The sequence below is a fragment of the Xenopus tropicalis genome, chromosome 10, assembly GCF_000004195.4.
Source record: "Xenopus tropicalis strain Nigerian chromosome 10, UCB_Xtro_10.0, whole genome shotgun sequence".
In the NCBI taxonomy this organism is placed as follows: domain Eukaryota; kingdom Metazoa; phylum Chordata; class Amphibia; order Anura; family Pipidae; genus Xenopus; species Xenopus tropicalis.
The window spans coordinates 8499719-8571807 of record NC_030686.2 but is presented as its reverse complement, the minus strand read 5'-3'; the positions used below and the strand labels follow the sequence as shown (position 1 = coordinate 8571807).

Genomic DNA, 72089 nt, shown 5'->3' with positions numbered 1-72089 from the left:
ACTGCTATTATTCACCGTATATCCGCACTCCTCCATACATCACTCATATCAGTACCTTCACTTGCCTGTCTCTGTGTTTTTAGTTGTTTTTTTGCTCCTATTCTACATTGCCTGATGAAGCAGGAAATGCCTGTGAAACGCGTTGCAATATTGTTGTGAATAAACTATTATTGAAAATTACCACTTTTGTTGGTGTCTGCCTGGAGGAGGTAAGTTCATTACTACCTCCTCTGAATTACCCATTGGGTTTTCAAGTGTTTTTAGCTAATTTTATCCTTTTGGCGCCTCTGTTTTGTCTTATCATCCTTTCATTCCCTGACTGGGATCAATCCTGATCATTGTAAAGCACCAATACTATTTTTCCTGTCTACAAAGACTTTGGCTCCATCTGGTGGTAAATCCAGATACTTGCATTTGAGGGGATACATTACTGTATTACTGTATGTTTTCTATGAAATTCTCTTGCTTTTGGATAGTGATTATCAAAGCATTACCCTGTACTCGTTATTAGTTCATCCACCTGAAGCTGAAAATGATTATTGGGTGTATTTGCTGGAAGGATTTTTAAATAAATGGGGTCCGTGACTTCTCTGGATTACCTTCTGGGTTACCCTAGGTCTTGTTTTGGACTCCTGTACTGAGGCCTACCTCCACTTTAGGCCCCCTGGCCGACCCACCTCGTGTTAGGATAAGGGGTTCTTTCCGTAATTTGGATCTCCATACCTTAAGCCTACTAAAAAATCAATAAAACAGTAATTAAACCCAACAGGATTGTTTTGCCCCCAATAAGGGTTATTTATATCTTAGTTGGGATCAAGTACAGGTACTGTTTTATTATTACAGAGAAAAGGGAATCATTTAACCATTAAATAAACCCAATAGGGCTGTTCTGCCCCAATAAGGGGTAATTATATCTTAGTTGGGATCAAGTACAGGTACTGTTTTATTATTACAGAGAAAAGGGAATCATTTAACCATGAAATAAACCCAATAGGGCTGTTCTGCCCCCAATAAGGGGTAATTATATCTTAGTTGGGATCAAGTACAGGTACTGTTTTATTATTACAGAGAAAAGGGAATCATTTAACCATGAAATAAACCCAATAGGGCTGTTCTGCCCCCAATAAGGGGTAATTATATCTTAGTTGGGATCAAGTACAGGTACTGTTTTATTATTACAGAGAAAAGGGAATCATTTAACCATTAAATAAACCCAATAGGACTGTTCTGCCCCCAATAAGGGGTAATTATATCTTAGTTGGGATCAAGTACAGGTACTGTTTTATTATTACAGAGAAAAGGGAATCATTTAACCATGAAATAAACCCAATAGGGCTGTTCTGCCCCAATAAGGGGTAATTATATCTTAGTTGGGATCAAGTACAGGTACTGTTTTATTATTACAGAGAAAAGGGAATCATTTAACCATGAAATAAACCCAATAGGGCTGTTCTGCCCCAATAAGGGGTAATTATATCTTAGTTGGGATCAAGTACAGGTACTGTTTTATTATTACAGAGAAAAGGGAATCATTTAACCATGAAATAAACCCAATAGGGCTGTTCTGCCCCCAATAAGGGGTAATTATATCTTAGTTGGGATCAAGTACAGGTACTGTTTTATTACTACAGAGAAAAAGGAAATCAGTTTTAAAATTCTGAATTATTTGATTAAAATGGAGTCTATGGGAGATGGCCTTTCTGTAATTCGGAGCTTTCTGGATAACAGGTTTCCGGATAAGGGGTCCGATACCTGTATTATTTATATAAATTACGCAGCGCTTTACAGAATAGAGGGGTACAAAAGTTAACATGTACATATACATATAAACAATTCACAAAAATGGTTTGCAGTTGCATTTGGATGAGGATACACTAGTGGGAGGGCCCTGCTCGCAAGAGCTTACATTCTAAAAGGGAGGGCTGAGACATAAGGACAGGGTAACTAGCATGGCGTTAGAGATGTTTGTTTTTAGCTTTGATGGAGTATTTATGTTTTTACCTCTTGCAGATCCTCTTAATTGGATTTTCACAATGTATTCATTGGAAATATTGGTGTCTGGATGTGTCACTTTAATTATATACATTTGTATGGTTAATGCGCTGCTTCTTGTCATTGGAATTGTTGCCACTAGGTGGGGTAAGTAAATAAATTGGATTGTTAATGTGCGTTCGTTTTGCTTGATAAAGGGCCTAAATTGGCTCGAAAAGTCGCTGTAATGCCCTAAATCTGCAATAAAGACATTTTAATGGATTAATAATTGCGGTGCTGCTCAAGTTTGATTTCCCTTCACGCATCAAGCAAAAGCTACTGTTTTATTACTGCAGAGAAAAAGGAAATCAGTTACATAATTGCTTCAAATAGACTCAAAATAACTGCGCTCCTACAGCTTGTGGAGGAAGTCATGAAACGCTATTATTTCAGACTCCATTGCTCGCAATGAATCAGGGCTTTATTTAGGCAATTGATAAATATGGCTGAACGCAGCACAGCCAAAAGCAAACACTGCAGTAAAAAGTGGAATTTCTCTGGTCTGTTGTTGTAGTAAAGGGTTATTCATATTAACTCTTAACTCTTAATATGATGTAGAGAGTAATATTCTGAGACAATTTGCAATTGGTCTTTATTTTTTATTATTTATAGTTTTTTAATTATTTCAATCTTTGTTCAGCACCTGTACAGTTTGGAGTGTCTGGTTGCTAGGGTCCAAATTACCTTAGCAGCAGGGGATTAGTTTAAATGAGAGACTGATATAGGAATATGAAATGACCCAAATACAAAAAACAAACAAGTTTTAAAAAGTAACAATAACAATAAAACTGGAGCCACACAGAGCAATAGTTTTTTGGCTGCCGGGGTCAGTGACCCCCATTTGAAAGCTGCAAAGAGTTAGAAGAAAACGGCAAAGAAAGCAAAGTTACTTCCTGCTGAAACCAAATCTCATATATTCTTGCTCAGTGCGGCATTTGTTTCAGTTGCTATTCAAGAACCATCCAGAGGGTGACAGAAGAAATCTACTTTTGTATCTGGGATTGAATGATGAAACATGAGGGCCTTTGTGCAGAATGGCAGAGAGTTGTATTAGAGTAATAGCCCTCGGGCACAAAACAAGAGCCGGTCTGCACTCCCACACCCACTATCAGTATATAGATATTGGCTCAATATAAAGGCATCTGAAAGCTGCAAAGAGTTAGAAGAAGGCAGTAATTAAAAAACTATTAGAGATAAATAATGAAGACCAATTGAAAAGTTGCTTAGAATCAGCCATCAGTGTAGGACAGGCCAGAATCAGTGTAGGACAGGCCAGACCGGGGGTGAGTGAGTGTAGGACTGGCCAGACCGGGGGTGAGTGAGTGTAGGACAGGCCAGACCGGGGGTGAGTGAGTGTAGGACTGGCCAGACCGGGGGTGAGTGAGTGTAGTGCAGGCCAGACCGGGGGTGAGTGAGTGTAGGACTGGCCAGACCGGGGGTGAGTGAGTGTAGTGCAGGCCAGACCGGGGGTGAGTGAGTGTAGGACTGGCCAGACCGGGGGTGAGTGAGTGTAGGACAGGCCAGACCAGGGGTGAGTGAGTGTAGGACTGGCCAGACCGGGGGTGAGTGAGTGTAGGACAGGCCAGACCGGGGGTGAGTGAGTGTAGGACTGGCCAGACCGGGGGTGAGTGAGTGTAGGACAGGCCAGACCGGGGTGAGTGAGTGTAGGACAGGCCAGACTGGGGGTGAGTGAGTGTAGGACTGGCCAGACCGGGGTGAGTGAGTGTAGGACAGGCCAGACCGGGGGCGAGTGAGTGTAGGACAGGCCAGACCGGGGTGAGTGAGTGTAGGACAGGCCAGACTGGGGTGAGTGAGTGTAGGACTGGCCAGACCGGGGTTGAGTGAGTGTAGGACTGGCCAGACCGGGGGCGAGTGAGTGTAGGACAGGCCAGACCGGGGATGAGTGAGTGTAGGACAGGCCAGACCGGGGGTGAGTGAGTGTAGGACAGGCCAGACCGGGGGTGAGTGAGTGTAGGACTGGCCAGACCGGGGGTGAGTGAGTGTAGGACAGGCCAGACCGGGGGTGAGTGAGTGTAGGACTGGCCAGACTGGGGGTGAGTGGGTGTAGGACTGGCCAGACCGGGGGTGAGTGTAGGACAGGCCAGACCGGGGGTGAGTGAGTGTAGGACAGGCCAGACCGGGGGTGAGTGAGTGTAGGACTGGCCAGACCGGGGGTGAGTGAGTGTAGGACAGGCCAGACCGGGGGTGAGTGAGTGTAGGACAGGCCAGACCGGGGGTGAGTGAGTGTAGGACAGGCCAGACCGGGGGTGAGTGAGTGTAGGACAGGCCAGACCGGGGGTGAGTGTAGAGGGGCTCTTGTTGTCTATATGTATTTTGTGGTCACAGCCTCACCCTCTTTAAACCAGTGATCCCCAACCAGAGGCTCAGGGGCACCATGTTGCTCCCCAACCCCTTGGATGTTGCTCCCAGTGGCCCCAAAGCAGGGAGTTATTTTTGAATTCCTGACTTGGGGGAAAGTGTTGATTACATTAAACTCAGTGTAAAGCCAAACAAAGCCTCCTGTAGGCTGCCAGTCCCCATAGGGGCTATCAAATAACCAATCACAGCTCCTATTGGCACCCCCAGAAGCTTTTTTCATGCTTGTGTTGCTCCCCAACACTTTTTTCATTTGAATGTGGCTCACAGATATAACAGGTTGGGGACCCTGCTTTAGAAGAGAATAGTGTTAGATGGAGACACTTGTTGCTATTTGTGTGCAACCTGTATACACTGTACAGCGCTGCAGAATATGTTGGTGCTTTATACAGGGCCGGACTTGGCCGGCAGGTCCCCAGGAAAAAACCCGGTGACCATGGCCCTCGTGGGCCCTGTTTTAGTGAAACTCAGGATAATTGTGTATAAAAAATAATAGAATTTCAAACTGTTTTCATGAAACATCCGAAGATGGCAGCTCGAGTCCAAAGCCCACAGTCCAAGGTGAATTCAGCACCAGCAAAGATAGCAATATTTCCAAATAATTTCCAGGAACCCTTTGTCCTTGGTCCCCAGCACCATATAAGAAGTGCGCTAAAAGGGGCCATAGCTGCCATAGAACCACCATAAGATCATGCTGAAAACACTGCAATTATGTTCAAACCGATTGCTGCTCATAGGATGACTGAGATTCCTCTGTGCAGTTGGTCAGATTTAATAACCTGGGACATTTCCAGGGACAAAACATTTCCAGGGGCAGAAAGTCAAAAGCAGGGACTGTTCCTGGAAACCGGGGACAGCTGCCAGCTAGGGAATGACAGTGAGCTATGTCACACATGTCCCGCTCAGCATGAAAAGCCACCAGAGAGGTGAATAAAATGGATTTTTTGTGGGATTCTTACCGTGCCTGGGGCAGGCAGGGGCCTCTAATGAGCAGAAGCGCAATGTGTTTCAGACTAATACTCTGGTATTTAATAGAGAAATTCATGGCTGGAATGGTTCACATGTTTGCATGGAGGAATAGGAGGAGGAATGGGGCAACAGGAAGAATTATAAGGAGGAATAGATAACGGGCAAAGGGGTGATAGGGAGAGTTATTGCACCAACTGGGGGAGTTATTATAGGGAGAGTTATATGCACCGACTGGGGGAGTTATTATAGGGAGAGTTATATGCACCAACTGGGGGAGTTATTATAGGGAGAGTTATATGCACCGACTGGGGGAGTTATTATAGGGAGAGTTATTGCACCAACTGGGGGAGTTATTATAGGGAGAGTTATATGCACCGACTGGGGGAGTTATTATAGGGAGAGTTATATGCACCAACTGGGGGAGTTATTATAGGGAGAGTTATATGCACCAACTGGGGGAGTTATTATAGGGAGAGTTATATGCACCGACTGGGGGAGTTATTATAGGGAGAGTTATATGCACCAACTGGGGGAGTTATTATAGGGAGAGTTATATGCACCGACTAGGGGAGTTATTATAGGGAGAGTTATTGCACCAACTGGGGGAGTTATTATAGGGAGAGTTATATGCACCGACTGGGGGAGTTATTATAGGGAGAGTTATTATAGGGAGAGTTATATGCACCAACTGGGGGAGTTATTATAGGGAGAGTTATATGCACCGACTGGGGGAGTTATTATAGGGAGAGTTATTGCACCAACTGGGGGGAGTTATTATAGGGAGAGTTATATGCACCGACTGGGGGGAGTTATTATAGGGAGAGTTATATGCACCGACTGGGGGGAGTTATTATAGGGAGAGTTATATGCACCGACTGGGGGGAGTTAATATAGGGAGAGTTATTGCACCAACTGGGGGAGTTATTATAGGGAGAGTTATATGCACCGACTGGGGGGAGTTATTATAGGGAGAGTTATATGCACCGACTGGGGGGAGTTATTATAGGGAGAGTTATATGCACCGACTGGGGGGAGTTATTATAGGGAGAGTTATATGCACCGACTGGGGGGAGTTATTATAGGGAGAGTTATTGCACCAACTGGGGGAGTTATTATAGGGAGAGTTATATGTACCAACTGGGGGAGTTATTATAGGGAGAGTTATATGCACCGACTGGGGGGAGTTATTATAGGGAGAGTTATATGTACCAACTGGGGGAGTTATTATAGGGAGAGTTATTATAGGGAGAGTTATATGCACCAACTGGGGGAGTTATTATAGGGAGAGTTATATGCACCGACTGGGGGAGTTTATTATAGGGATATTGCACGGACTGGGGAGTTATTATAGGAGAGTTATATGCACTGACTGGGGGAGTTATTATAGGGAGAGTTATATGCACCGACTGGGGGATTATTATAGGGAGAGTTATATGCACCGACTGGGGGGAGTTATTATAGGGAGAGTTATATGCACTGACTGGGGGGAGTTATTATAGGGAGAGTTATATGCACCAACTGGGGGAGTTATTATAGGAGAGTTATATGCAACCGACTGGGGGGAGTTATTATAGGGAGAGTTATATGCACCAACTGGGGGAGTTATTATAGGGAGAGTTATATGCACCACTGGGGGAGTTATTATAGGGAGAGTTATATGCACCGACTGGGGGAGTTATTATAGGGAGAGTTATATGCACCAACTGGGGGAGTTATTATAGGGAGAGTTATATGCACCGACTGGGGGGGAGTTATTATAAGGGAGAGTTATATGCACCGACTGGGGGAGTTATTATAGGGAGAGTTATATGCACCGACTGGGGGGGTTATTATAGGGAGAGTTATATGCACCAACTGGGGGAGTTATTATAGGGAGAGTTATATGCACCGACTGGGGAGTTATTATAGGGAGAGTTATATGCACCGACTGGGGAGTTATTATAGGGAGAGTTATATGCACCGACTGGGGGAGTTATTATAGGGAGAGTTATATGCACCGACTGGGGGAGTTATTATAGGGAGAGTTATATGCACCGACTGGGGGAGTTATTATAGGGAGAGTTATATGCACCGACTGGGGGAGTTATTATAGGGAGAGTTATATGCACCGACTGGGGGAGTTATTATAGGGAGAGTTATTATAGGGAGAGTTATATGCACCGACTGGGGGGAGTTATTATAGGGAGAGTTATTATAGGGAGAGTTATATGCACCTGGGAGTTATTATAGGGAGTTATATGCACGACTCTGGGGGAGTTATTATAGGGAGATTATATGCACCCGGGAGTTATTATAGGGAGAGTTTATAGGGAGAGTTATATGCACCGACTGGGGGGAGTTATTATAGGGAGAGTTATTGCACCGACTGGGGGGAGTTATTATAGGGAGAGTTATATACCGACTGGGGGAGTTATTATAGGGAGAGTTATATGCACCGACTGGGGGAGTTATTATAGGGAGAGTTATATGCACCGACTGGGGGGAGTTATTATAGGGAGAGTTATATGCACCGACTGGGGGAGTTATTATAGGGAGAGTTATATGCACGACGGGGGGAGTTATTATAGGGAGAGTTATATGCACCAACAGGGGGAGTTATTATAGGGAGAGTTATATGCACCAACAGGGGGAGTTATTATAGGGAGAGTTATATGCACCAACTGGGGGAGTTATTATAGGGAGAGTTATATGCACCGACTGGGGGAGTTATTATAGGGAGAGTTATATGAACCGACTGGGGGAGTTATTATAGAGAGTTATATGCACCGACTGAGGGGAGTTATTATAGGGAGAGTTATTGCACCAACTGGGGGAGTTATTATAGGAGAGTTATATGCACCAACTGGGGGAGTTATTATAGGGAGAGTTATATGCACCGACTGGGGGAGTTATTATAGGGAGAGTTATTGCACCAACTGGGGGAGTTATTATAGGGAGAGTTATTGCACCAACTGGGGGAGTTATTATAGGGAGAGTTATATGCACCAACAGGGGGAGTTATTATAGGGAGAGTTATATGCACTGACTGGGGGAGTTATTATAGGGAGAGTTATATGCACCGACTGGGGGAGTTATTATAGGGAGAGTTATATGCACCGACTGGGGGGGAGTTATTATAGGAGAGTTATATGCACCAACAGGGGGGAGTTATTATAGGGAGAGTTATATGCACCAACTGGGGAGTTTTTATAGGGAGAGTTATATGCACGACTGGGGGAGTTATTATAGGGAGAGTTATATGCACCGACTGGGGGAGTTATTATAGGGAGAGTTATATGCACCGACTGGGGGGAGTTATTAATAGGGGAGAGTTATATGCCACCAACTGGGGGAGTTATTATAGGGAGGAGTTAATATGCACGGCAACTGGGGGAGTTTATTATAGGGGAGGGTTATATGCACCGACTGGGGGTAGGGAGTTATGGGGGTATTAGGGAGAGTTATATGCAACCGACTTGGGGGGAGTTATTATAGGCAGAGTTATATGTACCGACTGGGGGGAGTTATTATAGGGAGAGTTATATGCACCAACTGGGGGAGTTTATATTATAGGGGAGTTATATGGCAAACGCCGACTGGGGGGAGTTATTATAGGGAGAGTTATATGCACCGACTGGGGGGGAAGTATTATAGGGAGAAGTTATATGCCCGACTGGGGGAGTTATTAATAGGGAGAGTTATATGCACCAGACTGGGGGGATTTATCTATAGGGGAGAGTTATATGCACCGACTGGGGGGGAAGTTATTATAGGGAGAGTTATTGCACCGACTGGGGGGAGTTATTATAGGGGAGAGTTATTATGCCACCGACTGGGGGAGTTATTATAGGGAAGTTGATATGCCACCAACCTGGGGGAGTTATTATAGGGAGAGTTATATGCACCGACTGGGGAGTTATTATAGGGAGAGTTATATGCACCGACTGGGGGGAGTTATTATAGGGAGAGTTATATGCACCGACTGGGGGAGTTATTATAGGGAGAGTTATATGCACCACTGGGGAAGTTATTATAGGGAGAGTTATATGCACCGACTGGGGGAGTTATTATAGGGAGAGTTATATGCACCAACTGGGGGAGTTATTATAGGGAGAGTTATATGCACCGACTGGGGGAGTTATTATAGGAGAGGTTATTGCACCAACTGGGGGGAGTTATTATAGGGAGAGTATATAGCCACTGGGGGAGTTATTATAGGGAGAGTTATATGCACCGACTGGGGGAGTTATTATAGGGAGAGTTATATGCACCGACTGGGGGAGTTATTATAGGAGAGTTATATGACCGACTGGGGGAGTTATTATAGGGAGAGTTATATGCACCAACTGGGGGAGTTATTTAAGGAGAGTTATATGCACCGACTGGGGGGAGTTATTATAGGGAGTTATTATAGTTATATGCACCGACTGGGGGAGTTATTATAGGGAGAGTTATATGCACCGACTGGGGGAGTTATTATAGGGAGAGTTATATGCACCGACTGGGGGGAGTTATTATAGGGAGAGTTATATGCACTGACTGGGGGAGTTATTATAGGGAGAGTTATATGCACGGACTGGGGGAGTTATTATAGGGAGAGTTATATGCACTGACTGGGGGAAGTTATTATAGGGAGAGTTATATGCACCGACTGGGGGGAGTTATTATAGGAGAGAGTTATATGCACGACTGGGGGAGTTATTATAGGGAGAGTTATATGCACACTGGGGGAGTTATTATAGGGAGAGTTATATGCACCGACTGGGGGGAGTTATTATAGGGAGAGTTATATGCACCGACTGGGGGGAGTTATTATAGGGAGAGTTATATGCACCACTGGGGGAGTTATTATAGGGAGAGTTATATGCACCGACTGGGGGAGTTATTATAGGGAGAGTTTATGCACCAACTGGGGGAGTTATTATAGGGAGAGTTATATGTACCAACTGGGGAGGAGGGAGTTATTATAGGGAGAGTTATATGCACCGACTGGGGGGAGTTATTATAGGGAGAGTTATATGCACCGACTGGGGGGAGTTATTATAGGAGAGTTATATGTACCGACTGGGGGAGTTATTATAGGGAGAGTTATTGCACCGACTGGGGAGTTATTATAAGGGGAGTTATATGCACTGACTGGGGGGAGTTATTATAGGGAGAGTTATATGCACCGACTGGGGGGAGTTATTATAGGGAGAGTTATATGCACCGACTGGGGAGTTATTATAGGGAGAGTTATATGCACCGACTGGGGGGGAGTTATTATAGGGAGAGTTATATGCACTGACTGGGGAGTTATTATAGGGAGAGTTATATGCACTGACTGGGGGAGTTATTATAGGGAGAGTTATATGCACGACTGGGGGGATTATTATAGGAGAGTTATATGCACCGACTGGGGGAGTTATTATAGGAGAGTTATATGCACTGACTGGGGGAGTTATTATAGGGAGAGTTATATGCACTGACTGGGGGAGTTATTATAGGGAGAGTTATATGCACCGACTGGGGGGAGTTATTATAGGGAGAGTTATATGCACCGACTGGGGGGAGTTATTATAGGGAGAGTTATATGCACCGACTGGGGGAGTTATTATAGGGAGAGTTATATGCACCGACTGGGGGGAGTTATTATAGGGAGAGTATATGCACCGACTGGGGGGAGTTATTATAGGGAGAGTTATATGCACCGACTGGGGGGGGAGTTATTATAGGGAGAGTTATATGCACTGACTGGGGGAGTTATTATAGGGAGAGTTACTGTATATGCACTGACTGGGGGAGTTATTATAGGGAGAGTTATATGCACTGACTGGGGGGATTATTATAGGGAGAGTTATATGCACCGACTGGGGGGAGTTATTATAGGGAGAGTTATATGCACTGACTGGGGGAGTTATTATAGGGAGAGTTATATGCACTGACTGGGGGGATTATTATAGGGAGAGTTATATGCACCGACTGGGGGGATTATTATAGGGAGAGTTATATGCACCGACTGGGGGGAGTTATTATAGGGAGAGTTATATGCACCGACTGGGGGGAGTTATTATAGGGAGAGTTATATGCACGACTGGGGGGAGTTATTATAGGGAGAGTTATATGCACCGACTGGGGGAGTTATTATAGGGAGAGTTATATGCACCGACTGGGGGGAGTTATTATAGGGAGAGATATATGCACCGACTGGGGGGAGTTATTATAGGGAGAGTTATATGCACCAGGCGGGGGAGTATTATAGGGAAAGTTATTGCATGACTGGGGAGTTATTATAGGGAGAGTTATATGTGCGACTGGGGAAGTTATTATAGGGAGAGTTATATGCACTGACTGGGGGGAGTTATTATAGGGAGAGTTATATGCACGACTGGGGGAGTTATTATAGGAGAGTTATATGCACTGACTGGGGAGTTATTATAGGGAGAGTTATATGCCCAACTGGGGGGGAGTTATTATAGGGAGAGTTATATGCACCAACTGGGGGAGTTATTATAGGGAGAGTTATATGCACCAACTGGGGGGAGTTATTATAGGGAGAGTTATTGCACCAACTGGGGGAGTTATTATAGGGGAGTTATATGCACCGACTGGGGGAGTTATTATAGGAGAGTTATATGCACCGACTGGGGGAGTTATTATAGGGAGAGTTATATGCACCGACTGGGGGAGTTATTATAGGGGAGAGTTTATGCACCGACTGGGGGGAGTTATTATAGGGAGAGTTATATGCACCAACTGGGGGGAGTTATTATAGGGAGAGTTATATGCACCGACTGGGGGAGTTATTATAGGGAGAGTTATATGCACTGACTGGGGGGAGTTATTATAGGGAGAGTTATATGCACCAACTGAGTTATATGAGTTATATGAAACAATAGGAGGAAATTTTTTATTCAATATTCTTGCAACAGAATTACAAAACAATTCAAACAACAAGTCAAATCAAATTAAACTTAAAGGGGGGGGAACACTTCTTCTGTGCCCTTTTAAAAACCATTTTGGCACTTTAAAAAACTGGTGGGCAGTGTCATTGGAACCCTTTACCTCAGATTTTTTTCCGCTTGCCCATATTGTCACCTTGTGAACCCCATCTTTTAACTGAAGAAGAGAAAGGTTCATTGTGTCTCTCCGGCAGTTCCTCAGAAGACTGAGATTTCCCAAGGGACTGTTCCTGCTCTGTTTGTTCCTCAGTCTCAGTACAGGATTCCAACCAATACTTCAAATCTGCCAGAAGGGATTTTATAGGGAAACTGCTCTGAATCATCACTGTTCCTTTTCTCCTTTTCTCCTGTGCATTGGTACTTTCTCTTTGATCTTTTCTTTTTCTTCTGTACCACCTGGTATCCATCATCTGATGGAAGTTCTGGTGTAGGAAGCAACTCTTGGTCTGATGGCATCTCAGCACCTTCCATCACAGAATCATCTGCTTTATCATTCTCCTGGGTATCTTGGGAAACAGTTTCAGTTGGTGCCAAATCTCTGCTTCCATCAGGTTCTGTCTTTTGGAATTCATTGAAAGCCTCATCCGTTAGATTATCAAGATCCAGCTTTTCCTCCACCCTGTGAGAAGCTTTAGGCTAAGGATCCACTGAGCAGTTCAGTTGAGCTTGATAGATCTCTGCTATCACGGGCAACTAACCGCTCCGAAATGGCTTTCTATTGGCAACAATAGGAGTTGCCAGTGGAAAAGCCAACGCATCGATTCGGTATTCTGAAGTCGCAGAAAGTCTCATCCTGCAGGAAAATAAAGCATTGCGAAGGGCTTTCTACTGATGACAACTATTGTTGCTGGTGGAGCATTTAATCGCGGGCTACTGAACTGCTCCATGGGTCCTTAGCCTTATGGCAGCTACTGAAATAGTGACCCACAGCAGAACACAGGTTACATAACTTCTTTTTGACATTCTTTTAGTGTGTCCAATTGCGTTACGCTGTGAGCATCTGATCTTGTCACAGCTTTAGGCAAGGTGCCTATTGGACCCACACTTTATAGCAGGTTCTGGGCTGACCAGGGTAAAAACAGACACCTTTATCTGACCCAATGAAGAAGTTATGGGGCAAATGTTGCATTCTGCCTCTATTTTGCGACAATCTGACTTTAATTTTCCAGCCGTCAATCCAGTAATCTTCATCATCAAACAGTCTCTGAGGCTCTTCCATAACCTGATATTGTCTCTTAAGCCAGAACTGGACATCAGTTAAATCCACAGACTCAGAACACAATAGAATTGTGATGACCACAGTTTTGATAACTGAACCAACTTTAGGTTTTTTCATATTGGGTCTCTCTTTGTTTTATGGAAAATCTCCCAAGAGAGATCCACATTTTTGGGCAATGTAAAGCTGATGTCATATAAGGCAATAGGGGAAGCTATAGGGAGGGTTGTAGAACAAGTTAAAGAGGTTTTATGGTGCAATAGGAGGACTTTTTCTATTTAACATCCTTGCATAAAATACAGTGCAATGCCCAAAACAACATCTTTTTCATTTGGCACATACTGTACCTCATTTACACCATTCATAACTGAAGATATTATTAGGTTCACCGAACTGCTCAATGAATTTGCTTTGCAGCTTTTAGACAGTTTGTACTTCACAAGCAATAGATGACAGCATTATTACAGCATATCTGCAGCGTAAAGCAAATGGACATATGACATACCTGAGCGTTTCGTTCCAGACTCTATTATTAAAGGAACAGTCAGGGAGGAAATGATCTGGGTTGTGAAGAATCTATGCGCTCATCCTTTGGACAGGTCGTTAACATTATTAAATGTAATAGTGGCAGGCAAAAATGCCAGCAGAGTAAAATGCCACATGTGCTGGAGTTTACACCCCTCAGTACAATTGTGACTGGGGCTACAATAAATGAGAAAGGGGCAAAAGATCCTGGAAAATGCAGGTGAGTTGATGGCATGGCACTTAAGGTTACCAGATTCCAAAGTGAAATCGGGGGACAGGAATTGGCACAAAATGTTAATGCTACGTCCACTTTTTTGCCAGGGTCAAATTAAATATTAACAGTATAATAGGAGACTTCAGTTTTCAAGGTCTCCAGATCTTGTTAGAAAAGGAGACCCCCAAGCTACCATTCACTATATGCAGGGACATTGAAAGTCATGATCGGATCCACTTCCAGTGCCCATGGTCAGGCTCAGATATTAGTACTGGGGGGCTAGGACACCAAGGGGCCCATTCATTAAACCACAATTTATTTTTCGAGAAAAAGACGTATTTTTCACAAAGACTAGGACCATTTCGGAATTCAATAAAGCTTCGGTATCGTGTTTACAGTAGCTTTTGGCCAGGTTGGAGCTGCAGAGTGCCATTGAGCCCAAAGGGAGGCTTTCCTTGGGCCGGGTTGGAGCTGTAGAGTGCCATTGAGTCCTATGGGAGGCTTTCCTTGGGCCGGGTTGGAGCTGCAGAGTGCCATTGAGCCCTATGGGAGACTTTCCTTGGGCCGGGTTGGAGCTGTAGAGTGCCATTGAGTCCTATGGGAGGCTTTCCTTGGGCCGGGTTGGAGCTGCAGAGTGCCATTGAGCCCTATGGGAGACTTTCCTTGGGCCGGGTTGGAGCTGCAGAGTGTCATTGAGCCCTATGGGAGACTTTCCTTGGGCTGGGTTGGAGCTGCAGGGTGCCATTGAGTCCTATGGGAGACTTTCCTTGGGCCAGGTTGGAGCTGCAGAGTGCCATTGAGCCCTATGGGAGACTTTCCTTGGGCCGGGTTGGAGCTGCAGAGTGCCATTGAGCCCTATGGGAGACTTTCCTTGGGCTGGGTTGGAGCTGCAGGGTGCCATTGAGTCCTATGGGAGACTTTCCTTGGGCCGGGTTGGAGCTGCAGAGTGCCATTGAGCCCTATGGGAGACTTTCCTTGGGCCGGGTTGGAGCTGCAGAGTGTCATTGGAGCCCTATGGGAGACTTTCCTTGGGCTGGGTTTGGAGCTGCAGGGTGCCATTGAGTCCTATGGGAGACTTTCCTTGGGCCAGGTTGGAGCTGCAGAGTGCCATTGAGCCCTATGGGAGACTTTCCTTGGGCCGGGTTAGAGCTGCAGAGTGCCATTGAGCCCTATGGGAGACTTTCCTTGGGCCGGGTTGGAGCTGCAGGGTGCCATTGAACCCTATGGGAGACTTTCCTTGGGCCGGGTTGGAGCTGCAGGGTGCCATTGAACCCTATGGGAGACTTTCCTTGGGCCGGGTTGGAGCTGCAGAGTGCCATTGAGCCCTATGGGAGACTTTCCTTGGGCCGGGTTGGAGCTGCAGAGTGCCATTGAGCCCTATGGGGAGACTTTCCTTGGGCGAGGTTGGAGCTGCAGAGTGCCATTGAGCCCTATGGGAGACTTTCCTTGGGCCGGGTTGGAGCTGCAGAGTGCCATTGAGCCCTATGGGAGACTTCTGGGCCGGGTTGGAGCTGCAGAGTGCCATTGAGCCCTATGGGAGGCTTTCCTTGGGTCGGGTTGGAGCTGCAGAGTGCCATTGGAGCCCTATGGGAGACTTTCCTTGGGCGAGGTTGGGAGCTGCAGAGTGCCATTGAGCCCTATGGGAGACTTTCCTTGGGCCGGGTTGGAGCTGCAGAGTGCCATTGAGCCCTATGGGAGGCTTTCCTTGGGCCGGGTTGGAGGCTGCAGAGTGCCATTGAGCCCTATGGGAGACTTTCCTTGGGCCGGGTTGGAGCTTCAGAGTGCCATTGAGCCCTATGGGAGACTTTTCCTTGGGCCGGGTTGGAGGCTGCAGAGTGCCATTGAAACCCTATGGGAGACTTTCCTTGGGCCGGGTTGGAGCTGCAGGGTGCCATTGAACCCTATGGGAGACTTTCCTCTGGGCCGGGTAGGAGCTGCAGAGTGCCATTGAACGCCTATGGGAGACTTTCCTTGGGCCGGAGTTGGAGCTGCAGGGTGCCATTGAACCCTATGGGAGACTTTCCTTGGGCCCGGGTAGGAGCTGCAGAGTGCCATTGAACCCTATGGGAGACCTTCCTTGGGCCGGTTTGGAGCTGCAGGGTGCCATTGAACCCTATGGGAGACACTTTCCTTGGGCCGGGTTGGAGCTGCAGAGTGCCATTGAGCCCTATGGGAGACTTTCCTTGGGCCGGGTTTGGAGCTGCAGAGTGCCATTGAGCCCTATGGGAGACTTTCCTTGGGGCCGGGTTGGAGCTGCAGAGTGCCATTGAGCCCTAATGGGAGACTTTTCCTTGGGGCCGGGTTGGAGCTGCAGAGTGCCATTGAGCCCTATGGGAGACTTTCCTTGGGCGGGTTTGGAGCTGCAGAGTGCCATTGAGCCCTATGGGAGACTTTCCTTGGGCCGGGTTGGAGCTGCAGAGTGCCATTGAGCCCTATGGGAGACTTTCCTTGGGCCCGGGTTGGAGCTGGCAGAGTGCATTGAGCCCTAGGGAGACCTTTCCTTGGGGCCGGGTTGGAGCTGCAGAGTGCCATTGAGCCCTATGGGAGGCTTTCCTTGGGTCGGGTTGGAGCTGCAGAGTGCCATTGAGCCCTATGGGAGACTTTCCTTGGGCCGGGTTGGAGCTGCAGAGTGCCATTGAGCCCTATGGGAGACTTTCCTTGGGCCCGGGTTGGAGCTGCAGAGTGCCATTGAGCCCTATGGGAGGCTTTCCTTGGGCCGGGTTGGAGCTGCAGAGTTTGAGGCGAACTTCCTGGGATAGGGCAGGTGCCATTTTTCCAAAAGGTTACCGAAATCGAAAGGTTTTTCGCACTGTTTACGAACGTTCGGATCCGAAACTTTTGTGACTTTCGGAACGCAACCACAATATTTTCATACGTCTGAGAAAAGAATTTTCGTGACATTTTTGAACATAAGAAATGATCGTGGTTACTCCGAATTTTTCCAGTCGTGATTTTAACCACCCAAAAATTGTGGTTTAATGAATGGGCCCCTAAATGTGCTGTATTGCATTCCAAGGTGGTTATGGGGGAAGGTGGCAGCTGCTTGTTGGAGGGTCGGGCAGGAGTCTATTGAAAATGTCCACACTGTGCGGCACTTGGCAAGTAACTTTCCAAATAGAGTGCAGACCCTCTTTCTCCACCAACACACATTTATTTTCACATTCTTCATTGTTTTTCATGTCACCTTGGGACTTGCTTTCCCCACTTGTCTTCTAGCAGTCCGGCACTCCTCAATGGTGCTCCTCTGCTCTCCTTAAGACAGGACTTTTTCCGTAACAGTCTTGGCCTGAAACCTGGTCCATCCACTAACTAGTCTTGCGCTACCACTTGGTTCCCTCACTAACAGGGAGTCCATTAGTACCTAGTCCCACCAGAGTGTTTGATAGGGGGGAAACAATTTTTAGATGGGAGGTGCACTTTAAAGGAGAAGGAAAGTGGAATCACTGGGGGGGGGGGGCAAAATGTTAGGATCCCTTCCAGTGATTGCAGTGCTGGATTTCAAATCCAGGCGCCCCAAGCCCGCCCCCACCAATGGCTGTGCCGACGCAAGCGCACATGCACTGCCATTTAAACTCCCATACGGAGCAGTGGGGAGAAGTCCCCATTGCTCCGGATGGCCGCAATATGTCAACATTTCGCTGCGGCATGCCGCCCCTAAAAATGTACCTCCCTAGGCCCCGGACCTTTGTGGCCTTGCCACAAATCCGTGCCTGAGTGATTGTATTCACTTACCTGATACTCCCGGCTGGTACTCCTGTTAGCCCCCGGATAACAGCAAATGGGGAGAGGATCCCTCGCCTGCATGTACCCTGGGCTGGTGCAATTTTCTACCAATAGAATCGCCAGCCTCGGGTATCAGGTAAGAGATCATAATTACTGGAGGAGGGCCTACCATTTTGGCACTCCCCAGTGATTACACTGGAGGATGTTTGGTGGATGCTGGGGGGAGCTGGAGGATGTTTGGTGGATGCTGGGGGGAGCTGGAGGATGTTGGGTGGATGCTGGGGGGAGCTGGAGGATGTTGGGTGGATGCTGGGGGGAGCTGGAGGATGCTGCAGTAGGGAGCGCCCCCCCCAAGTATGGGGACACTGGGGGAGAACCAGCAATGTTTTAGGGGGCCCTAGGCTGGTTTGGCTAGCAATGTTTTAGGGGGTCCCTGCTCTAGCGCCAATGCAAAACATAACACCTGGCTACCAGTGTTTTAGGGGGCCCTGGCTACCAATGTCTGTCATGAGTCTATCATGATATACAGGTGCCACAGTGCATAATGAAATCCTTAGGGCAACAATATGTCATAAAATGATTGGGGCCACCGTGTCTTCTGGTGCACTTTGTGTGTGTTATGCTTTTCAGGTGTGGTTTTATAAAATGGATGGTATGCCATCGGCTACCTTATTTGAACTAAAAAGCAATATTTTAGCCAATAAATTACAATCAGTGTTCCAATTTGACGCCAATTCTTTAAATCATTTAGAATACCCCTAGATGTTAGAATCTCTTCGGAATTGATTGCAAGGTGTGGAGCTAAACTGACAAATGTTTTGGAGAATTCCGGTCAGAGCATCCAGACCTGGGCTTTTTTCCATTCGCTAGTGATTTAATACTATTTTAACCTCCTTCTCTGAAATAGGACTTATCATTTTAATATCCTGAGCTGGAATTGCTACATTTTTCACATAGTTTCTGTCTTAATATCTGTTCCGCAATAAAGTTCTTTATCATACACACTTATAGATTAGATCCCAATTATAAATTAAATCATCATTCTCTAAAATGAATAGACTTTTGTTATTTACCCGTTCCTGACAGGCCCTCAAGAGCAGCTGGAATAAAATCCCCCCATTTATCAGAACCATTCCCTGCTGTTCAAGAGTTCATCCTGGCATCCTGAAATTCTCATTTTTCTGTCATTGTAGGAATTTTAGATGAGCACCATTATTTATCTTTTGGAGTTTTATTCATTTATAGTTCTTATTAAATCAAATGGGGTTCACAGACCCCGGCAGCCAAAAAACGATTGCTCTGTTATTGTTATTGTTACTTTTTATTACTTATTTTTCTATTTAGGCCCTCCTCTGTTCATATTTCTGTCTCTCTTTCAAACCACTGCTTGGTTGCTAAGGCAATATGAACCCTAGCAACCAGATAACTGCGGAGTAATGCTCCTCAAAGCAAATTAAAACCTGCTTAGGCTATAAGCTGTTTAAATTTCAAAGTTATATAACTGTGATTGCAATTTACATTATCAAGCGTGATTACAAGTGCTTCTTGAAGTAAAGCAAGAAGGCTCAATAATGGAAATAATAATTGACAATAAGCATTTACCAAGGGCATCAATATTCATTCCTTTTTCTCATCCCTTTGTGGTTAGGGTTGCCACCTTCATGCTTCTTCTTACCAGCCATGGCAGGGGGCGGGTCCATTAGATCAGAGGCGGAGCAATGATGTTATTGGGGGCGGGGTGTGAAGTCAGTGGGCCACATTCAAGGGGAAATAGTTTGAGGGCTGGATAGAAAAAAAGGAGCTGGGAGAGGGGATAGGAAGCCCTCCCTCCACTACGTTGGTACTATGAAAGGATTCAGAACATTCCTTGAAGGTATGACCAGTCCCATGGTACAAGTTGCATACCATTTCACTGATGCATTGTTTGTAACTAGAACCCACATGATTGTATTGAATACAATAGTTGGACACAGCTGTAATCCACATGTCTCAATGACCCACGTTTATATCAAGCTCTGAGCGTATGCCTCTATTTGGCATCATTGTAATAGCTGTAGGTTCAATGTTGGGTTTTGTTACCCTCCATTCCACTTAGACCTTCATAGGATGCTTCATTATTGCACCTCCATGTAATTAGTGGTGAGAACAATTTCTTTTTTTTTTCTATAGTTTATACAGGAGCAGTGGCCAGCTCCATGTTGTAGCTCCCACCCTTCCCAGTTACAGTCAGGTGATCCCAATGGGCCAATAAAAGGGAAACCACTTGGGGGTTTTAACCTTGAAAGCAAGTAAGTTGCAGGTAAATCTCAGTCCCTTTGTACAATGTATAATGAAGCAGTAGAATTCATAATGTATCAGATGAGAGTGAGTGTAGGACAGGCCAGACCGGGGGTGAGTGAGTGTAGGACAGGCCAGACCGGGGGTGAGTGAGTGTAGGACTGGCCAGACTGGGGGTGAGTGAGTGTAGGACAGGCCAGACTGGGGGTGAGTGAGTGTAGGACAGGCCAGACCGGGGGTGAGTGAGTGTAGGACTGGCCAGACCGGGGGTGAGTGAGTGTAGGACTGGCCAGACCGGGGGTGAGTGAGTGTAGGACTGGCCAGACCGGGGGTGAGTGAGTGTAGGACTGGCCAGACCGGGGGTGAGTGAGTGTAGGACAGGCCAGACCGGGGGTGAGTGAGTGTAGGACAGGCCAGACCGTGGGTGAGTGAGTGTAGGACTGGCCAGACCGGGGGTGAGTGAGTGTAGGACAGGCCAGACTGGGGGTGAGTGAGTGTAGGACAGGCCAGACTGGGGGTGAGTGAGTGTAGGACTGGCCAGACCGGGGGTGAGTGAGTGTAGGACAGGCCAGACCGGGGGTGAGTGAGTGTAGGACAGGCCAGACCGGGGGCGAGTGAGTGTAGGACGGGCCAGACCGGGGGTGAGTGAGTGTAGGACAGGCCAGACCGGGGGTGAGTGAGTGTAGGACGGGCCAGACCGGGGGTGAGTGAGTGTAGGACAGGCCAGATCGGGGGCGAGTGAGTGTAGGACTGGCCAGACCGGGGGCGAGTGAGTGTAGGACGGGCCAGACGCGGGGGTGAGTGAGTGTAGGACAGGCCAGACCGGGGGTGAGTGAGTGTAGGACTGGCCAGACCGGGGGCGAGTGCGTGTAGGACGGGCCAGACCGGGGGCGAGTGAGTGTAGGACGGGCCAGACCGGGGGTGAGTGAGTGTAGGACAGGCCAGACCGGGGGTGAGTGAGTGTAGGACTGGCCAGACCGGGGGTGAGTGCGTGTAGGACTGGCCAGACCGGGGGTGAGTGAGTGTAGGACTGGCCAGACCGGGGGCGAGTGAGTGTAGGACTGGCCAGACCGGGGGCGAGTGAGTGTAGGACGGGCCAGACCGGGGGTGAGTGAGTGTAGGACAGGCCAGACCGGGGGTGAGTGAGTGTAGGACTGGCCAGACCGGGGGCGAGTGCGTGTAGGACTGGCCAGACCGGGGGCGAGTGAGTGTAGGACAGGCCAGACCGGGGGCGAGTAAGTGTAGGACTGGCCAGACCGGGGGTGAGTGAGTGTAGTACTGGCCAGACCGGGGGCGAGTGAGTGTAGGACTGGCCAGACCGGGGGCGAGTGAGTGTAGGACTGGCCAGACCGGGGGTGAGTGAGTGTAGTACTGGCCAGACCGGGGGCGAGTGAGTGTAGGACTGGCCAGACCGGGGGTGAGTGAGTGTAGTACTGGCCAGACCGGGGGCGAGTGAGTGTAGGACTGGCCAGACCGGGGGTGAGTGAGTGTAGGACAGGCCAGACCGGGGGCGAGTGAGTGTAGGACTGGCCAGACCGGGGGTGAGTGAGTGTAGGACTGGCCAGTGCAGTGCAGCAGGATGTGGGTAGCCAATCACAGCTCTGCTCTCACACAGGGAAAGATGTGCTGCAGTTCCCTGTCAGGTCCGTCGAGCTGCTGGCTGGCTGCTCATAAGATTTTAACATGAAATAAACCCAATAGGGCTGTTCTGCCCCCAATAAGGGGTAATTATATCTTAGTTGGGATCAAGTACAGGTACTGTTTTATTATTACAGAGAAAAGGGAATCATTTAACCATGAAATAAACCCAATAGGACTGTTCTGCCCCCAATAAGGGGTAATTATATCTTAGTTGGGATCAAGTACAGGTACTGTTTTATTATTACAGAGAAAAGGGAATCATTTAACCATTAAATAAACCCAATAGGGCTGTTCTGCCCCAATAAGGGGTAATTATATCTTAGTTGGGATCAAGTACAGGTACTGTTTTATTATTACAGAGAAAAAGGAAATCGTATTTCTTATTTGATTATAATGGAGTCTATTGGAGATGGCCTCCTTGTAATTCGGAGCTTTCTAGATAAAGGGTTTCTGGATAACTAATCCTACATCTGTATCCCTTTTAAATATGGTATATAATGCCTTTAAAAATTATCACCTCAAATAATTTCCATTTATTAACTCACATATACTCTCTATGCTCTCCTACCCAGTTCAACCAGAACAGTTCAGTTCAGCTGGAACAGTCCAGTTCTGAGAAACCTTGCCAGGTTTTCGGATCAATGTCCACTACTCAGGTTATCTGAATACCTGACAGAATGATAGCAAACCTGTCTGCTGTGAAATAGTTGTGCTGCACCTTTCCTGAACCTTTTCCTAAATCTAATTTTTATATGTTCATGTATTTACCAGTTGAGCAGTAATACATGAAGACATTCATAGGGTCATTTGCTATCACATACAAGCTTGGTCAGTGCCCACACATAATTGCTTTACATTAAGCTCTTACCTAAACAGTCTTGCACCAAGCTCCAGTTTGCCCCTTGTACCTAGTAAACCTTTCCATGGCGCCTCCCTATCAGGGAGCTACTTTGTGCCCGGCTCTAGGCCTGGCACTGCCTTCTCATTTGTACACTTCAAAAGAGCATAGGGTTGCCCCCTGGCCGGTATTTTTACCACCATTGTACTTGCCAGTAAATTTGTAATGACTAATGTTCTGCCTCAGGCCCACCCAAATTCCACCCCTACTCGTTCCCAACCTCCATTGACGTTCAGGGCCGAATCGTCAGATATGGAGGTAGAAACAATAGAAATTCTACCTCCTTCTGCTGATTCAGATTGCTGATTTTGCTTGGGCACCTTCAATGGCACCTGATCAAAATCTTTTAACCTGAGTCGACCGATATCCGCAGCCTTTTTACGATATCGGTCGCCTCGTCGAGCCGCCATAGACGCACCAAATATTGTACGAAACAAGATTTCGCATGATATCATCAATGAGTGTATGGCCAGCTTTAGACTGTAAGCCCTTTTGGACAGGACCCTCATTACCTACTCTCTTGGTTGGTCAGTATTGAGCTTGTTCAATACATTTTCTAATTGGACCAGTGTGGTTAGTGGGTACCGCAGGGGTCAGTCCTTGGTCCTTTGCTTTTTAACTTGTTTATTAATGACCTGGAGGTGGGCATAGAGAGTAATGTTTCTATTTTTGCTGATGACACTAAATTGTGCAAAACTATAAGTTCCATGCAGGATGCTGCCGCTTTGCAGAGCGATTTGACAAAATTAGATAACTGGGCAGCAAACTGGAAAATGAGGTTCAATGTTGATAAGTGCAAAGTTATGCACTTTGGTAGAAATAATATAAACGCAAACTATCTACTGAATGGTAGTGTGTTGGGGGGATCCTTAATGGAGAAGGATCTAGGGGTTTTTGTTGATAACAAGTTGTCTAATGCCAGGCAGTGTCATTCTGTGGCTACTAAAGCAAATAAAGTGCTGTCTTGTATAAAAAAGGGCATTGACTCAAGGGATGAGAACATAATTTTGCCCCTTTATAGGTCCCTGGTAAGGCCTCACCCTGAGTATGGGGGTCAGTTTTGGGCTCCAGTCCTTAAGAAGGATATTAATGAGCTGGAGAGAGTGCAGAGACTGCAACTAAACTGGTTAAGGGGATGGAAGAGTTAAACTATGAGGTGAGACTGTCGAGGTTGGGGTTGTTTTCTCTGGAAAAGAGGCGCTTGCGAGGGGACATGATTACTCTGTACAAGTACATTAGAGGGGATTATAGGCAGTTGGGGGATGTTCTTTTTTCCCATAAAAACGCACCAGAGGCCCCCCCTTTAGATTAGAGGAAAGGAGCTTCCATTTGAAGCAGCGTAGGGGGTTCCTCACGGTGAGGGCAGTGAGGTTGGGGAATGCCCTTCCTAGAGATGGGGTAATGGCAGATTCTGTTAATGCCTATAAGAGGGGCCTGGATGAGTTCTTGAACAAGCAGAATACCCAAGGCTATTGTGATACTAATATCTACAGTTAGTACTAGTGGTTGTATTTATAGTTTATGTATGTGAGTGTATAGATTGGTAGGTGTGGGTTAGGTGTGCTGGGTTTACTTGGATGGGTTGAACTTGATGGACACTGGTCTTTTTTCAACCCTATGTAACTATGTAACTATGTATTTCTACATTGCTCTGTGGGATATGCTGGTACTCAATCAATAAATAATCAAACTAGTAGAAAATCAGGACTGAGGCAAAAGGCTGCTGCTGGACTGGTGGAACAAATACTAACCTAGAAAACAAAAAAAGGCTTTGTGAAGTGGCAACAAAGCAATCACAGGCATCTGCTTATTTCTGAGGTTCAAAAACATTATTGATAAATGGCTTAACATGATCATAAAAGAGCAGCAAGATTGTATCCTTTACTGTTCCATTAAATGTAAAAAAAAAAAATAGGATTCTGAGAAAGATCAATGGATAATTTTAGCCCACTGAGAAAAGCAGATCATTTTGCAGTAGGAATCCATATGGAACAAAGCCACTGTGTGGAAATGATTGTGTATTGCAAAAGAATCTCTTTCTTTGCTTTCCCTTTTTTACTTTTTAAATAAATATTCATTTTGGGAATCACCTAGCGGCCAAAGGCTTTCCTCGGTAGGGAGGCTCTTATACATGGGCGTATGGGTTCATACAATCCCAGTAGATAACCCAGGGTAGTACAATATTCAGAGAAGAGGTAAAACAATGAGGAGTACAGTATTTTTGTCAGCGACGTGTCACAATGTTTTGAAAGGTCCTAGTGGTTCCTGTATAAGTTTTACTATAATGTGCATGCTAGTAGTCCAGAATCGCTCCAGGGGGACTATTTAGAACATTGTCATAGGGAGAAATATACACTGTGATATGGCAAAGGTGCGCAGTGGCCTAAGGTTGAGGTTAGCAATTAAAATCCCTGGGGAGGGCCAAACATATTGGCACCCCAAAGTAACTTACACTTTCCTTTAACCCTATAGAAACAGCAACAATGGCACAACACTGAACCAGAGAGCAGAGGTGGAACATACAGGGTTCTATCTGTGTTTGGCAATCAGTGGGGTACCATGTACCAGGTGCTGTTACTATAGGACAGAATGGGTTCTGTTAATGCTTGTTCTTAAGTGGTGGAATGCATTAAAGAAACTGCATTGCATGGCACGAAGAAAGCCGGATATGAGATCCTTATACAGGTATGGGATACCTTATCTGGAAAACCATTATCCAGAAAGTTCCAAATTATGTAAAGGCCATCTCCCATAGACTCCATTATAAGCAAATAATTCTAATTTTTATGAATGTTTTTCTTTTTCTCTGTAATAATAAAACAGTACCTGTACTTGATCCCAACTAAGATATAATTACCGCTTATTGGGGGCAGAACAGCCCTATTGGGTTTATTTAATGGTTAAATGATTCCCTTTTCTCTGTAATAATAAAACAGTACCTGTACTTGATCCCAACTAAGATATAATTACCCCTTATTGGGGGCAGAACAGCCCTATTGGGTTTATTTAATGGTTAAATGATTCCCTTTTCTCTGTAATAATAAAACAGTACCTTGTACTTGATCCCAACTAAGATATAATTACCCCTTATTGGGGCAGAACAGCCCTATTGGGTTTATTTAATGGTTAAATGATTCCCTTTTCTCTGTAATAATAAAACAGTACCTGTACTTGATCCCAACTAAGATATAGTTAATCCTTATTGGAGCCAAAACAAGCCTATTGGGTTTATTCAATATTTATATGATTTTTAGCAGAATTAAGTTATGGAGATCCAAATTACGGAAAGATTATCCAGAAAACCTTATGTCCAGAGCATTCTGGATAACAGATCCCATACCTGTACCTGGTTAGGTTTGCCACCTTTTGCAATGGGCAAGGGGAGGGGCGGATAATGTCAGGGGCAGGTAATGTAGGGGGCAGAGCAGATGATATTTCATGGCGGGTCTATGATGTAATGGAGGGGGCAGAGCAGGTGACATTTCAGGGTGGGTCTATAATGTCAGAGGCAGGGTTATGATTTCTTGATCAAGGATTTGCTAATCCTCATGCCATTCATTTCAAAATCCTGGATTTTTTGGAAATCTGGAAATCAAGACAGGCAAAAACCTGGGTAAAAACCGGACAGGTGGCAACCGTATAGCTAGCTTAGGCAGCGACAGAACTATAGAGAGTGTATACCCCACAACTGAGAGGCTACCTGCGGAAACAGGGGGGCCCTGTAAGCACAGATGGTATTGGCAAGAAGAGGAGACTGGGGAGGCAATACTATTTGACCAAGCTCTGAATTGCTGTGTTTTGGAGCTCTCTGGATACAGCTCCCATACCTGTAGTAGCATTGTGGGAATAAATTATGAACCTACTTAACTATAGTATTTTATATACTTGCCTGACAATATGGCGGCGCCAAGACTTCCTTTACCCCTTGCTGTAAAATGATGACAGTACAGCCACCCTTCATAAGGCTGCAATTCTTAAAATGGAGGCCCATAAGGCCTATTGTTCTTGGTAACTAAATATTACAGACTGCCAGGGGGAGGGGGCACTGAATGCCCCAGTTAACTGCACCCCTATATTCTCCTGGCCCAAGATTGGTGTGAAAAGGGAGAGGATGGGAAGGAAGGGGCCAGATACATAGAACTATTTTTCTCTTGTGTCCTTGGTCGATACTCTTAAAGCAGAATGCGTCAGAACGGTTAGGCTTGCGCAGAAACCTGTGGTAACAACCCCTATGGGGCGCAAGGAGAAGAGAGAAATCAGGGAGAGCAGAATAAGGGGCTCCTGGCTTTTCTTTGATGGATACCCTTAAAGCAGAATGCGTCAGTAAAGAGAAAGTGCCAGAGGGTGAGGCTATGCCCAGGCTAGTAGGCTGTAATTGTACGGTTAGGCTTGTGTGTAAACCTGTGGTAACGACCTCCATGAGGCGCAAGGAGAAGAGAGAAACCAGGGAGAGCTGGGCAAGGGGCTCTGGGCTTTTTCTTGATGGAATATGTCAGTAAAAAGGGTGGGGCTATGCCCAGGCTTAGTAGGCTGTGATTGTACAGTTAGGCTTGTGAGGAAACCTGTTGTATGGTACCACCATGGGGCACAAGGGGAAGTGAGAAAGCAGGGAGAGCTGGGAAAGGGGCTCTGGGAAGGGGCCTTGGTAGATACTCTTAAAACACATGTGTTAACTGGGCCGCATTTAGGGGAGGGGACTTACTCTAAAATGTTGTTTAATAAAACTGTGGTCCCTCATATTTGCCACACAATTCTGTGATCAGTGTGGTTATATGATTGTTAGGGTGCCTTTCTTGAGACTGGTTATGTTTGAGTAGGAGCAGTAACAGATAGGAATATTTAGGCCCCATGAACTCACCTGCTAAGCCCCAGCCCGACGCTCCCACCCTGCAGAGCTGGGATTATTAGCCCAAAAGTGCCGCAGAGGAGAACACATCATTCAAGCAGCCGTTTAAGCTCTGAGTAACAGTACAAAGATGTTTGCAGCTGTCAGACTCCCAGCCAGATAGCGGATTCACTGATACAATGGTGATGAGAAATGAGCGGGAAAAATAGGAAGTCGGGTCTCTGAGGGAAAACACAAGAGGGCACACACGCTGCAAAAACAACAAGCAAATGTCTTTTCAAAGCACTTTCTTGGACTTTTAACAATGGTCTAGGGGCCTCATTTATAAAGGACACAGGGCCCAGGGCATGCCCCTTAGTGTTAATTCAGCTGCATTTGGAACTGGGGCCTTGCTGCTCTGCGCACTTTGTGGTGCAAGGTACAGAGCACAGCGCAGGTGGGTGCAAGGCATTTCCTGTCCCCCTTTGCTCACAGGCCCCCCCGGAACTTGCATGTCTGAATGACAAGCAAGTTATGGGCCGGGTAGGGTTCAGAATGCCTACATGCAGGAGCGCTAAATAATGCTAAAATGACTACTGTAAGCTCTACAGAGCAGTGCCCTCCTATTCCAGCATTTGTATGTGTGTCCCCCCTTCTCCTTTTAGACTGTAAGCTCTATAGAGGAGGGCCCTCCTATCCCCGCACTTGTATGTGTGTCCCCCCTTCTCCTTTTAGACTGTAAGCTCTATAGAGGAGGGCCCTCCTATCCCCGCACTTGTATGTGTGTGTCCCCTTCTCCTTTTAGACTGTAAGCTCTATAGAGGAGGGCCCTCCTATCCCCGCACTTGTATGTGTGTCCCCCCTTCTCCTTTTAGACTGTAAGCTCTATAGAGGAGGGCCCTCCTATCCCCGTACTTGTATGTGTGTCCCCCCTTCTCCTTTTAGACTGTAAGCTCTATAGAGGAGGGCCCTCCTATCCCCGCACTTGTATGGGTCCCCCCTTCTCCTTTTAGACTGTAAGCTCTACAGAGCAGGGCCCTCCTATCCCCGCACTTGTATGTGTGTCCCCCCTTCTCCTTTTAGACTGTAAGCTCTATAGAGGAGGGCCCCTATCCTATCCCCAGCCACTTGTATGGGTCCCCCTTCTCCTTTTAGACTGTAAGCTCTATAGAGGAGGGCCCTCCTATCCCACACTTGTATGGGTCCCCCTTCTCCTTTTAGACTGTAAGCTCTATAGAGGAGGGCCCTCCTATCCCCGCACTTGTATGGGTCCCCCCTTCTCCTTTTAGACTGTAAGCTCTATAGAGGAGGGCCCTCCTATCCCCACACTTGTATGTGTCCCCCCCCTTCTCCTTTTAGACTGTAAGCTCTTACGAGCAGGGCTTGCTTTACCCTTTGTATTTGAAAATAATCTGCATGTTTGGTGTTTACACTTTTTTATTGTACAGGTATAGGACCTGTTATCCAGAATGCTTGGGACCAAGGGTTTTCCGGACAAGGGGTCTTTCCGTAATTTGGATCTTCGTACCTTAAGTCTACTAAGAAATCAATAAAGCATTAATTAAACCCAATAGGATTATTTTACATCCAGTAAGGGGTAATTATATCTTAGTTGGGATCAGATACAAAGCACTGTTTTATTTTTACAGAGAAAGGAAATCAATGTTAAAAATCTGAATTATTTGATTAAAATGGGGTCTATGGGAGACAGGCTTTCCATAATTCGGAGCTTGCGGGTTTCCGGATAACGGATCCCATACCTGTACAACACTGCGGTTGCTGCTTTATAATTACATTTTAATAACAACAATAAAGTTATACCGCAGTGTTTCTTTCTAGATGTCCTTTGTAGTTGAATGTCCCCTTTAAAGAAGCGCTGACAGAGTGAGGCAAGTCCTGGCCATGAAGGCTAGTCGCAGCTTTCCCTTCCCACCACTTTGCAGAAATCTGCAGCAGAGCCGGCAGCCACCTTCTAGGCACTTTAATAATGAAGTGGGTCAGTTACATTGTTGAATGTTCATTAATTTTGCCTTTGGAGTTAAATAGATGGCGACACAGAGGGAAAAGTTCTCCTTTGATCTGTTCTTTATCTTTCCTAACTGTGACTTTTCTATTTCACATCTTTCTATTTCTCCATCTCTTTTTCTTTTCTTTCTCCCACCCGTGCTCCTCTCTCTCTTTCCCCCCGCTTTTTCCCCTCTCCCCCCACTCCTCTATTCTGCTGGCAGTGGGACTAGAGGTAGGAGTGGCTTAGCTCCCGTATAAAGTCCACATCTTTCAGCCCAGCGCAGTAAATCCTCAGTCCCCCTGATTCTTGCTATGGAGAGCGGCAAAGCCAAGACTGGTACATTTAGCCTTGAGTGTGTCATTGTGTTCTAACGTTGCTTGTAAGCCTGCAAACTCTGCACCCACTCATTCATCTCGAGCCCAGCAAGCCACCTACACATGATGTCTGGAAACTGCCACCCTGCCCTTTTGTTGCTTGTTTTGGCAACCTTTGGCATGGCAGAAGATGCTGCCATCCAGTGCCCCCCCTGCTCACAAGAAAAGCTCATCCGCTGCACAGACCCTGTTGGGTGCCAAGAACTGGTGAAAGAACCAGGTTGTGGGTGCTGTGCTACCTGTGCCCTCCCAAAAGGAGCCCCCTGTGGCGTGTACACTGCCCGCTGTGGCACTGGACTCCGCTGTTATCCCCCCAGAGGGAGCGAAAAGCCACTGCACACCCTTATGCACGGGCAGGGTCTCTGCACTGAGATTGGGGAGATTGAGTCCATTACGGAAACTTTTCCTAAAACAGGTGAGTATTAAATAATAATCCAGGCACATATAACCTCTAACTCATTATCCCTGAAATTTGTATTCACATTGCTCCCATCATTTCTGTATTGCGGTGGGAAGGGGGCAAACAAATGAGTGTATTTGAAATCATGTTTCCCTGTATTAGGCACATCCTCTTGGAAAGGCAGAACGATCACAGAACAATGCGGAGCAATTATTGTGAGCCCATCTAATGTCAGCATGGCATGGCATTAATAAGTCACAGGGTTAATCCGTAAAATATTCCGTTGCAATGTTACCAGCTTACTATATATATATTTTTAACATAACTTTGTTTCTGTTTGTGTTCAAACAATTTTAAAATGTACAATAAATGTACACAATTGTACACAATATCACAATATAGTTAATTCTATACAAATGAGAGAGCTGCCATTTAGCTTGTCTGATTCAAGATAATTAGCAACATTTATTTGCAAGCCTATATTATACTGAAGCATGTATACATAGGATATATAGGTCCTGTTATACAGAATGCTGGGATTTTCCGGATAAAGGGTCTTCCGGTAATTTGGATCACCATACTTTCCATAAGTCTACTAAAACAACATTGAAACACTGAATAGACCCAGTATATCTCAGCTGGGATCAAGTGAAAAGGGATCAAGAGAAAAAAGTAAATTCTTTTTAAAAATTGAGTCTATGGGAGATGGCCTTCCTGTAATTCCAAGCTTTCTGGATAGTGGGTTTCCGGATAATGGATACCTGCATATATAAAAAGCAAAGGTATGAAGAGAGAATATTTTGTGCATACAGTAAGCCATAACCTTTTAGCCTACTGTTTATTTGAGGCAGGAGAAAAGTGGTAATCTCTGCTTAAAAAACACCATTTTTTTCCTTTGGGGGAAAATGCTCTATACTTTATTTATTTTAAATGCAAGGTAGACCCTGCGTATAAATAGGGTATATTTTTCCTTTAACTTCAAGCATGTCATCAACAGGAAATGTCTACACAATATGTCATTTTAATCACCTACATCCCCCACTGAATGTGACTTTAATGGAAGGTATTCTGTTAAATCAGTTTTAATTAACCTTTGCATGTACACGTAATTACAGCTTGGTTTGCAATTTAAATGAAGCCTTTGCCTTTCTAGATGCAATCAGTATCATCCTGTGGTTTATAGAGAAGGAATGTATAGGAGGGAGAGAGGTAACACTGTACATGGGATGATGCATAGGAACACTGTTAGTGTTACTGCAATATATAGGGATCTCTGTGTTCCCGGCTCTGGTTCTCTGCTGTGACCCAAATGCCATGTACATCCCATGCCTCTCTGCTGATATTTGTGCAGCCTTTGGTACCATCAGATCGGTAGTCTATTAAACAATAATGCTTAGGGCATAACTCATAATCGCTAAACTGCTTTGCCCAAATTATTGTTTCTGGGACTGAAAGTTCTGCTATTTTACCCCAACAGAGAGGTGCAACAATGGGCCTCCTGTTCTTGGTTCTGAAACCGTTGTTTCGCTTGGCAAAAAAAAATAAATTGGGCTGGGAGTGCTATGTCACGTCTGGTTCTGGGCCCTGATCGAAACCCGGGGCCAATAAACAATCTACAGGCACAGAAAAAAGGCAACATTTGGTTTTTAAAAATGTTGCCAAATTATTTTGCTCATTTCTATTTAAGATGTCAAAGTCAAACAGATGGCTGAGGTTGTGTGGAATTTTCAAAGCTGGAAGTCAGTAAGCGTCCATGTTTAGCAGATCTGCTGGGGGGCAGCCATATGCTTCTACAAATACAATATATAACATTGAGGCAAAGGCTATTATCTTAACAACAGAAGTAGGTTCAGCCAAGATTGGCTACTCTCTTATGGCATATAATGGTACAAAGTGTTAGCTGGATTTGGTGAGCTGGACCTCGTTGGCTGCTCCTTGGTTGTTTACTCACCCCTTGGTGAGAGCCATACTCCATATGACACCCAGTTGTAGATGGGTGGCACTAAGTTCCACTGCTGTCAGAGCTTTACAAAGAGCTGCTGTGATACATTTACAGTGCAGTCTATGGCAGTGACCATTCCTGGGCCATTAGTAGCAATGCCACTGGAGCTCACTACTTGCACCTCCCTCCTTCACTGTGCATCACTATTTGTGCTCATGTTGCCGCATCAGCATTTTTGGAGACATGTATGCAGGTATAATTTTGGGCATAGACAGTGTCGTACTGGCCCACCAGGATACCAGGAAAACTCCCGGTGGGCCCAGGGGTCAGTGGGCCCTCCTGCTCCTGACCATTCCCTATTTCTGAATGGGAAGGAAGAGTAGAAATAGATGGAAGAATAGATGCTAGCATGTAAATAAAAGAGACTAGGAGAACAAAGAGGTTGGGTGAGAAAAGAAGGAAAAATAGTTTGGAAAGCGTTCAAATGATCTAAGGTTTTCTGGTGGGCCCCTGGGTTCTCAGTCCATCACTGGGCATAGATGCACAGATCTGGTCAAGCAGTTTGGTTGATTTCAACCATACTGCCCAACCATCTGGCCCTGCGGACTGATAATCCTCATTATTGGCTCGGACGGCTTTGTTGGCTGAAAGGAAGTGAAGGGCCGCCACATTTCTGCATCTTCTTGCTGTTCCATTTGTTTGGGCAGTCGCCATGCATGCGTATGCCTGCTCAGCCCGTGGGCCATTCGGTCAAATACCATGCATTGTTATCCTGTTTATAGCCAGATGTCTACTTACCATTGCTCCCTTTAAGCTGTGTGCATAGGCATGTATATAATTATTTACTTTTGGCTTGGGCCCTATCCACAGATGTGGACACACACCGGTATTTGGGAACACATAACTATAAGCAATAATGGGTCAATCTGAGAGGGGCTGTGGTTGGGTGGTAATAAAGCACGAGGGGTTTGCAAAGGTGCACCATCAATAAATGTCTTTGGGCTGCTGGTAATGGGCTGGCCGCTGCAAATTATAGGAATTAATTGCCTTACTGGCCTATTGCCTGCAAGGTGGATTGCAGCTAACCTCCCAAAGAGTGGAAAACAGCTGGGTTTATCAGGTGGTCTCTTATACAGCGCTCACTCGTGTATCTCTCAGCACTCAACCTGTTTGTCACATCTGGAAGGGATCTCAACAGTCATGGAGATTATCAAATCTCCTTCTATATAATGCCATGGCTGGAATCCAAACTAGAACCCCCAACACTTATGTTGGTCAGTAAAAATGATGTTTGCATGCTATCCCCTCTAATTGCTGTGTATGGGAGACAGAATACAGGAGATTGGACCAGCATGGTGCCCCACTAGCTTATCCCCCTTCAAAGCTAGCTTTACAGAGACAGTAAAAGGTTTATTGACCAATTCCCTAGCAGAGTGAAAAAGCAGGCATGGAAGGTTTGGAGGAAAAAACCCATCTGGGTGAGACAAATGCATTACTCTTGCTACAGTATCTGATTCCATGTAAAATGCTCAATGGAAGATGTATAATTTTATGGCCAAGTGTTTTATAATAAAAGCCATGTGTCTACCTAATGGGTGGAATCAAAGTCAGATCTCCTTTCCTGCCGTCTTTTAAAAATCTTTCGTTATTGAATGTCAGGGATTGTCGAACGTTGATGACCTTTTTTTTAAAAAATTTATAGTGGAACTATATGTCATTTGATAGAGATTAATCAGTTAGCAAGCAGGCTATACACATGACAACATTATCTCCCAAATAGGGCTGCTAACTCAATCGCCCAATCGCCATGTCAATCTTGAAGAGTCCCCCATTTTGACCTGGACTGTCCCCCTGAAAACCAGGCTATCTGGGTCAAAACCAGACAGGTGCATCCCTACTCCTGACTCCTGGGTGAGTTGGTAGTGTTCCCTAAACAGAGCCAAAATCATTTGATATCTGATTGGGGATCAATCTGATATTGATTAGGAAGCTTGACTGGGCAAAAAATCACATTGTTCCACTCCTGATGGGGATCTCATTATTGGCTCGAGGGAATCACGTTGGCAACGTCAGACTGGGGGTTCCAGGGCCCACTGGGGCTGTCTTCACAGGGTGCCTTAGGGGCCCCCCAGCCTAGTCTTGAGATCCTCCACATGGAATACCTGATGCCACAAGCCCCTCACTCTCCCACTCCCCCACATGGACCTTGCCCTTCTTCCCTGTGGGAGGGAGCACCCATATTTTCAGGCAGGGAGAGGGTCGGGGTCGGTGGGGCCCATTGCATTTTTTTCTGGTGCCATTGGTCCAGTTCGAACCTGCACATTGGCCAAATCAATTAAAGATTCACTCATTTGAGGACCTGTTGCTTTGCTGGAAAGTATCAAAATAATTCCTGGACGTTCATCTGAGGTGCACTGTGACCCCCAATGATGCCGTTGCTCTATTTGACAAAAACACAAGACAAAAGCGCCTTGCAATGAACATGTCAGTTATAATTAATAACCAAAAATGTGGGAGTGTTAATCTTTTAACCTGTACAGAGAAAGGGACCGAGTAAATAACTGCACATTGTTGCCTGGGTAGGAATTTAAGGTTGTTCTCATCCCTTCCTATTTGACAGATCAGCTGTCTGCTGCTAAAGGTATGGGTAGTTATACAATTAATCGTCTTTTTATAAATAGATATTGTTGTGTGTGTAACTCTAGCAAGAAGTGATGGGTGCCAGGACAACAGCTTCCTACAGGTTGTAAAGACATCAGCACAGGGCAGTATCTATTTACCTAGCAGGAAAGGAGGAGTGCCAGGAAAATAGCTTCCCCCCGTGTGCTAGACATCACTCTACAGCCATTACATCTCTATTTTATGTTCTCTGGAGACCTGTTCGCTTCTTTTTTTTTCATTATTGTGGACAGTGATATTCCTATTCTAACACTCTTTTTGGTAATCCAAGGAACATAAAGGGATACTGACAGATTGGAAAAAAGTGTGCTCAAGTCATACCCAGAACCAGATAGCCAGACTAAACAGTCATTTAAAGGTTTAGCTTGCTGACACTATATAAATAAATAAATGATGATGATGATGATGATGATGATGATGATGATGATGATGATGATGATGATGATGATGATAACTGCCGCTCATTATACCAGCAGTACAAGCTTGGGTGCTTTTTGTGTGCAGATGGTCAAATTTTAGAAATTTTGAGAAACATATTCTTTTAGAGAAAGGTGCCCAACTCAAGGCAACTGAATTTGGGGGATAAAATCATGGCTATTTTCATTATATAGGCACCTAAAGACCATTCATTATATAGGCACCTAAGGACCATTCATTATATAGGCACCTAAGGACCATTCATTATATAGGCACCCAAAGACCATTCATTATATAGGCACCTAAAGACCATTCATTATATAGGCACTTAAGGACCATTCATTATATAGGCACCTAAGGACCATTCATTATATAGGCACCTAAGGACCATTCATTATATAGGCACCTAAGGACCATTCATTATATAGGCACCTAAAGACCATTCATTATATAGGCACTTAAGGACCATTCATTATATAGGCACCTAAGGACCATTCATTATATAGGCACCTAAGGACCATTCATTATATAGGCACCTAAAGACCATTCATTATATAGGCACTAAACCATTATAGATAGACCATTCATTATATAGGCACCTAAGGACCATTCATTATATAGGCACCTAAGGACCATTCATTATATAGGCACCTAAGGACCATTCATTATATAGGCACCTAAGGACCATTCATTATATAGGCACTTAAGGACCATTCATTATATAGGCACTTAAGGACCATTCATTATATAGGCACCTAAGGACCATTCATTATATAGGCACCTAAGTACCATTCATTACATAGGCACCTAAGGACCATGCTTAGGACTTCAGTGGGGTGGCCCTCAGCAGTGGGCCTAAATATAGCCCTGGTTAGGTATTCTATGATTAACTTAACATTGTATATAACAAAACACAATGCCCAGTTTTCCTAATTTGGAAAACCGGGCAGGATTCTCTAAGACTGAAGCGGCGATTGGCCAATTGCAGATCGGTGGGTCATAGCCTCACCCCCGTGACATTGCTCCCCGCCCCCTGCCTGGAGTTCCCAGGCAGGAGAGATGGCAACCCTATAGTGTGCAGGCCTACTGTCATTGCATTGCACCAGGCTTGAAAATCAAAATAAATAGATGCCAAAGACCTGGGTTCAATGCCCGAATATACGTCTAAAGGTGGCCACACACGGGCCAATTGTAGCTGCTGATATCGGTCCCTTGGACCGAGTCGGCAGCTTATCGGCCCGTGTAGGGGCAGGAATGAGGGGCACGTCCAACCGATATGTGGCCCGAAATTGGCCAGATATCGATCGGGCAGGTTAAAAGATTTAGTTGGATCGGGGACCGCATCGGCTCGTTGATGCGGTCCCGAACCGACTGCCCCAGGGCCAAACGAGCAAATTAGCCTACATTTTCACCGATATCACCAACCCGTAGGTGGGGATATCGGGAGAAGATCCACACACTTGGGGACCTCGCCAAGCGAATGGATCTTCACATGTATGGGCACCTTTACTCTGTAAATTCCTGGGTGCGTCTAAATTGCAATTTTGACTTGTTCTTCTGGTTTCTGCCTCTCTGCTTTGATTCCGACTATGATCATTTGCTACCTGCCTTATCCTTTAGCCTGAATATGACTAAGATTCTTCTTAACCCCTTGGACACCACAAATTGGACTTTCTGTATACAACCTCTTTCGGTCTGGACTTCAACCTGGTAAGGGCCTTCAGGCCTCTGACATTACCCCACCCACCATAGTCATTCGACCCATCCCATACCTTGTTCCAAGTGGAACTCTAGGCCTTGAAGTCCCTCTGATTTCCACAGTGGCCATTGGATTGATTGCAGACAGACTTTAAGCCCAAAAATCTATCACTTCAGCTTCAAACATGGTGCGGGAAAGGTTCAAGGGTTGACTGATCCCTGCGAATCAGAGGCAGACTATCATGGTTAAAAACATTTATATTTATTTTGGCAGGTCATATAGTCTTTCTGCACATTTTCTACATAAGCTCAACTGAATGGACTTATGGCAAATAGGGTTCTTTCTCTTTAAAGTTTCGTGTCTGGGGAATACGGTTTATTTGTTCTCATGGTTCTGTTCTGCAGAAAGCTTAAAAAACAAACCATAAAAATGAATAATAGCAATTTGTACTTTTACTGAACACATTTTCCTGCCCCCCATTAAAACCAGCTCTGAGTTCTGCAAAACCAACCCAAAACTGCAGGGAATTGACCTAAAATTTACCGACGTATTTCCGTATTCCAATTCATACGCCACAGATGCATAGCGTGCCGCAGCCTCCTCGTGCAGAAAACGTGAACAATTTTATACATTTCATGGCCAACAGGAAAACATTCTTTGGGGAGAACTTGGAACTGTAAAAAAAAAATGTCAACACATTTTTGTCTTTTCCAAGTTTTTAATACAAGAAGTGGAATGTTTATAGCAAATTTATTGGCTTTTTTTTGTGTGACGAGATAAAAGGCTCTGAAGCTCGGGGAATTGGAATGGGAACAAGAGGGTGCTGTGAAATGTTCATTAGAGAACACTCTCTGCCGCCCTTAACCTTTATAACCCTTTAAAATCAACACAGAATTTTCTGAATTTTATTGCCACAGCCTTAGCAGTGGTTCTAGAAAAGCAACAGGGCTCTGTTCCAAGCCGATGTGGCCCACCATGTGTTCAATCTGGCGGCTGTGTAACTTGTTGCTCTGGCTATTTCATACACTGGCACAAACCTCTCTGCTTCATTGCAGTTATTTTCATGGTACAGGTATAGGATCTATTATCTGGAAGGCTTGGGACCCGGGGTTTTCCAAATAAGGAATCTTTTTTGGGTCACCATACCTTAAGTCTGCTAAAAATCATTTAAACATGAAATAGACCCCATAAGCTTGTTCTGCCCCCAATAAGGGGTAATTATATCTTAGTTGGGATCAAGTACAGGTACTGTTTTATTATTACAGAGAAAAGGGAATCATTTAACCATGAAATAAACCCAATAGGACTGTTCTGCCCCCAATAAGGGGTAATTATATCTTAGTTGGGATCAAGTACAGGTACTGTTTTATTATTACAGAGAAAAGGGAATCATTTAACCATGAAATAAACCCAATAGGGCTGTTCTGCCCCCAATAAGGGGTAATTATATCTTAGTTGGGATCAAGTACAGGTACTGTTTTATTATTACAGAGAAAAGGGAATCATTTAACCATTAAATAAGCCCAATAGGGCTGTTCTGCCCCCAATAAGGGGTAATTATATCTTAGTTGGGATCAAGTACAGGTACTGTTTTATTATTAAAGAGAAAAGGGAATCATTTTAACAATTAGAATTATTTGCTTACGTAAGAAGGTGTTCAGCACTTTTACATATTCACCGTGAATCCATGTCTGTTGAAAAACTTTGCTCATCACTAGTTGGGTGCCTATTGTACCTGAGGGACACTGCCGACACGCTTCTTTTGGAATGTAATTACTGGAGTCTGTGGTGTGACGTCAAATTGCGTGAAAAAGGGCAACTAGAACATTTTTATGGATAATTGCACTGCTATTAAGCACAGAAGGGGACAGGAAGGGGAGATGGGGCACTATGACATCTCTTATTTAAGTGCCAAAAAACAAATGGTTGGCACAATGCATGAAAATGAACTATAAGAAGGTTTGCGAATGGCATTAATTGTGGGTGTAACTTAATCGCCTGCAGAAAAAACTTTTTAGATGACCTGGCGCGACCAGTTCCTCTGACCCCCTACCGGCCCTGACTGCGCCGCACCTCCTGGCCCCAACTGTACCTGTATATTTAAGGTAGGAGAGGGGCCAAGGAGGGGACTAAGGTACCCGCAGGTCTGCTCTTTATATAGTTATGCCATTGGCACTAATGTAGGGTCATATATAAGGCAAGATGGCTTATAGTTCCACAGGCAAGGAGCAAATAAAGCAATTGTGCAGGTATACATGCAATAGATGAGGACAGACAACAATTAGGAGAAAAGAGGCAAAGTTATTCATAGTGTGAAGGTACAGATTGTGTTCCAAAAAAAACCCCATCCTGTAATGAGATGTGGTAAAGCTTTTGCTTCCAACACAGTAGGAAGGAAGTGATATAAAAGGCTCATGTCCATGGTTTGAACAATGGAGCAGACATGTATTAGTATATAAATGTGTAAAACTGTCAATTGCACGTGTGCACGGAAAGGACTGAGCGTGATAGGAGGAAGCATTAGCGAGCGTGCAAGTGAGATTATACCTTATTTATCAGCTGCGTTATCTCATTTATTTCTCCTCAAAGTATGAAATGTGCATATATGAAAGATAAACTGTACTTCTAAAAGTGTGTATTTTATTCTTTAATGGATCGAGTATTTGTATGGAAAAGAAGGGGGGATAGAATATACTTCAATCAGTAATTATCACTCGTAATGAATAGCATATTCCCGAAAGCCGTCATTTATATTATAAAGGTGCTTGATGGATGGTTATGTGTGGACAAATATAACACTTATATCAAGGGAGATAAACTGACCCAAATCCTGGACTTAGGTGTCTTTGGGACATTTATTTTTGTGAAACCTTGATGTAACCTCATGCCCAACCTATTAAACGTTAACCAGGGACACAAACAATGACGGTGTCAATGCCCAGCAATACTGAGAACTCTAGCAGTAATCTTGCGGCCATCCACGTCCCCCCATCCCCAGCCACTGCCCTACTTGCACTAGTTCTCCCTTCTACAGGCCAAACAGTATGGATGCACCACAACCAAATAGCTGTATTTGTATATTTCACTTTAGGCCCAATGCCCAATGGATGTTTAGGCTTCTCACTTGTTCTTATCATTCTTTCCATTCGCCTCTCGTCTCACCTTCATCATCACAAAAAGGGAGAAGATGAGAGGAGGAAAGGATTCCTCTGCTTTGATCAGTTCTCTATTTATCCTGTACAGGTATGGGACCCATTATCCGGAAACCCATCCATTTTAATCAAATTATTCAGAATTTTAAAATGGATTTCCTTTTTCTCTGTAGTAATAAAACAGTACCTGTACTTGATCCCAACTAAGATATAATTACCCCTTATTGGGGCAGAACAGTTCTATTGGGTTTATTTCATGGTTAAATGATTCCCTTTTCTCTGTAATAATAAAACAGTACTTGTACTTGATCCCAACTAAGATATAATTACCCCTTATTGGGGCAGAACAGCCCTATTGGGTTTATTTAATGGTTAAATGATTCCCTTTTCTCTGTAATAATAAAACAGTACCTGTACTTGATCCCAACTAAGATATAATTACCCCTTATTGGGGCAGAACAGCCCTATTGGGTTTATTTAATGGTTAAATGATTCCCTTTTCTCTGTAATAATAAAACAGTACCTGTACTTGATCCCAACTAAGATATAATTACCCCTTATTGGGGGCAGAACAGCCCTATTGGGTTTATTTAATGGTTAAATGATTCCCTTTTCTCTGTAATAATAAAACAGTACCTGTACTTGATCCCAACTAAGATATAATTACCCCTTATTGGGGCAGAACAGCCCTATTGGGTTTATTTAATGGTTAAATGATTCCCTTTTCTCTGTAATAATAAAGCAGTACCTGTACTTGATCCCAACTAAGATATAATTACCCCTTATTGGGGCAGAACAGCCCTATTGGGTTTATTTCATGGTTAAATGATTCCCTTTTCTCTGTAATAATAAAACAGTACCTGTACTTGATCCCAACTAATATATAATTACCCCTTATTGGGGCAGAACAGCCCTATTGGGTTTATTTCATGGTTAAATGATTCCCTTTTCTCTGTAATAATAAAACAGTACCTGTACTAGATCCCAACTATATAATTAATTCTTATTGGATGCAAAACAATTCTATTGGGTTTAATTAATGTTTTATTAATTTTTTAGTAGACGTAAGGCATGAAGATCCAAATTACGGAAAGACCCCTTATCCAGAATACCCTTGGTCCCGAGCATTCTGGATAATGGGTCCTATACCTGTATTTGTGTCTGATATTACCTTAACTTTGGCGCATCCTTCTATAATATTGAATGGACCAAGCAGGCTAAAGTAAGCATCAGTTATGGAATTCTCCCATTGAAGTTGTTGCACTGGAACATACATAAGTTGGCTGCTTTCTCAGGAAGTGATAAAAAACCTAGGCTACTGATATTAATACTTTACTACAATGTTGATCCAGGAAGTAGTTTGATATTGGCCAAATTGGAGTCCAGAAGGTTTTTTTTTACCTTGTGAAGCAAATTGGAGGCAGTTACAATGGGGTCTTTCACTTATTGGTTAAACACAGTGCAAATATAGTGCTTTTTGACCTAAACTACTATGTAAGTGTCATCCCAATAAAATTATAAGTGTATGGTATGCTCCAGATTCTTTAAAATTGTCCGATAGGCTATCATGCTTATTGGAATGGAATAGTTGAGGGTTTAATATGAGTTTGGCAACAGGTTTGGTAGATAAAACATTTATATATCACTTATGCACAGTTGGTTGCACTTGTGATTAAAGAGGAGGAAGATGTTGCAAAAAAACCAAAGCGCTACCAAACAAAGCGCTGTATGTAAACAAGGCTGCACTGGTTGAGCCATTGGTAGGAGTTAATAACCCATAAGAAGCACAATCAAATAATGAACCATGTGCCAATGAACACAACTTTGCTTTTGGCATTTCAGTATTATATTGAGAGTGACAATGACAGACATAATGGCACGAATGACAAATTCTGACGGCAGCACCAACTCCCTTTGACCATAGAGAGGACAAAGGATACTGACAATGGTAGACATAATGGCACAAGTGACCAATACTGATGGCAGCACCAATCTTTATTGACCATAGAGAGGAAGGGGGATACTGACCATGATAGACATAATGACATGTGACATATATTGATGGCAGCAGCAACCCCTATTGACCATAAAGAGGAAGGGGGATACTGACATTAGTAGACATAATGGAAGGGCACAAGTGACCAACACTGATGGCAGCAGCAACCCCCATTGACCATAGAGAGGAGGGGGGATACTGACAATGATAGACATAATGGCACAAGTGACAAATACTGATGGCAGCAGCAACCCCCATTGACCATAGAGAGGAAGGGGGATACTGACAATGACAGACATAATGACATGTGACATATACTGATGGCAGCACCAATCTCTATTGACCATAGAGAGGAAGAGGGATAGTGACAATGGTAGACATAATGGCACAAGTGACAAATACTGATGGCAGCAGCAACCCCCATTGACCATAGAGAGGAAGGGGGATACTGACAATGATAGACATAAAGGCACAAGTGACCAGTACTGATGGCAGCAGCAACCCCTATTGACCATAGAGAGGAAGGGGGATACTGACAATGATAGACATAATGGTACAAGTGACAAATAATTATGGTAGCAGCAACCCCTATTGACCATAGAGAGGAAGGGGGATACTGACATTAGTAGACATAATGGCACAAGTGACAAATACTGATGGCAGCAGCAACCCTCATTGACCATAGAGAGGAAGGGGGATACTGACAATGATAGACATAATGGCACAAGTGACAAATACAGATGGCAGCAGCACCCCTCATTGACCATAGAGAGGAAGGGGGATACTAACAATGACAGACATAATGACATGTGACATATACTGATGGCAGCACCAATCTCTATTGACCATAGAGAGGAAGAGGGATAGTGACACTAGTAGACATAATGGCACAAGTGACCAATACTGATGGCAGCAACCCCCATTGACCATAGAGAGGAAGGGGGATACTGACAATGGTAGACATAATGGCACAAGTGACCAATACTGATGGCAGCAACCCCCATTGACCATAGAGAGGAAGAGGGATAGTGACAATGGTAGACATAATGGCACAAGTGACAAATACTGATCTGTACAAGCTAGTCATTACATATAAATCTTAAACGTTGAAAAACAGAGAGAGCAGAGCAACATACACAGATAAATGATATTATAGTGCAGATCGTTCAACATAAACTCAGCCAAAGTGGTTCATCTGATAGGAACGCATGTGACCTTGTTTTGTTGACCTCTCCAGATAGGATATGACTCTATTGTTTGTGCCAGGGAGCAGAGATCATGGCTCTGTGGGGACAGCAGACAACTGTGATGGATAAACCACATGGTTAGGAATCAACAGGGAATTATTCCCTTATTCATGACTTTTGCATATTTTAGCCCTATTACAGGCTCTGCAGATTTTCCCATTTTTTATTTCCATCGGTACAATTAAAGTAACTGGATGGAAGCTTTCTTTTTTTATAGTTTCCAGATATTATTTTATCCCATGACAGAGGGAGCCAGAGTAACGTATGTCTGTGAGCAGTGCTAAGGGAGAGATATTTTCTAGGAGATGACAAGTGGTATTATGTAGGTTTAGTTTTATTGAAAACACCAAGAAGAAGGTGGAGGGATCCTAGTGGGTGATCTGCCCGGGACCAGAGAGTAATTATAGGGTCTGAAGGTGGGAGATTGGCAATGAGTTCATGGGAACTGGAGGGAAAGAGGAAATCCTAACTCGTCAACGTTTATAGAATTAGAGAGATATCAATGGAGACGTTTTTCTAGTTGACTTTGAAAATATATTCCTTAATATGATGGGATTATGGGATAGCAGGACCAAAAATATAAAGGGACTATATGTACTGCATACATCCTGCTACCTCCCCCGGGGCCAGAGTAAAAGCCTATTTCTGTAGCTTTCATATTGTATTTAACCAGTGCCTTCATTTTCACTACTTAACCCTTTATCTGGCAGTGATGCAGAGACTAGGCAATGTGCCATATCCATAATCCCAAAATATTCCCACGGGAATGTAGAATCCACATTACCTAGAGCAAAAGCCCTGCATTTAAATCAAGAGAATAGAGAATAATACATATTTGTTGGCTTATCTTGCAGTACTGGTGTGTGTGTCAACACAGGGACATCAGGGGTTAATACATGCACATAACATAAAGGTCTATTTTGGCTTTTTCTCCCAGCCCTGATTTTTAATGAGCTGGGATATATCTCTACAGAGGCCCCCGCATCCAACCTCTTTGCTATAAAATTAAAGAAACTGGGTTTCCCTTCCCGTTTAAAGAAATGTAAAGGCTCAGTCATCTGCTCGTGGGACTGAGAAAATCTATTTAAAGTCTATTTAAAGGCTCCCTCCAGCTCTGCATCCCAGAGAGCGCGAGGGAATGTTATGATAGGCAATTACAGGACATATCTCAGTGGTTCAGAGCGCTTTCATGGGAGATAGCAATAGGAGCTTTATAGGTAGTATTCTCTACCAAAGTTGTGATAATTGTATAGAGCAAAAGGGGAGAAGCAGGGCTCAGGTGAGTAATAGGGAGATTAAATGAGTAAAATTTGTAGGGTTATTTTGATTTAGGAAGGATAATTGAGTGGTTTATTTAATGAAAGGAGTTTTCCTAAGAGAGACTTAACAGCGGGACAAAATGGCAGAATAAAATGCATTGCATTATAAGACCCCATTTGAATTATGGGGTGGATGGATTATATAGATATATAGAAAATGGAAGAGTTGTAGGGTGGTTTACATAGAGCAACAGGTGGATATATGGCGGTCATATAGATGAATGCAGTATAAAACTTCTTTATGCAATATTCATGCAACAATATTTGTAATGGAATGAGTTATAGGAAGGGGTTATTGTAAAGCAATAAAAGAAAATGTGGGAGTTACACGAAACAAAGTGGGTAAGATCATGAGAGGAGTTGTTGGATATGGAATGCACTGGTAGACTTTACAGGTTGTGGGTTATATAGAGTAATATGAAACATTACTGAATGAGGTTATATTAAGCAACAGTTAGAGAGGGGTTATATGGAGCAATAAGAACTTAAATGGTGCAGAAAGAAAGGATCTAACATGCAAAAATAGGAAGCATCACAGATTTGTCAAATTCAATTCCATCTGGTAAATTGCTGATGAGACATTCTGTATAAATCTCCCTGACACCCTATAACAGATCTATAAAAGCAGACATGGTTAGCTACACGCGGGAGGAGGAGGAGGAGGAAGGATATGGTCTTTGGCTCTCTCGGCAGCTGGAGATTGAGGAGCAGTGAGAGTTGGAGTCGGTCCATGCATTCCTCGAGTTTAAAGCAATAAAGCTTCGGCAGGGAGTAATATGCAAGGATTTCCTGGATATCAGAAGGAAACGCTTAAGGCCGACACACATCACCTTGCAGAGAAGGAGAGGGGGGGAAGGAAGGGAAGGAGCAGTGGGGAGGTAAAGGTAAGGGACAGGGGGGAAAAGCAGAAAGTGGGGTCACAAGAACTTTATGGAGAAACAGAGAGGTGGGGGGAAAAAAGGTTTGTGGGGAAATGCTTGGAACTGGTCTGTATGAGATGGAATAGAATAGACAAAATATGAAAAGAAATTGTAAAGGGATTGAGTGGGAAATATAGAGAACTTTTTAGCATTAGACCATAAATATTATAAAGGAAAAGCAGAAGGAAAATGAGAAAATGGAGGAGAGAATAGGGCAATATAGCAATTGGTTGTAATGACTGAAAAGGAAATAAAGGGCAAGAAGTAAAAGGGAAAGAAGATGTAGAAAGAGGTCAGAGCATTGGGAATGGTGTGAGGGGGATACGGTGGTGTTTATCAATGAGACAGTGCACCCAGAATCTGCTGGGGGTCCTATGGTAGAACTGCAGAGAAGGTCCTATGGTCATTTTTACTGAGGCACAGTAGTGAGCAAAGAATTGAGGGATTGAGGGGCAGAGAAGAGCTGGGTATAGAGCAGAAAATGAGAAGGGTATGGATTGGAAATACAAGGCTGAAGCTGAAAGAGAGAGGGAAGAGCAGAGAGAGAGAGAGAGGGAAGAGCAGAGAGAGAGAGAGAGAGAGAGAGAGAGAGAAGAGTAGAGAGAGAGAGAGAGGGAAGAGCAGAGAGAGAGAGAGGGAGAGAGGGAAGAGTAGAGAGAGAGAGAGAGGGAAGAGCAGAGAGAGAGAGAGAGAGAGAGAGGGAAGAGCAGAGAGAGAGAGAGAGAGAGGGAAGAGTAGAGAGAGAGAGAGAGAGAGAGAGAGAGAGAGGGAAGAGCAGAGAGAGAGAGAGAGAGAGAGAGAGAGGGAAGAGTAGAGAGAGAGAGAGGGAAGAGTAGAGAGAGAGAGAGAGAATTCAGAAGAAACAATGCAAAGATGTTATCTGTGGGATAGAGAGAGAGAGAGAGAGAAGAGCAGAGAGAGAGAGAGGGAAGAGGGAGAGAGAGAGAGAGAGAGGGAAGAGCAGAGAGAGAGAGAGAGAGGGAAGAGAGAGAGAGAGAGAGAGAGAGAGAGAGAGAGAGAGAGAGAGGGAAGAGCAGAGAGAGAGAGAGGGAAGAGTAGAGAGAGAGAGAGAGAATTCAGAAGAAACAATGCAAAGATGTTATCTGAGAGAGAGAGAAGAGCAGAGAGAGAGAGAGGGAAGAGAGAGAGAGAGAGAGAGAGAGAGGGAAGAGCAGAGAGAGAGAGAGAGAGGGAAGAGCAGAGAGAGAGAGAGAGAGAGGGAAGAGTAGAGAGAGAGAGAGAGGGAAGAGCAGAGAGAGAGAGAGACTGACTAAAGGCCAAGTAAAACAAACAACAAACCAGTCAAAAGAGCAATATATCTGTGATTGGAGGAAAGAAATAGCAAACTCCCAGAAGCTTACGATCTACCAATCACTAGGGAGGGAATACAAACTGGCCCCATACCTGGAAAGGCTACAGAAGCCCAAAGACAGACAGATCCTGAGCCAGTACAGACTGAGTGCCCACAGCCTGGAGATTGAACTGGGTCGGCACCGACAGACCTACAGGCCCAGGGAGAGCCGGCTGTGCCAGCGATGTGACCAGGGGGCAGTAGAGGATGAGACCCACTTCCTGCTACACTGCCCCAAATACTCAGCACTGAGAGACGCCCACTGCCAGAGACTCTCCCATCACATCCCAGACTTCCCATCTATAGAAGAAAAGAGAAAACTCCGCATCCTACTGGGAGAAGAGGCATCAACAGCAACAATGGCAGCACAATACATAACTGACTGTCATAGACTGAGAGAGACAGGACTTTCCCCTGTCCCCATATACTGACCCCCTAACCTAACCCATTACACCCTATACCTGCTTTGGCAATGCTAAATGTATTTGGTCCTGCCAATAAAGCTCATTTGATTTGATTTGATTTGATTTGAGAGAGAGAGAGGGAAGAGTAGAGAGAGAGAGAGAGAGAGAGAGAGAGAGAGAGAGAGGGAAGAGTAGAGAGAGAGAATTCAGAAGAAACAATGCAAAGATGTTATCTGTGGGATAAGTGTCTCACCAAAACATGCAAGAACCCTGCAATGTCTCACAGCGCACGTTGGAATAAAAGTCCAAATTCAGTCACTTTGTTAGAGACATATTAGCAAATAGAAGGGCTGAATGAAGTCTCAGCTTGAAAAGAACAACAGCTGCAGTCAGACTGCCCCCCCCCATAGAAGAGTGACAGACAGAGTGTGTCTCATTGAATCTCATTGTACGATGACAGAAACACAAGAGACGTCCATACAATGGATGTCAGTAGCGGGATTAAATGACTCCACACACTTCCAGCCCCCAACAGGTTAAAAATGTTTACATCCTCCCTTGTTGCCCATTAAGGATGGGAATCACTTGCCAACCTGGCCAAGCTCCAACATCGCTCTCAGAGATTACCATCTTGCATGGAAGTCACGCCAGTTCTGCTCAGCTCGAGAAATTCTTGGACCAGACATTACCTTCTGGAGAACCCGTCAGACTTTCCATGAGGTCACGAGGAAGCTGAGGAACAGCAGAGAGGAGAATGTTTTAGAGACAGCCTAGCCGAAGGGAGGAATAGGAGCCAGGGGTGACCTCGTTAACACCTTAGACCCAATGCTATAGTTCTCTCGGTGACTTTAATGATATAACACCGGCATGTGTTCTAGCAGCACTAACTTTAAAACCAGTAGAATTTTTTATCCTTCTTTTTCTTCTGGCAACAAACTGGTATAAGAGCAGCCAAGGCCAGGGACCGTATTACAAATGTAATGGCAATGTACAGGTATAGGACCCATTATCCAGAATGCTCGGGACCAAGGTTATTCTGGATAAGGTGTCTTTCCGTAATTTGGATCTTCATACCTTAAGTCTACTAAAAAATCAATAAAACATTAATTAAACCCAATAGAATTATTTTGCATCCAAAAAGGGGTAATTATATCTTAGTTGGGATCAAGTACAGGTACTGTTTTATTATTACAGAGAAAAGGGAATCATTTAACCATGAAATAAACCCAATAGGGCTGTTCTGCCCCAATAAGGGGTAATTATATCTTAGTTGGGATCAAGTACAGGTACTGTTTTATTATTACAGAGAAAAGGGAATCATTTAACCATGAAATAAACCCAATAGGGCTGTTCTGCCCCAATAAGGGGTAATTATATCTTAGTTGGGATCAAGTACAGGTACTGTTTTATTATTACAGAGAAAAGGGAATCATTTAACCATGAAATAACCCAATAGGGCTGTTCTGCCCAATAAGGGGTAATTATATCTTAGTTGGGATCAAGTACAGGTACTGTTTTATTATTACAGAGAAAAGGGAATCATTTAACCATGAAATAAACCCAATAGGGCTGTTCTGCCCCAATAAGGGGTAATTATATCTTAGTTGGGATCAAGTACAGGTACTGTTTTATTATTACAGAGAAAAGGGAATCATTTAACCATGAAATAAACCCAATAGGACTGTTCTGCCCCAATAAGGGGTAATTATATCTTAGTTGGGATCAAGTACAGGTACTGTTTTATTATTACAGAGAAAAGGGAATCATTTAACCATTAAATAAACCCAATAGGGCTGTTCTGCCCCCAATAAGGGGTAATAATATCTTAGTTGGGATCAAGTACAGGTACTGTTTTATTATTACAGAGAAAAGGGAATCATTTAACCATTAAATAAACCCAATAGGGCTGTTCTGCCCCAATAAGGGGTAATTATATCTTAGTTGGGATCAAGTACAGGTACTGTTTTATTATTACAGAGAAAAGGGAATCATTTAACCATGAAATAAACCCAATAGGGCTGTTCTGCCCCAATAAGGGGTAATTATATCTTAGTTGGGATCAAGTACAGGTACTGTTTTATTATGACAGAGAAAATTCTGAATTATTTGATTAAAATGGAGTGTATGGGAGACAGGCTTTCCGTAATTAGGAGCTTTCTGAATAATGGGTTTTCGGATAAGGGATCCCATACCTGTATTTGTAAATGTATTTCCAATGTTTTTTCCACCCCTCTACCACATCTTAAGATGAAAGTATTTTCAATGAATATACAGCTAATATTTATGGTTATGTAGCAGCTATACTGAAGCTAATAAGAGATAATAAGAGATATATAAGGGATATAGGGTGCCGGTCCCAGTCTATGAGGGGCAGATCTTATGGCTTAGCTTCCTTCTATACGTCCCCCTGCTCTGCATTGAATGAACAGACTCCATAGTCCGGAGCACTCCTCTGTCGCTGCATAGTTGACAACAATCCAAAAAATGTTACTAGGAATTTGTTTTCCCAAAATATCCAATGGTATGCTTTCCGTTGAGAAGTGCAAGGAAATTCAGTTTACATCTGTCATGTCGTTCCTATTGAAAAAAAGAAATGTATATGTACAAAGCCTGAACAAAGATGAGCTGCCCGACACAGCAGGGTTTCATTGGCGGAAGTCTTATATATAGACCTGCCAGAATCATGGAGATGCTCGTTGCACTAAAATGCTCCAATCAGATAATGCAAGACAGTATATCATTGAGTCTGATCTGGAAGGGCTCAATCTTTTCTCATCACATTGAATTCTCTGGCAGTGGAAACCACTAATATACCACTAGTTTATCCTTCAAAAGCATGAATAAATACCATTTTTATATGCTGAAATCCAGCTGCAAAACTGTTCTTCTCTTTCTGCATCATTTGTAATCCTGGCAGGGGAGGAGGGACTAAAACACTGATGTTACACATTGTAACAACTTCTCCCCAGCTTACAGACAGCATGCAGGAACTACATAACCCACAATGCATTGCACTGGGATGTTTCTTTTCTTATTGAGGGGTGGGATTAAGAAACTTGTGGTAATTAAAGACATAGGTATTTGGGGCATTTGAAAAAACTGGGCAATGATCAACTGGTCATGTCTGGTTGAAACAAACATCACCCTAGGTCTGGAATTTTATGCCTTTTTAAACCCTTCAAAGGGGGCATTTCAAAATATATTGCACTTTCTAGGGGTAATTATATCTTAGTTGTTATCAAATACAGGTACAGTTTTATTATTACAGAGAAAAGGGAATCATTTAACCATTAAATAAACCCAATAGGACTGTTCTGCCCCAATAAGGGGTAATTATATCTTAGTTGGGATCAAGTACAGGTACTGTTTTATTATTACAGAGAAAAGGGAATCATTTAACCATTAAATAAACCCAATAGGGCTGTTCTGCCCCCAATAAGGGGTAATTATATCTTAGTTGGGATCAAGTACAGGTACAGTTTTATTATTACAGAGAAAAGGGAATCATTTAACCATGAAATAAACCCAATAGGGCTGTTCTGCCCCCAATAAGGGGTAATTATATCTTAGTTGGGATCAAGTACAGGTACAGTTTTATTATTACAGAGAAAAGGGAATAATTTAACCATTAAATAAACCCAATAGGGCTGTTCTGCCCCAATAAGGGGTAATTATATCTTAGTTGGGATCAAGTACAGGTACAGTTTTATTATTACAGAGAAAAGGGAATCATTTAACCATTAAATAAACCCAATAGGGCTGTTCTGCCCCCAATAAGGGGTAATTATATCTTAGTTGGGATCAAGTACAGGTACAGTTTTATTATTACAGAGAAAAGGGAATCATTTAACCATTAAATAAACCCAATAGGGCTGTTCTGCCCCCAATAAGGGGTAATTATATCTTAGTTGGGATCAAGTACAGGTACAGTTTTATTATTACAGAGAAAAGGGAATCATTTAACCATTAAATAAACCCAATAGGGCTGTTCTGCCCCCAATAAGGGGTAATTATATCTTAGTTGGGATCAAGTACAGGTACTGTTTTATTATTACAGAGAAAAGGGAATCATTTAAACATGAAATAAACCCAATAGGGCTGTTCTGCCCCAATAAGGGGTAATTATATCTTAGTTGGGATCAAGTACAGGTACTGTTTTATTATTACAGAGAAAAGGGAATAATTTAACCATTAAATAAACCCAATAGGGCTGTTCTGCCCCAATAAGGGGTAATTATATCTTAGTTGGGATCAAGTACAGGTACTGTTTTATTATTACAGAGAAAAGGGAATCATTTAACCATGAAATAAACCCAATAGGGCTGTTCTGCCCCCAATAAGGGGTAATTATATCTTAGTTGGGATCAAGTACAGGTACTGTTTTATTATTACAGAGAAAAGGGAATCATTTAACCATGAAATAAAAAAATGGAGTCTATGGGAGATAGTCCTCCTGTAAACTGGAGATTTCTATATAACAGGTTTCTCTATAACCTGTATATATAATACAGATGTACCGTTTACTGATTTCCCTTCATAATGCAGGGTTAAACTACAAAGCCTAGAGGATTTAATCACTGAAAACCTTCTAACCAGATGTGTCCAACTTTCACAAAATCGGATAAAATAACAATAAAGGCACCATGCAGTCTCTTCATTCGTCTTAAAATTGGAACCCTCAGGCGCACTGCAAAATGAAGACGCAATGGAAACAATAAGAGCTTTTTGATTAACTGGGTTCTGTTTATATTTCATGATAGAAGGTTTTCCAGTGCAAGTGTTCCAAGCAAACAGAATCACATGGTGAATGCAATGGAGTTCTCCGAGAGGCTAGCACTCATGGATCATGGGCTAAATGATAAAACAAGCTACATTTTGGGTGGCGCTAGTTTTGACTAGTCTTCATGTTTTTTTTTTAATAGTTTTTGAATTATATGCCTTCTTCTTCTGACTCTTTCCAGCTTTCCAATGGGGGGTCACTGACCCGGCAGCCAAAACACTATTCCTCCATAAAACATCAATTGTATTGTTATTTTTGCTTCTTATTACAGGTATGGGACCTGTTATCCAGAATGCTCGGGACCCAGGATTTTCCAGATAAGGGATCTTTCCGTAATTTGGATCTCCATAACTTAAGTCTGATAATAATCATTTAAATATTAAATAAACCCAATAGTCTTGTTCTGCCCCCAATAAGGGGTAATTATATCTTAGTTGGGATCAAGTACAGGTACTGTTTTATTATTACAGAGAAAAGGGAATCATTTAACCATGAAATAAACCCAATAGGGCTGGAGTTGGGATCAAGTACAGGTTTTATTATTACAGAGAAAAGGGAATCATTTAACCATGAATAAGGGTAATTATATCTTAGTTGGGATCAAGTACAGGTACTGTTTTATTATTACAGAGAAAAGGGAATCATTTAACCATGAAATAAACCCAATAGGGCTGTTCTGCCCCAATAAGGGGTAATTATATCTTAGTTGGGATCAAGTACAGGTACTGTTTTATTATTACAGAGAAAGGGAATCATTTAACCATGAAATAAACCCAATAGGGCTGTTCTGCCCCCAATAAGGGGTAATTATATCTTAGTTGGGATCAAGTACAGGTACTGTTTTATTATTACAGAGAAAAGGGAATCATTTAACCATGAAATAAACCCAATAGGGCTGTTCTGCCCCAATAAGGGGTAATTATATCTTAGTTGGGATCAAGTACAGGTACTGTTTTATTATTACAGAGAAAAGGGAATCATTTAACCATTAAATAAACCCAATAGGGCTGTTCTGCCCCAATAAGGGGTAATTATATCTTAGTTGGGATCAAGTACAGGTACTGTTTTATTATTACAGAGAAAAGGGAATCATTTAACCATTAAATAAACCCAATAGGGCTGTTCTGCCCCAATAAGGGGTAATTATATCTTAGTTGGGATCAAATACAAAGCACTGTTTTATTTTTACAGAGAAAAAGGAAATCAAATTTAAAAATCCTAATTATTTGATTCAAATGGTGTCTATGGGAGTCAGGCTTTCCGTAATTCGGAGCTTTCTGGATATCAGGTTTCTGGATAAGGGATCCCATACCATGGCCCTAGAAGTGATAATTAGAGGAATCTGCCTGAATGAAACCTCGACAATATCCACTTAGGATAATATGCAGCGCCATGGAAGTTGTGTTTACAATGTCTGTGGAGCCAATATGGCATCTGGCAATGGAGCAAATTGATTGGCCACAATTGTCCAACAAATTCCATCTTTTGGGTTTAAGACGAATCGGCCAATATATTAAAAACAACGATACTTTTCATGTAACAAGACCTCACACAGACAGCATTCCTCTAAATCTCTACAGAGGGAAACCTTAACATATCCAGCCTTGTTGCAAAGATACAAAGCCGTGCCAAGGCAATTGCTCTATGGTAGACTGAACTATTCGCTTTTGGCCATTATAAAGGCTGCCTTGGCCCTCCCAGAGTGCATTTAGCACATTGTTGCAGCCGCCTCTTTCAGCATACGCCCTGTGCTGTGTCTCCTGTTCATCTGTTTTGTGAGAAATTTGGTTTTGGTTTTGGCCACAAATGCATGTGGATCACCCCACAACGTTTTACACGAGCTGTTTGCGGTTAGTATTCCCTTTCTTTTCATTTTCTTCAAAAACGGTGTCTTTTTTTATGTGAGAAATTACACAGAAATGTTGGCCTTGAGTCTCATATCCCCTGGCTCTAGTAGATGTCTTATATTTTTTTTATGGGTTGCTTACCATTGAAATCAGGAATTGCCAGACACAGCTCATTCTTCTGGGCATTTAGTATTTTTAGAAAGTGCCAAATGGAGCTGGGATTACTGCATAAGGCCGGCAGTGTCTCCGTGCCTACATAATGGGTTACATTGCATGTTGTTCACCAGTTTATTGCTTAGTTAGTGACTGCCTCGGGACAGAATACAGAATGAAAAGTAAAGTATTCATCAAGTCACATAACCGTAGGGGGCATATTTACTAACCCACGAACGGGCCGAATGCGTCCGATTGCGTTTTTTTCGTAATGATTGGTAATTTCGTGATTTTTTTCGGCGTCTTTATGATTTTTGCGTAAAAACGCGAGTTTTTCGGCGTCTTTACGGTTTTGCGTAAAAACGCGAGTTTTTCGGCGTCTTTACGATTTTTGCGTAAAAACGCGAGTTTTTCGTAGCCATTACGAAAGTTGCGCAAAGTCGCGATTTTTTTCGTAGCGTTAAAACTTGCGCGAAACGACTCTGCGCGCAAGTGTTAACGCTACGAAAAAATTGCGACTTTGCGCAACTTTCGTAAAGACGCCGAAAAACTCGCGTTTTTACGCAAAATCGTAAAGACGCCGAAAAAAACGCGTTTTTACGCAAAAATCTTAAAGACGCCGAAAAACTCGCAAAAAATACGAAAAAGTCGCAAAATGTTCGTTTCCAATCGGATTCGAAATCGTGTCTTAGTAAATCAGCCCCTAGATGTTGGCACAACATGACTGCGTTGTAGTTCCATTAAAACAAATGACCAGTTTGAGCTTTTCAGCTGACTTAACGTAGGGTTGGCCAAGCCAGTGTTGGACTGGGACCCCAGGGGCCCACCAGAAAACCTTAGACCCTAGGCCCACTGTCTAAACTATATTTCCTCCTTTCCTCACCCAACCTCTTTATTCTCCTAGTCTCTTTTATTTACATGCTAGGATCTATCCTTCTATCTATTTCCCCTCTTTGTTCCCATTCAGAAATAGGGAATGACCATGAAACAGGCCAAATGGTCAGGAGTAGGAGGGCCCACCGGGAGTTTTCCTGGTATCCTGGTGGGCCAGTCCGACACTGGGCCAAGCTATTGGCATCTAAGTGCTATAGAAAGAAACCTCTTTTGTCAATATAGTCACTTTGTAGCACTGTGCTCCAGTGAACAAACCACAGAGTAATAAAGAACTGGCACACTGTAGGCAAGCACCACTTTCATTCTTGGGGCACCATTGTGTGTGACAAGCAGGGTAAGCACCAGGGCACGCATGGACAAGGACAACCATGTTATGGCAAATCATATAAACAACCTTATGAGTATTAATTCTGCTTGATGTGCACAATGGCCCACCAGTGGCTCCTGAGCCACTGGTTGGGGATCACTGGAGCACATGTGACTCAGCATGAAGATGTTGGAATAAAACTGGTGCTGGCATTCCTGCATGGTTATAGGCATCCATAAGGGTTTTGCCTTGGTCTTCTGACTACCGTGATCACTTGAAGACAGTAAACGCAAGTATACATGTACACCAGGGATCCCCAACCAGTGGCTCAGGGGCAACATGTTGTTCATCAACCCCTTGGATGTTGCTCCCAGGGGCCTCAAAGCAGCTTTCCATATAAATTCCTGACTTGGAGGCAAGTTTTGGAGGCATAAAGTCGGTGTACTACAGAGCCTCCTGTAGTCTGTCAGTCCATATTGGGCTACCAAATAACCAATCACAGTCCCTATTGGTCACCCCCTAGAAACTGTTTTCATGCTTGTGTTTCTCCCCAACTTTTTTTATACTTAAATGTTGCTCCCCCCCTGTAGCTGTAATATTGGTGTGTAGGCACCATCTCAGTGCATTGTGCCTGAGTCTGAGCTTTCAGCCAGCGCTACACATTAGAACTGCTTTCAGCTAACCTATTGTTTCTCCTACTCCCATGTAACTGGAGGAGTCCCAAGCCGGACTTGGATTTCTTACTATTGAGTGCTATTCTGATACCTACTGGGAGCTGCTATCTTGCTCCCTTCCCATTGTTCTGCTGATCGGCTGCTGGGGGGGGATATCACGCCAACTTGCAGCACAGCAGTAAAGTGTGCCTGAGTCTGAGCTTTCAGAAGGAGCCAGCGCTACACATTAGAACTGCTTTCAGCTAACCTATTGTTTCTCCTACTCCCATGTAACTGGAGGAGTCCCAAGCCGGACTTGGATTTCTTACTATTGAGTGCTATTCTGATACCTACTGGGAGCTGCTATCTTGCTCCCTTCCCATTGTTCTGCTGATCGGCTGCTGGGGGGGGATATCACGCCAACTTGCAGCGCAGCAGTAAAGTGTGCCTGAGTCTGAGCTTTCAGAAGGAGCCAGCGCTACACATTAGAACTGCTTTCAGCTAACCTATTGTTTCTCCTACTCCCATGTAACTGGAGGAGTCCCAAGCCGGACTTGGATTTCTTACTATTGAGTGCTATTCTGATACCTACTGGGAGCTGCTATCTTGCTCCCTTCCCATTGTTCTGCTGATCGCCTGCTGGGGGTGAGGGGGGGATATCACTCCAACTTGCAGCGCAGCAGTAAAGTGTGAGTGAAGTTTATCAGAGCACAGGTCACATGGCTGTGGCACCCTGGGAAATGAAGAATATGGCTAGCCCCATGGGAAAAACAGATTACAATGCAGGATTCTGCTGGAGAAGCTCTATTAACTGATGGGTTCTGAAAAAATACATGTTTTCCCATGACAATATTGCTTTAAGTGGCAGTTTCCTCTTCCTCTCTAGTGAAATATGAGTGCAAGAGGTTTTCTTTTGTATTTTTTAGACAAAACATTGCCTACGCATTGTTCTGGGTACAATTTGTTCTATGGAGGCCAAGTACAAAAGTTATACAACGGTAGTGTTTCCAGAACAGAATGGTCCGGGAGCGGGTTAGTATAATGTCAGAATTCCAGCGAGTGTTTATTGAGAAGGAATATTGTCGACTGAGTTATGTAAACCATTTGCAGTAGGTACAGCAGACAGGATTGGCCCTGATGCTTTCTGCTCCTGCACCATTACTGTGCCCCCCCTACAAAGAGTTTGTTGGTTCTACCCATGTGGGCTGACCCAGACTGGCAACCTGGAAACTTTGGCTAATGGTTTTGGCTATCTACACTTGCTATTCCCATTGTCTCCATTTTGACTGACCCATAAATCTCAATTTGCCTTTTGTTCCACAGAAGAAGACCACCCCAATATAAGCATTCACCCCTGTGGCCAACAGGACAAGATGTGCATCCAGAAGCATCAAGCCAAGATACACCGAAGCCAAGGGCAGAGCGGAAAGCAATTTACCAAGAACACCAACAATGCCCCCGTGCCAGAAATCCACTTGGTGAGACCTCTTGTCAAATTTCTATTGCTCAAATAGGAACTTGTGCTCCACTGATTGTTGCCACCAGGGCCGCCATCAGAAATCCCCTCTTCCCACGCCCCCAATGTCACCTCCCCCAGTGACCCCTTCCATCAGTACAAAGGACACACAGAAATTGGTAGCCAGGGCCCCCTAAAACATTGGTAGCCATGGCCCCCCTAAAACATTGGTAGCCAGGGGTTATGTGTAGGGCTACAGCTTCATATCAAAGCAACAAAGTGTCCTTGGAAATGTTGGCGCTCCATAGAGATGAATGGTTAGCACACTATTGATCTCTCATTACTTGGCAGGTACAGTATTGTCATTAGGTCTTTGTGTTCCTGGGTAGAACGCACTCTTTATCTAGAACACATATTGTTCCATCTTCAAGTCTCCAGCTCTTGAACGCCACTGAAGGCTGCCAGATGCTGAAGGACTTTTCACAGAGGCTTCTGGATGAGATATTAACACTTTATGTCTACTTGGTTTTCTGTAGGGTGTGTGTCAGAAGGATCTGAACAGAGCTCTGGAGAAACTCGCTGCGTATCAGACCAGAACCCAGGAGGATTTCCTGAGTATTCCTATACCAAATTGTGACCGCAATGGGAATTATAACCCTAAGCAGGTAAATATGGTCCTGAAATGGAGAAAAGGTTGCTGGGACTTGGTGCCTCCACCTAAGGAGGCAGATTTCCATGCTTTCCCCTACCCAACCTCTCCTGGGTATGAACTGTGGAACACAGGGGTTGGGGTGGGATCACAGTTGCAGAAAGACAAATTGTCCTCTCTACACTAAAAAAAGGTCACCACTGAAATCAGGGAAGGACTGACATGCCAAAGTAGCAAAGGAACTCCTGGTGGGTACAAACCCTGGTGGCACTGGAAAATCTCCATTAGCCCTTTCATATTTTCACCCTAAGCCTAAATAACCTTTATATTTGTAACCCCTTTTTGGCTGTAATACAGACAAGTCCAGATAGATAGGTAATAGACAGGGTCGGACTGGGCTGCTGGGACACTGGGAAAAATGCCAGTGGACCCCGGCTCTAGTGGGCCCTGGCGGCCCAGACCTGTCCCTTGCCAGCGCGTGCTCAGGAGAGGACTTTGGGTTGGGGACCTTGTGGGTGGGGGGTTAGGTGGGCCCCTACGGGGGGAATGGGTGTAAGGGACGTGCCTGGTGGGAGCCCTGGTGGGCCCTGCACCTCCCAGTCTGACCCTGGTAATAGAACATGGGGTATATATGACTCAAACACACGGGATGGGCTTTTGCTATGTGGAAAGATCAAAGGGGAGGTATTTTAATTCCAACTCACTACCTGGTGTCCGTTTAAATAAACGGACACCAGGTAGCTCTTGCAGCAAACTCAGACTGAACTGGTTTTATTGTCCAAGACAAATGATCCACAGGGTTATGCAACATTATGCAATATAACAGATTGGCAGGTTCAATGCAGAGCAAGCTGAATAAAGAGGCTGCACTGTGGAGAGCAGTCTGGGTAGTAATAAAGTCCTTAGGGTTTCTACCTCTAGTGGTCCCTACAGCAGGCGCGGATCAGGGAGAAGACTATGCCCGATACACTTGTCAGTACTGCGGCCCCTTCACTAAGGCAGCAGAGCCTGCAAAGGAGAATACTCCCAGCTATCTCTCCTGGTTGGAGCCAGAAACTGCTCTTTCTAACTAAAGCTGACTGTCTCACTTTCCTAGATAGTGCTATAACACAATATATCCTGCACTTACTAATCCTCATTCACCTGGTCCCTGCTCCCTGACCCCTCTGGGGTAGGATGGCATCACTGGGACCTTGTTGATCCCATAGGAACATCTGTTACATTGGTCTCTGCCCAGAAACAGTAAAAGAAGGATAGGGATTAAAGATATAGGGATTATTAACCCTATATGTCCCTACATAATATTTAACATTATAGGTAGCTGCTAAAATTCCACACTGGAGAGCTGCTGAACAAAGAGCTAAATAATTGAAAAACAATTGAAAAAACAAAAAAAAAACAAAAAAATGAAGACCAGTTGCAAATTGAGTCAGATTATTAACACTGTTGGCGTTGGACATGGAGCTTAGCCCTTCCTTATTGCCCCCATGGGCATATACTGTATAGACCCTATACCATTAGACTCTATCTATATTAGATTGCCCAGACCCAGTCCGGCTCTGTCAACATCATATTAATAGTCAAATTAAAGGTGATCTACCCCTGTTAGGCAGTTTCAAGGGGAACTCCACCCAAACACCCAAAGTAAACATAATTCCAAGCAACTTTGCAATATACATCAATTAAACAATATGCAGCCTCTTCATGATTATTAATATAATAATCTGGTTTGGAACAGTTCCCTAAGCCCCACCCCCTGTTCCCTAAGCCCCACCCCCTGTTCCCTAAGCCCCACCCCTGTTCCCCTGCTGATCTGGCTGACTACTTTGTGACTCAAATAAACTGTAACAGTAGCGCCTGTCCCTCAGCCTGCCTCCTCCCAATCCCACAATTCCCTGCTGCACACGTGATGTCAATAAGGAAAGGAACATCCCAGTGCAATGCATTGTGGGTTATGTAGTTCCTGCATGCTGTCTGTAAGCTGGGGAGAAGTTGTTACAATGTGTAACATCAGTGTTTTAGTCCCTCCTCCCCTGCCAGGATTACAAATGATGCAGAAAGAGAAGAACAGTTTTGCAGTTGGATTTCAGCATATAAAAATGGTATTTATTCCTACTGTTTGAAGGAACAGATTACAGGGATAGGGATATTAGGGGTTTTGCCTTCCAGCCCATAAATATACCCAAGTTTAATACCAAACTTTTTTCCTTCCGCCCTTTCCTTACAGTGTCATCCGGCTCTTGACGGACAGCGGGGGAAATGCTGGTGTGTGGATCGAAAAACAGGGGTGAAGCTCCACATTCCGTATGACCCAGTCCTGGATGCAGACTGTCAGGTGGCATCTGAGAGGGGAAAGGAATGAAGGGGGACATGTAGCTTCTATGCCCCTCAGTGAATCCAACTCATAAAGGACTTGTGGAACTAACCTTGACAACCATACAGAAACCAGCACCACAAACGTAACCTCGTCTCTGCCATACTGACCGGCACGTACTGTGGGGCTTCCAGTGTGCGGCTGGCCATATGGCAGTGAATGGGTTATTATACCACTTGAAGGGTTTAGGGGGGTGGGCGGGAGTATATTATGTATTTTCTTTTATTTAATTGCTATTGGGTATTAAGGCTGTAGGAACGGGTTGGCCTTAAGTGGGCGGGATGAAGCTTAGCACATGATGAAATGTAAAAATCGGAGCGTTGTCCATAACACGCGGGTGTCCCGGTGCTAAAGTGAGAGAAGCGACGTGGGGGGAGCTTAACGGAGAGAGAGGGTTTATGGGAAGTGGATACAGGGGGGCAGTTAGAACAATTAGGGGCAGATTTATCGAAATGTGAGTTTAGAGATTAATTCATAAAAACTCACCCACGTCCTATTCATTCCTATGGGATTTATAGAAGAATATTTACCAATGGGTGAAAGATAGAGTTTAACAAGTGATAAATAGGCTTCTAAAAATCCCACGGGAATGAATAGAACATGGGTGAGTTTATGGGGCTGATTTATCAAAATGTGAGTTTAGAGATTAATTCATAAATACTCACCCACGTCCTATTCATTCCTATGGGATTTATAGAAGAATATTTACCAATGGGTGAAAGATAGAGTTTAACAAGTGATAAATAGGCTTCTAAAAATCCCACGGGAATGAATAGAACATGGGTGAGTTTATGGGGCAGATTTATCAAAATGGGAGTGTAGAGATTAATTCATAAAAACTCTCCCACGTCCTATTCATTCCTATGGGATTTATAGAAGAATATTTATCAATGGGTGAAAGGTAGAGTTCACCAATTGATAAATACGCTTCTTAAAATCTCATAGGAATGAATAGAACATGGGTGAGTTTATGGGGCAGATTTAGAGCTTTTAGAGCTTAGAGTTTAGAGCTTAGAGCTTAATACATAAAAACTCACCCACGTTCTATTCATTCCTATGGGATTTTTAGATGCATATTTATCAATGGGTGAAAGATAGAGTTCACCAATTGATTCTAAAAATTCTAAAAATCCCATGGGAATAAAAAGAACATGGGTGAGTTTAGAGCTTAATACATAAAAACTCACCCACGTTCTATTCATTCCTATGGGACTAAGCTCTAAACTCACATTTTGACAAATTTGCCCCAAAGACTCACCCATGTTCTATTTATCCCTATAGGATTTTTAGAAGGGTATTTATCAAATGGTGAACTCTAAGGGGCCCATTCATTAAACAATCTTTTTGTGGTTAAAATCACGATATGGGAAAAATTCGGAGTAACCGCGATATTTCTGATGTTCAAAAATGTCATGAAAATTCAGTCGTACAAAAATATTGTGGCTGTGTTCCCAAAAATCAAAAATTTTTTGGATCCGAACGTTCGTAAATGGGGCAAAAACCTCTAATGAAACCTTCAGTGTATGATTTTGGAAGCCTCGATGGCACTCTGCAGCTCCAACCTGGCCAAAACATAGTCACGATATTGAAGCTTGAATGAATTCCGAAATGGTCGCAGTCTTTGCGAAAAATACGACTTTTTCGTGGACGGTAACGAAAACCATGAAAAAAAGTTGTGGAATTTTAACAAAATTATCGTGGACACTACAAAAAGTTCTACAAGTTAGAAAAAATACATATTTTTCTCAACAAAAACGTAATTGTGGTTTAATGAATGGGCCCAGTTGCGTAAAATCTGGCGATTTTTCGTAGCGTTAAAACTTGCGCAAAACTTTGCACCTTTTAAGTTTTAACGCTACGAAAAAGGCGCAACTTTTCGCGTAAGTTTTAACGCTACGAAAAAAGCGCAACTTTTTACGCAACTTTCGTAATGGCTACGAAAAACTCGCGTTTTTACGCAAAAATCGTATTGGTAATGAAAAATTCGTAAAGAAGCCGAAAAAATCGCAACAAATACGAAAAAGTCGCAAAATGTTCGTTTTGAAGTCGGAACTTTTCCAATTCGGGTCGGATTCGTGGGTTAGTAAATCAGCCCCTAAATGTCACCTATTGATAAATAACGCTTCTAATAATCCCATAGGAATGAATAGGATGTGGGTGAATTTTTATGTATTAAGCTCTAAACTCCCATTTTAATACATCTGCCCTTTCAGCTAGTTGTAGGCTGGGAGAGGATATAAGGTATGGAATAGTAGGCCGATATATAAAGTAAGCTAGTAGGAATAATGGGGAGCAATAAGGAGCATTATTAGGGTGCTTACATAGGGATCACAAAGCTAAAATGTCACTTGTTTTTTTTGCTACAAACTATGCACTATGCAACTGTGTTAATGTTACCGAGGCCTTCGACTTTGCCAGTTCTAGTCCCTCCCTCTGCGGCGCCCATTAACAGCAGACTGGTATGAATGCGGTTTATTTGCCGGGGACCAATAAAGAAAAAGGGCATCCCTTTTCTGTTTATCCAGCAGATCAAGATACTTTCCTCAGTTAAACCTAAGCAGAGTCTGGAAGCATCGAGAGCCAGACGGACCCTGCAGCGCGGCGTCACCGCTAGAGTTTGTGGCGGGCCTAAGGCAACGTAGCGTCGGAGCGTTCAAATGTACATATCTACTATGTTTGAAATTAAATGTGAACAATAAAGACACTGTTACATTATTCATTATGGCGTGATCCCTTGCCGGATGCAGTAATATATATAGTTTGGTCATTTCCCTATGGGACCAAACTGTGAATTATATCCTTATAAAGGCGCTTAGTGATGTCATCAGTTATAATCGGTGCGTAGTGATGTCACGTCTGTCACATGACTCGCTAAAACTTGTATATAATAATAAACTATGAGGATATTAGAAGTCGCCTCGGAATCCAGTTTTGATATAAAAACCATTGTGACACCACTTTTATGATGCAACTGTGACATCATTCATGGTTTACGAAATGTAGGGATGCACCAAACCCAGTTTTTGGGTTCAGCCAATCCCCAGAATCCATCCCAAAAGATTCGGGCGAACCGAATTAGGATCTGGAAGGGGCAAATGTTGCCGCGTGAGCAGCGCGAGTGGAAAATTTTTTCACTTCCGTGTTCACGTGGACATTTAACCCTAGGATTCTGATTCAGTTCGGCCAGGACCATGGATTCGGCCGAATATCAAACCGAATCCTGGATTCGGTGCATCCCTAACGAAATGGTATGTCCCAGCAATATATACACTACGGGGCTCATTTACTAACCATCAAATTTTTTTATTTTAAACTCGATTCAAAGTTTTTTCGAAAAAGTTGCAGAGAAAAAAACGCCGCAACTTTTGTGAGATTCGCTATTCGCCAGATCAAACTTGCCGAATTCACGTAGAAGTCAATTTTTGCGGCGACAATTCGACAAGTCGCTTTTTTATGACAAGTCTCAGAGCGACTTTTCCCTACGATTTTTTGTTTAGTAAATATTAGACATTCGGGAAAACGACTTTGGTTGAATTTGAAAATAAAAAAATGAGAAAATATGGAGTTTTAGTAAATCTGCCCCTTGTATTAGTAGTGGAGCAGATTTACTAACTGATTTTTTCTTTTCTCGATTCAGATTTTTAAAAAAAAAATTGCAGAAAATGTTAGAGTTTTAGTAAATCTGCCCCCCACCATTTCTCTTTTTTTTTATTTTAAAACTCCTTTTCCGCAAATGTCTTTAGATAAGTCAGTGCGTTAAAGAAGGATCCTCCAGGGAAGGGACATCTGCCATTGACTTCTACATGAACTCGGCAAGTTTTAGCTGGAGAATTATCGGATTGGGATTTTTAGCCGTTTTTACGCATAGTAAATGGATTAAAGGAAAACTATACCCCCAGAATGAATACTTAACCAACAGATAGTTTATATCATATTAAGTAGCCTATTACAGACTCTTACTGGAATATATATATCAGTAAATATTGCCCTTTTACATCTTTTCCCTTGAGCCGCCATTTTGTGTTGGGCTGTGTGCTCCCTCAGAGATCAGCTGACAGGAAGTGATGCAGCTCTAACTGTAACAGGAAGTAGTGTGGGAGTAAAAGGCAGAACTCTGCCCATTCATTGGCTGATGGGGCCTAACATGTATGTGTGCCTTGGCTTGTTTGTGTGCACTGTGAATCCTATGATCCCAGGGGGCGGCCCTTAGTACTTAAAATGGCAGTTTTCTATTTAGGATTACCCAATGGCACATACTGCTAAATAAGTATATTTTTATGAAAATGGTTTATTAGATGAAGCAGGGTTTTACATATGAGCTGTTTATGCATTATATTTCTTATAGAGACCGACATTGTTTGGGGGTATAGATTCCCTTTGAAGTACATCATTAGTGTATGTGGTTGGTCAGGGCATGATTGAACAGACTAAAATCTACGTAGCTATCCAACATATTGCATAGGATTGCAGGCCAACTTATGTCTAAACGGCAATGTCATACTTTATACTGTAAAGGGTGAAAATAGAGTCCACCACTGCCCTATTTATAAGATTTTTTAGGGGCATATTTATCAGTTTATTCTATTTTCACAGTTTGGTAAATATGCCTCTAGAGAATACACCTGAAACAGAGGGGGGCCCTGCCCTTTGATAAATATGCCTTTAAAAATGCTATAGCAATGAGTGGAGAGTGGTGAACTGTGGCCTCACTTTCCATCCTTTGATAAATAAACCCCAATGACTTTTTTGGGGGCAAGAAGCCAGCCTATGGGTCTGGAGATAAAAAAATTTTTCTAGGATATATTAGATATATAATACCCTTCAGTTATTCATGTAGTAAAGAAATGACTGACGCAAAAACTAGCGGCCTTGGGTGGAGGCCGTTATAAGAATAGTGGGGAAATAAAATCAGTTTTCTAATGGAAGACATTGAAATTGTAAAAATAAAATCCCATGGAACAGATGTCTATTCAAATACACACAGTAGATTGTGATAATAAAACAGTACCTGTACTTGATCCCAACTAAGATATAATTACCCCTTATTGGGGGCAGAACAGCCCTATTGGGTTTATTTCATGGTTAAATGACTCCCTTTTCTCTGTAATAATAAAACAGTACCTGTACTTGATCCCAACTAAGATATAATTACCCCTTATTGGGGGCAGAACAGCCCTATTGGGTTTATTTAATGGTTAAATGATTCCCTTTTCTCTGTAATAATAAAACAGTACCTGTACTTGATCCCAACTAAGATATAATTACCCCTTATTGGGGCAGAACAGCCCTATTGGGTTTATTTCATGGTTAAATGACTCCCTTTTCTCTGTAATAATAAAACAGTACCTGTACTTGATCCCAACTAAGATATAATTACCCCTTATTGGGGCAGAACAGTACTATTGGGTTTATTTAATGGTTAAATGATTCCCTTTTCTCTGTAATAATAAAACAGTACCTGTACTTGATCCCAACTAAGATATAATTACCCCTTATTGGTGGAAAAACAACCCTATTGGGTTTATTTCATGGTTAAATGACTCCCTTTTCTCTGTAATAATAAAACAGTACCTGTACTTGATCCCAACTAAGATATAATTACCCCTTATTGGGGCAGAACAGTACTATTGGGTTTATTTAATGGTTAAATGATTCCCTTTTCTCTGTAATAATAAAACAGTACCTGTACTTGATCCCAACTAAGATATAATTACCCCTTATTGGGGCAGAACAGCCCTATTGGGTTTATTTCATGGTTAAATGATTCCCTTTTCTCTGTAATAATAAAACAGTACCTGTACTTGATCCCAACAAAGATATAATTACCCCTTATTGGGGCAGAACAGCCCTATTGGGTTTATTTAATTTTTTTTGATTATTTAGTAGACTTTAGGTATGGAGATCCAAATTACGGAAAGATCCCTTATCAGAAAACCCTTGGTCCTGAGCATTCTGGGTAATGGGTCCTATACCTGTACATAAAAACTCCCATTCTATTAATTCCTATGGAATTCCTGCTACTATTCTCTATGCTACTATATGAGGCTGTATTTCCCAGCAGAAAACGAGTAAAATGAAGGCTATTTCTCCCCAAGCCTATTACGACAGCGGTACAAGCACATTTTTTATTGCGTTATAAAAACATTTTAATATGTAGTTTCCTCTGACTGTTCACTTTCATTTCCCCCCGTATATACCTAATTTGTTCAAGATGGCGCAAATGGTTTCCATCCATGAACATCTTTATGCATGAGCGGAATCATGTGTGCGGGTTGTTTAAACAAAGCCATTCACACTGCAAAGCGGTATTTGTCAGTCACTGGTTGGAGTTAACGACTTGGAGACTTTGGGGGCAGATTTATCAAGAAGTGAGTATAGAGCTTAAAGAGATACTGTCAGGGGGAAACTTTTTTTTCAGTTAATGGAGCTTCTCCAGCAGAATCCTGCATTGTAATCTGTTTTTCCCATGGGGCTAGCCATATTCTTCATTTCCCAGGGTGCCACAGCCATGTGACCTGTGCTCTGATAAACTTTACTCACACTTTACTGCTGCGCTGCAAGTTGGAGTGATATCCCCCCCCCCCTCACCCCCAGCAGCCAATCAGCAGAACAATGGGAAGGGAGCAAGATAGCAGCTCCCAGTAGGTATCAGAATAGCACTCAATAGTAAGAAATCCAAGTCCGGCTTGGGACTCCTCCAGTTACATGGGAGTAGGAGAAACAATAGGTTAGCTGAAAGCAGTTCTAATGTGTAGCGCTGGCTGAAAGCTCAGACTCAGGCACACTTTACTGCTGCGCTGCAAGTAGGAGTGATATCCCCCCCCCTCACCCCCAGCAGCCGATCAGCAGAACAATGGGAAGGGAGCAAGATAGCAGCTCCCAGTAGGTATCAGAATAGCACTCAATAGTAAGAAATCCAAGTCCGGCTTGGGACTCCTCCAGTTACATGGGAGTAGGAGAAACAATAGGTTAGCTGAAAGCAGTTCTAATGTGTAGTGCTGGCTGAAAGCTCAGACTCAGGCACAAGGCATTGAGATGGCGCCTACACACCAATATTACAGCTACAAATACATTTGTTGGTTCAAGAATAAAGGTTTAAATGGCAGAGGGAATTATTTGCTATGTAAACAGTGTCATTTAGAAATAAAAAGCATCCCATAAAAATCATGACAGTATCCCTTTAATAAATAAAACCTCACACTTATTGCAATGGGATTTTTAGAAGCGTGTTTATCAGTGTGTGAAAGTTAGGGGCACATTTACTGAGCAATTTTGAGAAACGTTGATTTTCAAGGAGAAGTTAATTCCCCTCATTGTTTCTGTTTCACCCAGTTTCAAGGAGAAGTTAATTCCCCTCATCATTTCTGTTTCACCCAGTTTCAAGGAGAAGTTAATTCCCCTCATCATTTCTGTTTCACCCAGTTTCAAGGAGAAGTTAATTCCCCTCATTGTTTCCGTTTCACCCAGTTTCAAGGAGAAGTTAATTCCCCTCATTGTTTCTGTTTCACCCAATTTCAAGGAGAAGTTAATTCCCCTCATCGTTTCTGTTTCACCCAGTTTCAAGGAGAAGTTAATTCCCCTCATTGTTTCTGTTTCACCCAGTTTCAAGGAGAAGTTAATTCCCCTCATTGTTTCTGTTTCACCCAAGTTTCAAGGAGAAGTTAATTCCCTCATCGTTTCTGTTTCAAAACCCCAGTTTTCAAGGAGAAGTTAATTCCCCTCATTGGTTCTGTTTCCCCAGTTTCAAGGAGAAGTTAATTCCCCTCATTGTTTCTGTTTCACCCAGTTTCAAGGAGAAGTTAATTCCCCTCATCGTTTCTGTTTCACCCAGTTTCAAGGAGAAGTTAATTCCCTCATTGTTTCTGTTTCACCCAGTTCAAGGAGAAGTTAATTCCCCTTCTTCCATTAGAGTTTTCCCTGTTTCACCCAGTTTCAAGGAGAAGTTAATTCCCTCATTCGTTTCTGTTTCACCCAGTTCAAGGAGAAGTTAATTCCCCTCATTGTTTCCTGTTTCACCCAGTTTCAAGGAGAAGTTAATTCCCCTCATTGTTTCTGTTTCCACCCCAGTTTCAAGGAGAAGTTAATTCCCTCATCGTTTCTGTTTCACCCAGTTTCAAGGAGAAGTTAATTCCCCTCATTGTTTCTGTTTCACCCCAGTTTCAAGGAGAAGTTAATTCCCCTCATTGTTTCTGTTTCACCCAGTTTCAAGGAGAAGTTAATTCCCCTCATTGTTTCTGTTTCACCCAGTTTCAAAGGAGAAGTTAATTCCCCTCATTGTTTCTGTTTCACCCAGTTTCAAGGAGAAGTTAATTCCCCTCATCGTTTCTGTTTCAACCCAGTTTCAAGGAGAAGTTAATTCCCCTCATTGTTTCTGTTTCACCCCAGTTTCAAGGAGAAGTTAATTCCCCTCATTGTTTCTGTTTCACCCAGTTTCAAGGAGAAGTTAATTCCCCTCATCGTTTCTGTTTCACCCAGTTTCAAGGAGAAGTTAATTCCCCTCATCGTTTCTGTTTCACCCAGTTTCAAGGAGAAGTTAATTCCCCCTCATTGTTTCTGTTTCACCCAGTTTCAAGGAGAGTTAATCCCCTCATTGTTTCTGTTCACCCAGTTTCAAGGAGAAGTTAATTCCCCTCATTGTTTCTGTTTCACCCAGTTTCAAGGAGAAGTTTAATTCCCCTCATTGTTTCTGTTCACCCAGTTTCAAGGAGAAGTTAATTCCCCTCATTGTTTCTGTTTCACCCAGTTTCAAGGAGAAGTTAATTCCCCTCATTGTTTCTGTTTCACCCAGTTTCAAGGAGAAGTTAATTCCCCTCATTGTTTCTGTTTCACCCAGTTTCAAGGAGAAGTTAATTCCCCTCATTGTTTCTGTTTCACCCAGTTTCAAGGAGAAGTTAATTCCCCTCATTGTTTCTGTTTCACCCAGTTTCAAGGAGAAGTTAATTCCCCTCATTGTTTCTGTTTCACCCAGTTTCAAGGAGAAGTTAATTCCCCTCATTGTTTCTGTTTCACCCAGTTTCAAGGAGAAGTTAATTCCCCTCATTGTTTCTGTTTCACCCAGTTTCAAGGAGAAGTTAATTCCCTCATCGTTTCTGTTTCACCCAGTTTCAAGGAGAAGTTAATTCCCCTCATTGTTTCTGTTTCACCCAGTTTCAAGGAGAAGTTAATTCCCCTCATTGTTTCTGTTTCACCCAGTTTCAAGGAGAAGTTAATTCCCCTCATCGTTTCTGTTTCACCCAGTTTCAAGGAGAAGTTAATTCCCCTCATTGTTTTCTGTTTCACCCAGTTTCAAGGAGAAGTTAATTCCCCTCATTGTTTCTGTTTCACCCAGTTTCAAGGAGAAGTTAATTCCCCTCATTGTTTCTGTTTCACCCAGTTTCAAGGAGAAGTTAATTCCCCTCATTGTTTCTGTTTCACCCAGTTTCAAGGAGAAGTTAATTCCCCTCATTGTTTTCTGTTTCACCCAGTTTCAAGGAGAAGTTAATTCCCCTCATTGTTTCTGTTTCACCCAGTTTCAAGGAGAAGTTAATTCCCCTCATTGTTTCTGTTTCACCCAGTTTCAAGGAGAAGTTAATTCCCCTCATTGTTTCTGTTTCACCCAGTTTCAAGGAGAAGTTAATTCCCCTCATTGTTTCTGTTTCACCCAGTTTCAAGGAGAAGTTAATTCCCCTCATGTTTCTGTTTCACCCAGTTTCAAGGAGAAGTTAATTCCCCTCATTGTTTCTGTTTCACCCAGTTTCAAGGAGAAGTTAATTCCCCTCATTGTTTCTGTTTCACCCAGTTTCAAGGAGAAGTTAATTCCCCTCATTGTTTCAGTTTCACCCAGTTTCAAGGAGAAGTTAATTTCCCCTCATTGTTTTCTGTTTCACCCAGTTTCAAGGAGAAGTTAATTCCCCTCATTGTTTCTGTTTCACCCAGTTTCAAGGAGAAGTTAATTCCCCTCATTGTTTTCTGTTTCACCCAGTTTCAAGGAGAAGTTAATTCCCCTCATCGTTTCTGTTTCACCCAGTTTCAAGGAGAAGTTAATTCCCCTCATTGTTTCTGTTTCACCCAGTTTCAAGGAGAAGTTAATTCCCCTCATTGTTTCTGTTTCACCCAGTTTCAAGGAGAAGTTAATTCCCCTCATTGTTTTCTGTTTCACCCAGTTTCAAGGAGAAGTTAATTCCCCTCATTGTTTCAGTTTCACCCAGTTTCAAGGAGAAGTTAATTCCCCTCATTGTTTCTGTTTCACCCAGTTTCAAGGAGAAGTTAATTCCCCTCATTGTTTCTGTTTCACCCAGTTTCAAGGAGAAGTTAATTCCCCTCATTGTTTCTGTTTCAGCCAGTTTCAAGGAGAAGTTAATTCCCCTCATTGTTTCTGTATCACCCAGTTTCAAGGAGAAGTTAATTCCCCTCATTGTTTCTGTTTCACCCAGTTTCAAGGAGAAGTTAATTCCCCTCATTGTTTCTGTTTCACCCAGCGTCAAGGAGAAGTAAACACCCTCATTGTTTTCTTTTTTTGTATGAACAATTCAAGCATTATGATGAAATTTTATAAATACAACAATGATCGAGTTTAATTTAAATTTATACCATGTTGAGTTTGTATGACTTTCCAGGCCAGAAGAAAACAAATTTTAGTAAATCAGCCCCTTACAGTGTTTGATAAATACGTTTCTAAAAATCCCATAGGAATGAATAGAACGTGGGGGAGTTTTTATGTATTAAGCTCTAAACTCATATTTTGATAAATCTGCCCCTAAATGGTGCAAAGGCCAGGTTCCCATATGGATTTGGCGCTACAGAAGAGACAGTTAGAGAACTATTAGTGGCCCATTTAACAACCATCATATTTGTTTCCTTGATTTGGAGTCTTAGCGCTAAATGTCACAGAAAAGAAGTCACCTTTTTTAAGATTTACTTTGCATCAAAATGGCTAAAAATCCGAATCCAACAATTCGCTGGCTAAAACTTGTAGAAGTCAATGGCAGATTTCCCTTTCCTTCTTTTGTCTCAAAACTTTAGAGGTTTCCGATTTTTGACGCTATTTTTTGTGCAACAAGTCGCAGTTGCTGTGACTTTTAATATCGGATCTTTTTAGTAAATGTCAGACAGGATTTTAGTAAATCTGCCCCTAAACAAAGGTCTGTATCTTAACCATTCAAGCTAAAGTCCTTCAAACTGATTTGGCAACTTTTCTGCACCCCCGACGGGCCTACCCGACCAATATCTGGGCAGGTCTTGATCTGGTAGGTCTTCCTGTTGGATCAGGTCTGACAGCCCATATACTAAATCAATAGCTGATCTGTGTAAACCTGTTCTTTGTTCCATTGGAGTTGGGAGCAAAAAGCACAGTTTCCCAGCACCGAACAAGTCTGTCCCTTTATCCCCATGTCTGATTCCTGTGTCATATGATGAAGTCAAAATAACACAATACTCTCTGTATGCAAAATAACAGCAAGATATCTGTCAAAGTA

The 72089-nt window shown here is 43.4% G+C and overlaps 1 protein-coding gene across 2 annotated transcripts; it reads left to right on the top strand.

Moving 5' to 3' along the window:
• Positions 1-29895: 29895 nt before the first annotated feature.
• Positions 29896-63355, top strand: igfbp4 (insulin like growth factor binding protein 4). 2 transcript variants are annotated; one of them, XM_031894690.1, is made up of 5 exons: positions 29896-30412; positions 57481-57635; positions 58150-58278; positions 60490-60597; positions 63165-63355. In XM_031894690.1, the coding sequence occupies exons 1-5, from the start codon at positions 30061-30063 to the stop codon at positions 63276-63278; spliced, it is 858 nt and encodes a 285-aa protein (XP_031750550.1). In that variant the 5' UTR covers positions 29896-30060; the 3' UTR covers positions 63279-63355. The 2 variants fall into 2 exon arrangements, with proteins under 2 accessions (XP_031750550.1, XP_031750549.1); XM_031894689.1 differs by having other exon boundaries at positions 63162-63355.
• Positions 63356-72089: the final 8734 nt, after the last annotated feature.

Coding starts and splice junctions, on each gene's coding strand:
- igfbp4 (XM_031894689.1), top strand. CDS start 30,061: ATGATGTCTGGAAACTGCCACCCTGCCCTTTTGTTGCTTGTTTTGGCA. Junction 30,413..57,480: donor GGAAACTTTTCCTAAAACAG/GTGAGTATTAAA, acceptor TTTGTTCCACAG/AAGAAGACCACCCCAATATA. Junction 60,598..63,161: donor TCCTGGATGCAGACTGTCAG/GTGGCATCTGAG, acceptor CTGTTTATCCAG/CAGATCAAGATACTTTCCTC.